Source organism: Sminthopsis crassicaudata, chromosome 2 (genome assembly GCF_048593235.1).
Source record: "Sminthopsis crassicaudata isolate SCR6 chromosome 2, ASM4859323v1, whole genome shotgun sequence".
Taxonomy (NCBI): Eukaryota; Metazoa; Chordata; class Mammalia; order Dasyuromorphia; family Dasyuridae; genus Sminthopsis; species Sminthopsis crassicaudata.
Window position 1 is genome coordinate 236,032,223 of NC_133618.1, and position 72,089 is coordinate 236,104,311.

The 72,089-nt window shown below is 38.1% G+C and overlaps 1 protein-coding gene across 5 annotated transcripts; it reads right to left on the bottom strand.

The window, feature by feature from the left end:
* Positions 1 to 15,098: 15,098 nt before the first annotated feature.
* Positions 15,099 to 38,890, bottom strand: KCNG1 (potassium voltage-gated channel modifier subfamily G member 1). 5 transcript variants are annotated; one of them, XM_074288598.1, is made up of 3 exons: positions 38,567 to 38,890; positions 21,267 to 22,073; positions 15,099 to 16,252 (listed from the first exon to the last, which is right to left on the bottom strand). In XM_074288598.1, exons 2-3 carry the CDS (start codon positions 22,029 to 22,031, stop codon positions 15,482 to 15,484), a joined length of 1,536 nt encoding a protein of 511 aa, XP_074144699.1. In that variant the 5' UTR covers positions 22,032 to 22,073; positions 38,567 to 38,890; the 3' UTR covers positions 15,099 to 15,481. The 5 variants fall into 5 exon arrangements, with proteins under 5 accessions (XP_074144699.1, XP_074144698.1, XP_074144700.1 ...); XM_074288597.1 differs by having other exon boundaries at positions 38,511 to 38,890; XM_074288599.1 differs by lacking the exon at positions 38,567 to 38,890 and adding an exon at positions 38,004 to 38,355.
* Positions 38,891 to 72,089: the final 33,199 nt, after the last annotated feature.

Genomic DNA, 72,089 nt, shown 5'->3' on the forward strand with positions numbered 1-72,089 from the left:
CAGAAGCATAGCAAACCAGTAGCATTGGACCTTATAAGGAAGTCCAAGAGTGGGCCTGCTGGTCACTGAGGATGCTAGCCACAGGCAGAAGAATTTAATAAACTTTGAGATCAATTTCAAAACACCACTTCTGGATAGTAAAATATATGTAAGAGTTAAACTTTATATCAATATTCTTCCTTGTGAATGGAAAAAAGATTTAATTTGAACTCTGCTTGAGAGTGAACATTAGGCCAAGCTAGCAAGATCTATTGATAGCAGATACAGAGAAGTAGTTTTCTTTCTTTTTTTTTTTTTTAATTTGTTAATTTTATAATTATAACATTTTTTGACAGTACATATGTATGGGTAATTTTTTACAACATTATCCTTTGTATTCCCTTCTGTTCAGAATTTTCCCCCTCTTTCCCTTTACCCCCCGTCCCCTAGATGGCAGGCATTCCCATACATATTAAATATGTTATAGTATATCCTAGGTACAATATATTTGTGCAGAACCGAATTTTGTTGTTGTTGTTGCAAAGGAAGAATTGGATTCGGAAGGTAAAAATAACCTGGGGAGAAAAACAAAAACAGCAAAAAACCAGTTTACACTCATTTCCCAATGTTCCTTCTCCGAGTGTAGCTGATTCTGTCCATCATTGATCAATTGGAATTGGATTAGCTCAGAGAAATAGTTTTCAAGTTTAGCCTGGATAGTGTGGAAAAAAAAAAAGTTAATAGCTATCTGGTAGACAGAAATAGTTCGGAGGAGCCAAATGTCAGAAATGGAAAGGTACATTAGCAATAGGCTGTTCAATGAAGAAAATTCTCCAAATCATGAATAATAAGAGAAATACAAATTAAAATAGCCCTGAGGTTTCATTTCATAGAAAATTGTCAAAAATGACAAAAGATGGGAATTATGCTGGAGAGGTTTTTGAAAGATAGGCATACTAATGCCTATGTTGGTAGAGTTGAGAATCAGTACAACTATTTTGAAAGACAATTTAAAATTATTTAAAAAAAGAAAGTAGCTTTAATGACCATACCTTATGGCCCAATAATTCTACAACCAACTATATAACCCAAGGAAGTGAGTGAGTGGGTGGGGTGGGGAAGAAAAGCTTGATCTACATCAAAGTATTTTTTAACAATGCTCTTTGTGATAGCAAAGAATTGGAAACAAAGTAGATGTCCATCTATTGGGGAAGGCCAAACAATTTGTGTTAAGTAAATATAATGAAATGTTACTGCGCTATAAAAAGTGATGAATATGATAAATATAGAGTTGCATGGATACATTTACACGAACTCATTCAGAGTAAAGTAATCAGAGACAGGAAGACAATAGATACAATGACAATAAAAATGTTAATAGAAAAAACAAGTGCAAAATAGTTGCAAATTGCAAAGAACAAATATAGCAGTGAAGGTGAGATACTAAAATACACTTTTGCCCATTCTTTTGCAGAAGTATGGGATCTATAATATAGAGCAATCCATATATTATCATCTTTTTTTCAATGTATCAATCAGTTTTGTTGATTTATTTCTCTAATTCCTTTTTTAAAAAAAAATCTGTTATGTGGGATAACTTTTTGGGAGGAGGAAAGAAAAAATATAAGGGGAAATTTGGAATTTGTAAAAAAACCCAAAAAACCAAAAAAACCAAAACAACAACAACAACAAAAAACCCTTAGTTTTAAAAAGATTATCCAAGTGGGAACTTCGATCATCTAGTCCAGATGTATCAAATTCAAGTAGAAACAAGTCACTTTATTGTGATAAGGATCCTTGTGAGCTGCATATTGGTTTAGTTTTAAAATGTGATGTTATCTGTTTTATTATATTTTAAATTTATTTTGTTAAATACTTCCCAATCACCATTTAATTAGTTATTTGTTAATATATTTAATTACCAGTAGTACCAGGGAATGTTGCCAGCCCTATCTTTAGGCCTGGTGTTTGACTCAACTTCTCTGATCTCCTCCAAGCCTTTCATTTTACAGATGAGAAATTTTTTAATCAAGGAAGTGAAATGTCTCAAATAGAGTAAATGGCAGAACTGGGATTTGAGTCCACATTCTCTGACACCTGAGCAGTTAAGATAGCACAGGGGATAGAATGCCAGGCTTGGAGTAAGGAAAAGCCATCTTCCTGAGCTCAATCTGGTCTCTGATAGTTACTAGTTTTGTGACTCTGGGCAAGTCACTTAATCCTGTTTACCTTAGTTTCCTCATTTGTAAAATGTTTTGGAAAAGGAAATGGAAAGCCACTTCAGTATCTTTGCCAAAACCCCTCCTCAAAAACCCAAAGGCGGTCATGAAGAGTCTATCATAAATGAAATGACTGAACAATAACCTATGATTCCCAATTCGCAATTTCTCCAAGGGTCTTCTTGCAGAAGTAGATACTGCCTAGAGAAACACATGGTTTGTGAAATGCTATTTTTCTTCCATTCTGCTCATTTAAAAGTGCATGTATTATCACCTATTGCTAGCTGACTCTTTCATGAGGCATCTGAAAATGGTGTACTTTGTTAGTAGTTAGTTGGGGATATTTGTGTGATGAGGCAGATCCCACTAAAGGCAGACAGGCAGGAAATGTGCAAACTTATTTCAGTCCTTTATGATCTGAGCATCATATGAAGGAAGATCATAATTTTAGATCTAGAAGGGTACTGAGGGATTCACTACTCCCACCTCTTTACTTTATAGATAAGGAAATTGTACTTCAGAGATTTTTAAATGACTTGATCAAGGTCATATAGATATTAAGTGGTAGAGTTAGGATTTGAACCAAGGCTCTCTAATTTAGATGTAATTTCTTTCTCTTTCACTGACTTGGACAGTGCTTACAGGGAAATTGAGGACCTTTCTCCTACTGTTTATTTTATTTTATTGTTATAGTTTTCTTTGCTACAGAGAAATACTGAAAAGCATAAGTAAATGTGAGGTATTAGCTGGCTGAAGAGATGAAATCTACAAGTCCCTAGCCTTCAAAAATTGGCATAGCAAGTTTTGGATGATCTGGGGCAAGAGTACTGGCTAATAATAAACTGATCTGGATTCAAATTTCATTTTCATCACTTATTTTATATGTGACCTCAGGCTATTCATGTACCCATTAGAGTCTGCATATCCTCATTTGTAAAATGGGCATAGCAGTACTAGTGCTACCTAAAGTGCTTAAAGACTTATGAGGCATAATTGTTATACCACAGTTCTCTTTTGTTGTCCTCAGTTTTCCTAATTATTCTGAACCAGTCCTGACTCAGTTTCTCTAATTGTTTTGCTTCAGTTTATAATTATCAGCCAAAGCTCAGTCCTGCAAAACCTCCCCTCCCTCTTTATCAGAATATTTGATAAGGATAAAAGATCTTATGTTTTGGAATATCAGAATGCCTTTTTCCATCCCAAGTTATTGGAATGTCAGATACCATCTTATCAAGATGCCTCCCCCCATCTCCAGTGGCTCACCCCTCCCTGTCAAGAGTCCAGTTCCCCCTTTTAGCACCCGGACTCCACTCCTGCCTCAATCTATCCCCTGAGTCTGAGCCTTATGTCTATATATCTGTACTATATATCTTATAAAGGCTGCCTATTTCATAAGGATGAAATGAGATCATGTATGTAAAGTGTGAAAGGCCATACATACAATGGACACTCTTTTCCTTTTCTTTCCTTCCTGTTCCTAAGTTTTAAGTTTTTTTTCTTTTCTGAAACTCTCTTACTAAATTTTTCTTTACTTTTCTCCCTCTATTCTTTAGTCAGGGGAGAATAAAAATAGCTTTTATGTTATATTTATATTGAAAGACAGTGTGTGATATAGTAAATAGAGATGACTTTGAAGTCACAAAGATATACGTTCAAGTCTTCTTTGACATATTGGTTGTGGGACCCTCTTCAAGTCACAGATTAGAAATGTTGGAGAAGGTGCTCACTTGCTTTGGTTAAAGGAGTTTTCTCCCTTGAGAGTTATCTATGCCAAGGAAATCATTAGGTGTCTTTATCCCCAACATTTATACAGCATTTTAAAGTTTGCAAAATACTTTTCATTTATTAATAATAATTAATATAATTTATAATAATGTATTAATATGATAATATATTAATTAGTAATATAACTTATAAATAATATGATTAATAATATAGTAATATATCATAATAGTTAACATTTGTATAGTACTTACTATATTCTATATACACTATGCTAAGTGCTTTACAATTATGTTGGCATTTGACCTTTACAACCCTGAGAGGTAGGTGCTATTTTTATCGCCTCCATTTTGCACATGGGGAAACTGAGGCAAAATAGAGATTAAGTGATTTACTCAGGATCATACAGATAGTAAGCCTGGATTTGAATTCAGATCTTCCTGACTCCAGACTCAACACTTTATCCATTGCTCTGCCTCGCTGTTACCTTATTTTATCTTAAAACAGCTCTGGAAGATAGGCACTATTATAATTCCCATTGAGCAGATGAGAAAATGGAAGCAGATAAAGAAAAATTGACATGCCCAGGGTCATATGGCTAGTAAATTTTTGGGGGAGTGTTTTGAATTCAGCTCTTCAGTATGCTAGCACTATGCCACCTAGATACAGCCTCCACTTCAATGCCCAGATCCTCAGTTAAATTGCCCCACATTCAGTTTCTCTTCACTAGCTGTTCACCTAGAGCTGCCCCACTGGAGAGTAGCAGCTACACCACCAAGAATGTAGTTTTAGTTTCTTATTTCTTTCTCTGTGACAATCTCTTGGCTCAGGAGCCCAGATCAAATGACCCTATGCCAGGTAACTCTGTTTCCCATTGAGCGTGAAGTTAAAACTAGAGGCAGAGACAGCTGGCAGGACCAGGATTCAGGATTATAGGGAATTGATAGCTGGTGTCTTCTTGCCTCCCCATCACCTTCTGCTTCCTAGTATCTTACCTATTTCTGAAAATAAGACCATCTCATATTAGGTTTGTTGCCAAGCTGATGCTGATAATTACTAAATGTATGATGTACAATAGACTTAGCAGGTCACTTGGGAACCTTTTCATTATTCGAGTTAACATATTTACTTAAAAGATATGGGATTTCTTTAAATATTTCCTATCACTGAGATATTTCATCAATTCATCCCCATTTTCACCTTAGTCCACAGCAATGGAATCCTACCTTATTCTGCTTTTATTTTTCCTGCAGTGGCAGATAGCATCCTGAAAAAATAGTTTCCCTCTTGGTATTATTTACAACATGAATTCTTAGTAGTAATTAATCCTTGGCAACTTGATTGTATAGTGGAGGACTGTGACCATTTGGATTGATAGTCAGGAAAACATGTGAAAATCATGTTTTAGATACTTTATTTAACTGCATGATCCTGTGTAAGTCACTTAATCTTTCCTAGCCTCAATTTCTTCCTCATAAAATGAGGATAATAATAGCATCTAACTTAGACGGCTATTGTAAGGATTAAATGTATATAATACATGTATATATGTTAAGTGCTTTATATGATTATCTCATTTGATTTTTACAATAACCCTGGGATGTAGGTACTATTACTATTTTTGCAGATGAGGAAACTAAGGCAGAAATTAAGTGACTTGCCCAGAGTCACACAGCTAGTAAGTGTTTATGCCTGGATTTGAAAAATATACGTACATACATACATATACCTAAATGTGTACAGCATTCATGTACATATACACATATATGTATGCACAGAAGCAGGAAAACCTGGGAAGAATGATGAAAAAAATGAGAAATAATATTTGGCTATATTGAAGATATGATTTCTATCCTATTTCTGCTCCTTACTTCCTTTGTGACTTTGAGAACTTTCCTTTCCTTCCCTGGGCTTCAGATATCTAGAAAATGAAAGAGTTGTACTAAATGATCTATTGGGTCCAATTTACTTCTAGTTCCAATTTGGTTGTTGAGGAGCATTTTGATGTTGGGGAAAGTGCCTTTGTTTTTGTGTTTCAGTTTCCCTATATGTAAAAATCAAATAACTGTTGCCCTGAAAGGAGTGTTGTAAGGTTTGAGTAAATATAAAGATAGGGACTAGACCTGTGAATTCATTGTTATTGGCATTTCCAGATGAGGAAATCTCCTTTGCTTATGCAGATTTCTAAAATGTGTAGTCTTAGAAAGTTACTTAGAACATTGAGAGGTTGACTAATTTTTTAGCTGGTATGTATCAAAGATAAGATTTGAATTCATACCTTTCTCATTCCAAAGGCTCTTTTCTATCCACTATGCCATGCTGCTGTTTACTTGAATAAAGAATGGACATGAATTGTGTGGAAAAGGATGACATCCCATAGTCAGAATCCTTTCCTCTTGGAACTGTCTATAGTGGAAGAGTTGCCAGAGAGCTATGAGATGGCTGGATGGCCAGATAGAGAGTTAGGAAGGCTGACAGTGATGAGTTGTGTGATCTTGGACAAGTCACTTAACCTCTCTGAGTCTCAGTTTTCTTATCTTTAAAATGAAGAATTTAGATTAGATGGCCCTTAAGTATTCTTCCGGTTCTAAATCTTATGATCCTATGACTCTGTCTGAGAATCCCAGAATTGATCCATTGGGTAATGTGGAGACTTTTCTGGGGTGAGGGGGGAGACCGAAAGAGAGACAGAGACAGAGACAGAGACAAAGACAGAGAGAGAGAGAGAGAGAGAGAGAGAGAGAGAGAGAGAGAGAGAGAGAGAGAGAGAGAGAGAGAGAGAGAGAAAGAGGCAGGCAGAGAGACAGAGACAGACAGAGATAGAGGCAGAGAGACAGATGCAGATAGAGAGACAGAGACAGAGACAGAGGCTGAGACAGGGACAGCAAAAGACAGAGACAGAGACAGACTAAGACAGAGATAGAGAGACAAAGTCAGAGACAGAGAGAAAGAAAAGGAAAACTTCCATTTTGAGAGCCACATGGATACAGAAGTATAGGCTGTTGGGAGTATTAGAGGGACCCACTGTGGCATGGATGGGGTATCCTTCCCCTAACTATGTGACTCCAGTGATTAGAATTATTTGGAGTTGCTTTTGTGGATAATGGGGTAGGGATAGAATCACAGCTTTGGAGCAATCTCCTGTGCCAAGAACTGATGGGCATGCTGAGTGTGACTGTTGTACTGCTGATGGGAGCTGTTGCTTCCTGCCCAGCAGGGAAGACTGTTACCTTGTCTATAATTCTTTGCAGTTTCAAATAAAAAAAGCAGGAAGCCATGACAGAGCTTGTTTGGGGCTCTTAATAATGGCAGCTAAAGATGAGAAAAAGAGAGAGGATATAAAACAAAAGGGCTCATGTAGAGTGAAAGCTGGACAATTTTTAGGCAGTGGAGTGTAAATAATGGTAGGTGATACTGTTAGCTTTGTTCCTAGTGCAAGAGAGATTTCTAATACAAAATCCAGCTCCCACTCAGATCACTCCATTAGTTTACATCCATGTTGTTATTTATAATACTCCTTACTTATGCCACACTATTGATAGGAAACCACTACTTTACAATCTTATCCTGATCCTCCTTTTGAGGCAGCTAGGTAATATAATGGATAGAATACTAGACTTAAGAGTGAAGAAGACATGAATTCAAATCCTACATTAGACAACATCTGAGTCATTTAAGTCATTCTCAGTCTCAGTTTCCTGGTCTGTAGAGTGAGGATAAAAATATCTTTCAAATCACAAGGTTTTTAGGAGAATTAAATAAGAATAATATATGGGAAGCACTTTGCAAACTTTAAAGTATTTTATTATTATTTTGAGGTTACTTATCACTATAATTCAGTCCCTTAGAATTAACAACATTTGAGAAATTTCTTAAGCAGATGTTGTGTAATGTTACTTCTTTCCAGCCATTGATCCTAAAAGAGACCACTTGTGTGCCTTTCACAGATTCCCTTTTCAAATTCCTTCCCAAATACAAAGTGAGTTCTGTGGTGAATGTTGGAACAATTCCTTTAGACTTCCATTTCTAGAAAGAATATTTGAGTGTTTTAGTCCAACTTCTTGTTAAAAGTTCATAAATCTCTAAGTGTGGGGATCTGATCTAATCTGAGCATCCCAACTCCTCCTTCTTTGAAAGTATAACCAGAATCCAGTCCCAATATTTATAGGAGAAGCAAAGAAATAAGAACTTTGCTATTCTTTGGGCCTCTAAACTTCAGAACCCTTAGGAAGGTTTCATTTCCAAGTGATATCTTTTTTATGTTATTGCAAATATCCAATATGCTTCCAAGGGGACACATTCCTAATTTAATACTCAGCAGGAAAGTACTCTTTGTTGTTTACAAGATTGCTATTACATGAATGAATCCTCTGACTAAATGATAAAAATGATTTTGTCATTTTTAGGTATTCTATGCTTATGCCACAAATAGCAAAATACCTACAACAGCTACCATGTCTTTTTTTTTTTTTTTTTTTTTTGCTTAGGCAGTTGGGGTTAAGTGACTTGCCTATGGTCACACAGCTAGAAAGTGTTAAGTGTCTGAGAACAGATTTGAACTCAGGTCCTTCTGACTTAAGGGTCGGTGCTCTATGCACTGGGCCACCTAGCTGCCCTGACCATGTCATTTTTCTTGACACATTTTAAAGAGTAACCATTTAGTCTGTATTTCAGCAAAGTGATTTTTTTGAGTTTCATCAAACCATTTGTATGAACTACAAGAAAAAATATTTTGCTGCAATAGAATCATTATAAATAAAACCTGAAAATGATCTTAAAACATGGGTTGTCAGAACCAGAAGGGTCCTTAGAGCAGAGAATGTTGGAACTGGTAGGACCTTAGAACAGAAAATGTCAAAGCTATCAGTGTACCTGAGAAATCATTTCATCCAATTTCATTTTACAGGAAAGGAAACTGAGGCCCAGATTGGGAAAGATAGTGACAAACTGAAGGACTAAAATCCAATTCTTTTGACTTTCAATCCTGTCCTCTTTCTGTCACACCATATGGCCTCCTACTTTTGTTTAAACCAACACTTCATGGCTGGGCGATTATCTTTCACTTTTGTTAGTTTATTTTAAAATAAGAATACATTTATGGATGGCAGTTAGTAATGTCACTTATAGTTTCTTAGCTGAACATACTGAGCAATGATTAACGCTATCCATTATTGAATATTGTTATTGAGTTATTTTAGTTATGTCTGACTTTTCATGGCTCCATTTGCAGTTTTTTGGCAAAGATACAGGACTGATTTGCCATTTCCTTTTTTAGTTCAGTTTACAGATGAAGAAACTGAGGCAATTAGGAGTAAGTGACTTGCATAGAGTCACGCAGCTAATAAGTGTCTGAGGACAGTTTTGAACTCACATCTTCCTGACTTCAGGCCTGGCACTCCATCCATTGCATCACCTACCTGCCTTAAATGTTGTTAAACAATATATAATGCAGTATAAAAATGATTAAGTTGCTAAGTGAAAGGTAGCATGATATAGTGGATAGAGAATTGGCCTTGAAACTAGACAAACTTGCATATGACTCTTGCTTTTGATATGGGCGGGATTCTAAAAATATAAATTGCAGAAAAGGTGTTATATTGAGAGATTAAGTTTTCTCCCCTGGGAGTTCTTTATACTACTGAAATCACAGGACCTAGTTCCTATCTTAAATTGATGTGACTATGTAAGTTATTTTGAGACTCAAATAAGGTAAAGGCTATAGGAGCCTGTGCAAATAAATATTAGAGGTTTTTATTTTACAGGAAAGAATGCTAGTTGTTATTTTGAGGGTTTATTGGGAAGGGGACAAGAAAACCTGATTTGAATATAAAGTGGTCATCTTTAAAAAAAATAATCTTTGTCTTTAATTTTATCATTGAATTTTAGAGTAAGAAGGGGCCTTATAGATTATATTATTTTGGCCACTTATTTAATTTCTTTAAGTATCATTTGGCAATGGAACACGTTGGGGTTTGAAATATATTGACAGAACCTGTAAATGCTGGACTCAGAGACATATTAAGGGATGGAATATTCTTGGGACAAAGGAAAGCCTGGGATATTTTAGAGTGAAATGGAGTAAATTAAACTTGTTTTCTTATTGGAAAATTGCCATTTGTAATAAACTTTTTTATATTTAATATCATAGAAAGCAAACTATTGCCAAAGTTGAAAAGACTTCCCAGAGCCCTTTTTCACAATGCAAAAAAATATAATTTGGAAAGTGCTTCCCTGTATTGTATTATTGTGCTACATAATAGATGATGACTATGAATTTGTTTTCTGAGAACTGTTGAAAAGATAGAATGACTCAAGATGTTTATAGTCTAGACAAGAAATTTGAATGAACATGCCAATTATCTTCAAGGTTCTGAAAGTCTGTCATATGGAAGGTGGTTTGGACTTGTCTTGCTAGGTCCTTGTAGGGCAGAATAAGGAGAGATGGCTGGAAGTAGAGAGAGATTTAGGCTTAATGTCAGAAAAAATTCAAACAATTACAGCCGCTAAAAAATTGCAAAAATTTAATATTTTAAGAGGTAGACCTCCATTCACTAGAGGTCTTCTAGTAATGGCTGGTTGGCTATTTGCTGGTCATATTGTAAAGGCTATGGGTTTTTGTTAGATGGCCTTTGAGCTCTCTTTTAATTTTGAGGTTCTGTGATCCTGTGTCATGGAACAGGAGTGGTACTGTTTTTCCATGAGTAGGGATAAATCGGCACTGATCATCTCCACTCTAACTCCCATTGCTTTTATTTCAAGAGAGTTGGTTGGGCTGAGGATTGTAGTTGCAAAATGGAATGGATTTAACTAGCCTCCAAAAGTCTTGGATGATCTTCAGAAGCACCAAGATGCTTAAGATTCCTCTTCAGAAGAAAATTTACAAAGACCACATGAACTTTAATCCTTGATCGAAGAAAGGGAAACATACATGTATTCTTTCTCCAGTCTTGGCTCATATGTTGATTTATTTCACTCATGTTCTGAGATTTAGAAGCATAACAGTGGAATAACCCCCTTCCTTGCTAACAAATGGTAATCCTTTGGCACTCTATGGTTGAATCCAGAGGACTTTGGAAGGTGTGTGGAACATGTCCAGGAGAAAATCACCTGGGTAGTAAAAGGCCAAGAAACTGGGAACCTTTAGCTTGGAAGAGGTGACTTCAGAGGGACATGGTTTCTGTCTTCAGATAACTTCAAATAACAGATAACAGATTGTTATGTAGAAAGCAACTTATTTTGCTTGATCCCAGACTTGATCCCTAGGACCAGTATGTGGAAGTTGCAGAGACAAGTTTTGATTCAATATAAGAAAGAACTGTTTAACAAATAGAGTTTAACAGTGAGATGGGCTGCCTTGGTATCCATGACAACTTCCTTGTCATTGGAAGTATTCAATTATGGGCTTCTTGAGGATGCTGTAGAACAGGGATGGAGAACCTTTTTTTCAGCCAAAGGCCATTTGGATATTTATAATATAATTCATGGGCCATACACAATTATCACCTAAAAAAACTCAAACAGTGGGAGGTTGTTGCTACCTGGAGTTATCTTGGCAGAACTAGACCAAATGATTTTGCGGGTCTTATATGGTCCATGGACTATATATTCCTCACCTTCTCTATAGAGGAAAATCCTGCTTCTGTCAGGGATGAAGTTGAATCAGATGATTGCTAAAATCTCTTCTAACTCTGAGATTCTGAGAATATCATACTCTGGTTAACTTTTGGAGGATCCCTTGTCTTAGATTTCCAATACAGGAGAAGTCTAGTCCTTAGCTTTCTGACAGAAATCCTTCCCCCACAAAAAGCCTGCTGCTAAACTCCTAATAACAAACAAAGGCTAAATGGAATAGATTCCAACTTTTCTTGGGGTTCTATAATTTTTTTTCTGGGAGGAGTCATGAGGATATTTAGATTTTATTATATTGCAAAGATTTCATGCATTTCTTGGCTCTATCCTCTCTCCTTGCCACCTCCTAGAGGATGCCACAGGAATTTAAGCTGGAAGAGGCAGTCCAAATCAGTAATTTTGTAGGTGAGGGAAGTGAGACCTTGTAGGTTAAATGACTTATCTAAGCTTACAGAAGTAGTGCTGGACATGGGATCTAGAAAGAAATCTTTCACTACATCCTGCTGTCTAAATCTACATTCCCTCTTCCATCACACACAAAAACCCCAACTTTTTTTGAGTGTCATTAAGTTTCCATCTTTTTCTTCTCTGTCACATTTCTGTTTAACATTTTTAATTGTCTTCCCATCTTTCAAAGCTTCTTTAAGCTCTTGGGAGGAAAAAAAACCACCCCAAGCAGCTCGGTAAATCTGAAGTATTATTATTATCATCATGGTAATTCTCTATCATTCTGACACCTTCTAAAGGTAAGGCTAATTAGTCGGAAAACTTACTTTTCAGCTGTGAGTCACTGGAAGCTTTGTGTCATGGGAGACTTAAATGCGTCCCTTGTGACTCAGGTGATATTTCCTTTTTGCATCACTTGTACCTGGCCATGATAATTTTGGCTTCCCCAAAGGGAGATGACATCCTAATGTCAGACCAAAGACATGGCTAATCCAGTCCAACAGATCTGAAGAGTAGAGTAACCAATTCTCCCTTCCTGATTTCTGTTTCACATTTGTACAGGTGGTGGTAGTGGGAAACTACTCCTGTTTTTAAAATAACTCCTTAAGGTTTATAATTCTGTGAGAGAAGTAGTAGAATATTTTGTAGTGTGATTGCCAGAGTGACAGACCTGAAGTCAAAAGAGAATTGAGTTTTATTTTACCTTGGACTCTTGTTACTTGTGTGACTTAGGACTTTCTAGGCCTCAATTTCCTTATCTTTAAAGTAAAAAGAGTGGGCTCAATGACTTTCAAAGTCTCTTTTAGCTCTAAAATTGTGATTTTAGGATTTCTATTTTATAGAATAGGAAAATGAATCTCAGAAAAGGGTAGTGGCCATATAACCAGTGTCAGAGTGGGAGCAGAGCTCCAGATTTCCTGACTTCAAGTGCTCAGTGCTCTTTTCATTAAATCAAAAAGAATGACGTGTTAGAAATAACATTTTAGAGTTTAGAGGAACTGGGACATGCCACCTCTGATCATTGATCTATCCTTGGGTAAATCATGATTTCTAGACCTGTTTCCTCTGTAAAATGATAGACTTGGATGGGATAAGCTCAAAAAATTCCTTTCTGTTTTATATTCTATAAAATTATAAAATCCCTAATTTCTTTCAAAGCTTAGCTCAAATGCCATCTCCAAGAGGAGGCTCTTCTTGTTGGAATCTTTTTTTGTATATTTTATATGTTGTCTTTTCCATAGAACATAAGCTCTCTGAGCATAGAGTATTTCATTGTGTATTCTGTATCCCCAGGTCCCAGTATAATGCCTAACATGTGGCTAGCATGTATTAATATCTTAATATTTATTGATTGACATTTTCTTCCCATATTGCACATTAACTATACCTTACTATTAGGATTCTTAAGAAGATTTTTACATGATTAGTAACCTCATCTCTTTGGTCTGGATTGTTATGCATTTCTTAAGATGACCATTAGCAGACAAACCCTGATCTACTAGGCTGGGGAAAAGGAAAAAAAAGGATGTAAGGGATATGAGAGAAGAAAAAGAAAAGGGTCAAAAGAGTAGGAAGAAGAAAAAAAGAAAGATGTTTCAGAAAAAAGGAATCTTAGAGAAGTATAATGGCCATGTATCTGATGTCAGAGTAGGGATAGGATACCAGATTCTTTATCAGATGAAGGTGGTGAAATGCTGTTAACACAAGTCCAATGTTTGGAACAAGAGAGATGATAATTCTCTGTTCTGATCAGTCTTTGTTTGGAGTTTAATGTCCAGGTCTAGATACTATATTTTGGAAAGGATATTGACAAATTAGAGTACAATAATTATATAAACTCCTTCAGAGAAGAGAGACCAGGATGGGGGGTAATTAGAGAGCGTGCCAGTCAATCAAGAAGCACTTTTTAAGCACTTTCTTCTATGTGTCAAGCACTGGGATAAACACTAAGGACACAAAGACAAAGGTGGAATAGTCCTTGCCTTCAGGTAGCTTATATTCTATTGAAGAGACAATGTACATATATATTTGCAAAACAGTTAGAAAATATGTACCAAGTTATGTTGAAGGGGAGGGCAGTAGTGGCTGGAAAGATCATGTAAAAGGAAGCTTTTGAACTGAACTTTCAAGACAAGGATTCTGAGAAGTAGAGATGAGAAGGGAGTGAACTTTAAGCACGGGACACAACCAATGCCATGGCATAGAGATGAGAGATGACGTTTTCTATGTGAGGAATAAAAGGAAAGCCAGTTTGACTGGATCATAAATTTCATGAAGGTAAGTAATATTCAATAAGGTTGGAAAGGAAGGTTGTGACCAAGTTGTGAAGTTAATTAGTAAACTGAAGCTAGTTACTCTGGAGAAGAGAGTTCATGGATAAATTGCTATCTTTAGGTATCTGAAAGGTTACTATGGGAAAGATATATTAACTTTTTTTTCCTGCCTGGCCCCAGAAGGGAGAAATGGGAACAATAAAAAGATAGTACAAAGAAGTAGATTATACATGACTCAGTTGAACAATGAATTTGCCTCTTAATCCAGGATGTCCAAAATGGGTTGAGCTATCCAGGGAGGTAATGAGCTCTCCATTACTGTGCAGTGTTCAAGTAGAGGCTGGAAGAATACTGTTCAGGGATGTTATAGATTGGCATTCTGGCTTAAGGATGAGCCAAATTTACTAAGTTATCTCTGAGACCTTTTCCAGTTTAGAGACTCTAATTCTTTCATAGTCACCACTATCTCTTCCGTAGGCCATTTGCTGTATACAGACCCTCACTAAGCTAAATAAGATTGAAATAAAATACTATTTAGTTAATGATATAAGGAATACTCCCATGTAACTTTGCCCAATTAACATAATTTTGTAATGAAATTTAGTGCCACTACTAAGTCCCATCCAAACCTCGCTATAAATGCTATTTGGTAAATCCAATATTTAAAACATTTTTACTGGGCAATACATTTCCCTTATAACACTGATTGAGCTGACATGTTTTATAGAGTTAATGCATGCTATTAGGGAGAGTATCTATACATTCTTTACTTTTTCCAAGAGGTATCTTTTCTGGATATTGGTTAATTCTACAAATACAGAAAGAATTCTTTTCTTTTTTATTTTTGTCTTAGATTTCTTTAATAGTGGATACTACAACCTAAAAGCAGATGTACTTTTCTTGAAAATGATATCATGTATAAACATCCATAGTTTTTCTGGTTTCAATAGGCAAATTATTTTTATGTGGGCTAAAAAAAGGGGAAGAAAACTCATTTCTTTATTGATGTACATGAACCTATTGATTGTGGCAAAATATAGGGACCATCTTGGCAATGACCCAAGCTCCATACATAACACTACTTTTCTTTCTTGTCTCTGTAGGATGAATGCCCACTGTTCAGTTGTCACAGATATCAGGTGATCTTTGGGGAGACCTCACCACCAAGGCCACTTAAGTGTCACACCAGAGGGAATTTGGAATTGTCTAATTTCAATTGTTGTTTCTAGTGTCTGAGGAGGTGCTGCCAAATAAAACATTGCTATTCTGTGACATGTTACTTAATTGTGACTTGGTTTTGATCAGGAATTGTGCCCTCCTATACATGACCCTTTCCTGTTCCTGCTTCAGCTCCAGGTAGGAGCGGGAGAATGTATGGAAGATGGAGGTCACAGGGAATGCCATAAGGAGGATGCCACTAAGTATGCTGCTCAGGGCCACCACCTGGCCAGGGGTGCTTCTGGGTACCATGTCACCGTAACCCACTGTGGTCATGGTGATGACAGCCCACCAGTAGCAAGCTGGAATGCTGCTGAATTCTTGGCTATCAGCCATCTCGTTCTCAATGACATAAAGTAATGGGGCAAAGAGGGCAATGGCCACACAAAGGAACAGCAACAAGAGCCCAAATTCCCGGGTGCACCGTCGGGCTGTGAGCCCAAGTGTCTGCAGGCCCAAAGAGTGTCTCGCCAGCCTCATGACATATAAGATCCTCAAGGCCCGCAGGATACGGAGCACCAGGCCCACCTTGTCCAGATAGCTGTTTCCAGAGCTAGGTTTTTTTTGACCCACAGATGTGCTATCCACCACCAGAGTAATGTAATAGGGAAGTATAGCGATTATGTCAATCAGAGTCAGTGGGCTCCGGAGAAAGGCAAACTTGCTGGGAGCCTGGATGAACCTCAGCAGGAACTCAAGGGAGAACCAGCCCACGCATACTGACTCCACAATGAAGATGTTGTAGCACATCTGGGAGCATTCACCCTGAGAAAGAGAAAAGATGCTAGGATCAGGGACAAAACAGCAACATCTTTGGTGGGCAAATAAAGATGAAGTCTGGGAAAGAGGAGCATATAACGGAAATAAATAAAATAAAAATAAAATGACTGAGAGAATGACGTTAGACTTATTTGATAAATACTGAAATTGTCATCTTCTGCTGTTTGAAAGACTGAAGGCCATATGTGGCTATGTGCTAGGGGAATCTAATAGGAATACTTCTAAGGCCTTGAAACTGGGAATTCTAGAACAAACAAAAAGAGGGAATAACTACATTAGATTACTTAGGAATATGCCTTCCTTTCTCTAGACCTCCCCTCTAAAATGAGTGAGTTGGACTCTATGACCTCTTTTTGTTGTTGTTGTTTAATTATTTCAGTCATGCCTGATTGTTCATGATCTCATTTGGGGTTTTCTTAGCAAAGATAGTCAAATGGTTTGCTATTTCCCTCTCCAATATATAACTCTTTGGTTCCCTCTAATCTAAACCTATGATGATAATGATGATTCTAGTTATTTTGGAAGGAGTGGAAGACTAGAAAAACATGAGATTTGTAACTAGAAGGATCTTAGAGATCATCTAACCTAATCCCTTCATTTTATAAATGATGAAACTCAGGTCCAGGTAGAAGGAATACAAATAGTGTTCAGCAGAGACAGGGATTGAAATCAGGTTCTCTGAATCTAAATTTTGTTCTCTCTTCACTATACCATTCTGCCTCAAAGATCTGGGTTTGTGTCCAGGATCTATTGCTTTTTACTTTGGGCAAATCAATTCAACAAGCATTTAGTAAATATCTACTTCATAGTAGGCACTGTATTATATGTTCAAGACACAAAGAAAAAAGTAAAAAATAGTCTCTGTCCTGAAGAATCTTACATTACACTCATTAAGACACTTAATCTTTTTGAAACTCAATTTCCTCATTGAAAAATAGAGATAATAATGCCAGTACTATCTCCCTCACAAATACCTTGTGAAGAAAGCATCCATGAATTACTATTATTTTCCATTGTTCTCCTAAGAGAATATTATAAGGCTAAAATATAAGTATATTTTAAAAAGGGTTTTGATGAAGGAGTGAAAGATGATAATTGGATGTCTGGGAATACATCCTTAACTTTTTTTAGAAATGGTACTTTTATTGGGAGATCAAAAAATCATATAGCCTTCCCCCCATTGAATAAATTATTAAAATGTAATATATTCAATTCTAGGCATTCATTATCATATAACCAATGGAGATGAAACAGGGAATACTTAGTGGTTTATAGCTCACACTTGGGTATGACTTCTTGGTGGGCCTCAGGGAGGTGGGGCAAGGCTGTTGTTACAGCTCTATAGGCCTCCCTGATGAGCTCACAATATATGTTGCCAAAGAAACTAGGAGTCTCTGTGCTGCCAGAGAGAGGGAGTAGATGCTTCTCTTCCTCTTTCCCCACCCCCATTGGGAAGAAAGATATAGAAATAACTTCTGAAGTTATGAAGGCTCTTGGGGATGGCCAGGATAATACAAATTCCATAAAAGAACTTGAAATTGTTTCTGTCTTGTGTCAAAGAAATTTATTCCTACAACGTCAGCAAGGAGGAATGTCAGCTGTCAGGCACCAGGATATGAAGTGCAGTGAACTAAGGCAACGTGTTGAGGTGCATGTCAGCAGTGGGAGTTCTGCCATTGAACACTTGCAAATCATTGTACTCCCCCCTTTTTCTAATGTGTTAAAACCCAGTGTGTGGCCAGATAGATTTCCTTGTCTTTCTGTTAGAAAATGTTAGACTCTGCTGGTATTTAAAAAGCATAAGGGCAGAGCAGCCTGCAGTTTGTATATCATAGATATCTTGAGAAAGCTGCTATATTGTCTATATTGTGTTCAAATAAGGTACATTGTGTAGTAGATCAAAAGTCTGAACACTGGGGGCAAATTCTGGTTCCACATTTAACTGTGGAAACTTTGGCAAATCAGATTACCTCCATGTAACCATTTTGTGGTACTTCCCTAATATCTATCATGTGAGCACAGAAGTACAAAAAATAACATTATTTTATAGGTGATGGAAACTGATTATCACACAAATGGTTGAAGTACTTCAGAAATTATTATTGGAACAACCCAGCAATTGGTATAGGAACTTAATAGAAGGGAACTCCTGATTGACAATTGCTCTGCAATTTTTAATATTAGTTGGGGGCAATTTGTTGTTGCAGTGGAAAAACATGGATCCTGGAGTCAGGAGTTCCAGTCTGACTAGACACTTACTAGCTGTGTAATGTTGGACAACCCTAACTGCCTCAAAAGAAAAATTATAGTCTGGGGACAGCTAGGTGGCACAATGCATTGATAGAGCACCAGCCTTGAATTCAGGAGGACCCGAGTTCAAATCTGGTCTCAGACACTTAACACTTCCTAGCTGTGTGACCCTGGGCAAGTCACTTAACCCCAGCCTCAGGGGGGAAAAAAAAGAAAAAGAAAAATTATAGTCTTAGAGAATCTATTGGGACATGAGAATTTAAGTGACTTGCTTGGGGTCTTATAGACAATATTCGTTAGAAGAACTGCACTTAGTGTTTCCTGACTCTCAGACTGCTCTATCCACTGTGCCATATATAACCTTTTAAAATGAGTGATTATTAATAAATGTCTGAACCAAAATAATCATAGGATATACTGTTTGAAGGAATGCCTACCAGAGCCAAGACTTGGCTTTAGGTACTTTGGACACCAAATATAGTGCTCTTTCCATCACACCACACTGCTTCTAGGACAAATTAATGTATGTTTTCAGTGGGTAGAGGGGTGTGTGTGTATGTGTGTAATAAAGGCAAGGAAAAACAGTATAGGGGAGTATGGAGAAGAGATTATTTTGTTGCATTTGTTTCATGATGACTCTGTTGGAAAAAAAGATTCTTAGGAAGAAAAAAATTCCACCCCAAATATTAATATTCAAAGCCTGTCTAGTGTATCTTTGTGGATAGTTATATACTTGGGGCTAAATCTAATGCCATGATTCTTTTCCTCAAACAGAACAGAGGACCTATTAATATCTGCCTAGTGAAAACAGAGTCAATTAAATTTAGAATTAATAAGCTATGAATTAGTTCTCCAACAGTAATTATTTTATGTTTAATTAATAGTTATATCTATTATTATGTACATTATCTATCCAGCAATGGTTCTTAAACCTTGTTTGCATCATGGAAACCTTTGGTAATCTGATGACTTCTTCTGAATATTTTTAAATGTACAAAATAAAATATATAGAATTTCAAAGGAAAATAATTATAATGATTCATAGCTATAAATTTTTTTTTAGAAAAAGATCCCAGATCCCAGGTTAAGGATTCCTGTTATCCAGGGACAAATTCTGTGTGTGTGTGTGTGTGTGTGTGTGTGTGTGTGTGTGTGTGTGTGTATGTGTGTGCGTGTGCGGGAATGACCAATTTTTTTCTTTAGAGAATGTAAGCTCCTACAGGACAAGACTTGCTTAATTTTTGTATTTTTATATTCAGTGCTAAGTATAGTACCTTGCACTTAAGAATTTTTTTGTTGAATTGAAATAGAGTACTTGACTTATATTCAGAAGACCAGGGTCTGAGAATCCCTTTTCTTTCACTAAAGCAGAGTAACCTTGGATAAAGTCATTTTAACCTCTCTGAGCCTCAGTTTTTTGCTGTGTAAAGTGGGGACAGTAACAAAGGCACTCATTACTTTAGAACTCTTGTGAGAAAATTCTCTGTGACCTGTTGGAAAGAAAACACTTTGTCAACTGTAAAGTATTATATCAATGTGAACTATTACACATTATCCAAATTTGTATTTTAATTATGCTTTTCTATTGAAGTCCTCTTCCTCCTTCTCCTAATAGCTAACATTTATTTAAATAGCACTTTAAAGTTTATAAAGTGCTTTTATTATATTATCTCTTTTGAGCCTCACATTCCTGTGAATTAGGTGCTACTATTATCCTCATTTTAGAACTGCGTAAATTAAGGCTGAGAGAAGTTTAGTGATTTGTATAAATCATACAACTAGTAACTATCTGAGGCATAATTAAACTTCAGAACTGCCTGACTTTCAAGTCGAGTCCTCTATGTGTGGCTATGATATTGGGTTCTCAAAGTACAGATCAGCAAAACAAGTACCCCAGGAAATTCTCTCAAACTGGAAAGTCTTTAGGTCTAGGATTACTTACTGTCTATAAGCCAGGGTAGCTAAGTTTAAAGAGGCTCATCACCAGGGTGGCCACAGGGTCATGGATTTTTTGTTCATGACATTTCTCAACAACTACATAATAAATTGGAGAAGAGTGTAATTTGCTTTAAATGAGGAAGTGATACACACTGGTTTTCACCTAAAAATAGGGAAGAGTGTGGTAAAGAGGGACTAAGACTAGGATGAAGTACTCAAGTGAGATTCTTTTCCCATTTTTGACTCTAAGTTCTTTGAGGTCAAGAGCCACCAAATCTTATTTCTCTTACTATTTCCACTTCTCCCCACTACAGCAAAGTGTAGTGAATATAGGTTTCACTTTCAAATGAATGAGTATTCAGCTTCCACTCCAAAATGTCCTTCAGATTTTGCATTTGCTATTTAGCATGTGTCAAATAGGAATTAAGTTCAAATCTTACTACTTATATGACTGTCAAGAAGTCATTTTTTTCCCCTCAGGAACTACTTTTATCTGTAAAGGGCCTGGTTTTAAATCCTAGGCCCTTTGACTTAAGTACTGCTTCTACTGCCTTGGTCCATAACTTCTCTAGACCTGTTTCCTCATCTGTAAAATAAGTGTTTGGATTTGCCGACCTTGAGGTTTTTTCTAGCTCTAAACATATGATCCTATAAGGGAGCTTAGAATAAAGGACCTCTGGAGTCCCTTCCATCTCTGTGATACCATAATGCCCATAGGATCTTAGATTTGATATCTCTCCTGACACATACTCCAAAGCAAAATTTTTCTAATTTTTTTCCTGACTTTCCCCCCATACTAGAAGAAACTTACTTGTTCTTCCTCTTCTCTCAAGCTGGGCATAGTGCTGATAGACAGATTCACTGCAGTGATGGTTACAAACAGCACAGACAGGCAGGCAAAAACCTTTCCTGGAAGCCCTGAATGAGGTCTCTCTACCATGTCCTGCAGCCTCTTCATGCACTGGCCCAGCCTGGTCTCCTCAGCCATTTCCCCAGGACTCTCACTCTCCAAGAGATCATCCTCCCTCTCATTCATCTCTGCAAACTCCTCGATCTTCTGCAGGTATCGCCGCCGGCAACACCAATCCAGGTTGTCCTCCTCGATGCCCCAATACAGAAGCTCCTCCTGGAAAGAAAGGGCACACATCTCCCTGAGCAGCCGGAGCTTCCCCACCCGGAGAAAGGTCAAGATTGTACGAAAGGCCCCAGGGTTTCTGTCAAAGAAGAACTCATTGCAGGTCACATCATAATCATCACAGACATTGAGGATGTCATCAAAGTTGGTGCAAGATTTCAGCTGGCCCAGACGAGTAAGGGGAAACTCATCCAGAGTAGTCCATGGCAGCAGGTACTTGATTCCCCCCACATTAATAATGATCTGTCTCTTTCGGTCTTCAGGTTGGCTGCTTTGGTGGGCATTGTCTTTGGGGTGAAGTCTCTTGGCTCTGCGATAAAACACACCCTTGAGGGACTCAGACCGAGGAAAGAATGAATGCTGATGATTGAAGGAAGCATCAGAAGTGCAGCTCAGGGCACTGTAGTCATAATCTGAGTTTTCTCCAGGCAAGAGGGTCATTTTGGTGACTTAACATCACTTGAATAGGTCAGTAATGAAAATCTGAAAAAAGGAAGGAGGAAAATCATCTCTTTATTATAATGATCAATCAATCAACCCAACAATAATAATAAAGCTAGCATTTACATAAGAATTTTAAGATTTGCAAAGAATTTTACATAGGTCTTATCATTTTGAAATAACTCTGTGGAGTAGATGCTATTATTACTCCTATTTTACAGATGAGTAAACAGAGGGTTCAAAAGCTAGTAAGTGCCTAAGGCTAGATTTGTATTTCAGATTTTCTGACTCCAAGCCTAATGCTGAATTCATTGTATTCCCTAGATGCCAAGACTTCGACCTAGAAGGGACCTTAGAGGCAAGTGAGTCACAGGATCATAGATCTAGAACTGAGACCATTTAATACAACCCTTCCCTGTGCAGATGAGGAAACAAGAGGGGCTGCAAGATTCAGTGCTTTGCTCAAGGCCATACAAGCATCAGAGATGGGATTTGAATCTATCAGTTTTTTGACTAAAGTACAGAACACAAGCTTTAACTAAGCACCTAACAGGTATCAAAGAGTAGCTAGATGGTATAGTAGATAAAGCATTGGCCTGCAGTCAAAAAGATCTGAGTTCAAATCAGGCCTCAGACACTTACTAGCTGTATGAACCTGGGCAGCTCATGTCACCTTGTTTGCCTCAGTTTATTCATCTGTAAGATGAGTTGGTGAAAGAAATGGGAAAACACTCTTTGCCAACATAACCCCAAATGGGGTCAAACAAAGAGTCCGAAGTACTGAACAATAGCACAATAATGAAAAGAAAAATTATCACTGAAAGACTTCAATATTGTGTTCAGTATAATGGATAATAATGACCCTCATATTTATGATGAATCATACTTCAAAATACATATTTTCAGATTCAGCCAATGTGATGATTTGTTTTGTTTGACTGATTTGTTACAAAAGGAGGACTTTATTTTTTGGGAGGGAGAAGGAAGTTAGTGGGTGTGCTGCAATGAAAGAAAAAAAAGGAAAGAAAAGAGCATCAATGAAACAGTGAAAAATATACAAGAATTTAGAAGCAAGTTCAGAAGAGGACATATAAGTAGGGCAGTGTTGATACTACTGTGTTAAATTTAACACACATGAAAAAAGTTTCATATGTGATCTTTTTTCATTATAATTTGAAATTTTTTTTAGTTAAGTTCATTAATAAAAAAGAAAACTGAAAAGATTTTATCCTTTTGACTTTACAACTTTCTCATCCTAAAATATCTTTTTGCTCTTGTGATTGACTCCTTTTCCCTTGAATGTCCATTTTAAGAAAGGGCCTCAAGTCAGCCATCTTTCATCCTTCAGAGTCATCCTGATTTGGATTCTGATTTTCTGGACTTTGGCACTATTTCTACTCTACCTCCCACTTCTTTTTTGGTGTTATTTTCACTGGTTGGAATGCAAAGTTTCTCTTTGCTTGTATTTATATCTTCAGTCTTTAGCACAATGCCTGCCACCTAGTAAGTACTTAAAAGCTTGATTCACAGTACTATAGGAGATGGTACTTGAGCTAAGCTTTGAAGTTCACTAGAAATTCTAAATGGTCAAGCTTCTAGATCTGGGAGACAGCCTGTACAAAGGTGCAGAGACAAGAAACTAGCTATTGAGAGTGAAGTGTGAAGGATAGCTAATAGGCAAAGTCAGTGACAATGAAAAATAAGACTTGAAAAGTGGTTTTTATTTATTTTTATTTTTTATTTATGCATCTAATTATCCATTCATTTGCCCAAATTCTAAGAACTGCTTTGGAGATTCAACTATATGTAATATTGAATCACAGAATTTTGTGCAAAAATGTCAACTGGCAAGTGAGAACTGGAAAGTCTCAGAATGGAGAAGGTAGAATGTGGGAGCTAGAAGAAAATTTGCAATATAAAATATTTAATATTTTAACTGGAAGGCTCTTAGTGCACAAGATATTAGATCTGAAAAGTACCTTAGACGGTAGTTCTCAAACTTTTTTTCTTCATTATTTTTATACTATTAAAAATGATTGAGGACCTATTCAAAGAGTTTTTGTTTATGTAGGTTATATTTATAGATATTTACCATTTTAGAAATAAAAACTAATTTTAAATTGATTCTAAAAGGGCTTCAGAGACCCCTACAATTCTCTGAACCACACTTTGAGAACCACTGCTTAGAACATGATACCATGAGATGAAAAGGGCTGATGAAAACAAATGGACCATTAGAGCTTGAAGAACTATTAGGAGGTACCAGCTCTTAGCTTTTTATGATTTTTGTACACTGTTGGCAGTCTAGTGCAGCCCATGAACTCCTCAGAATAATGTTTTTAAAGGTATAAAGTAACATACATAGAATCACAAAGGAAACCGATTTTACTGAAATGTTCAGTTGGTCTATCATCTGTCTATCTGTCTGTCTATCTATCTATCTATCTATCTATCTATCTATCTATCTATCTATCTATCCATCCCTGAAATTTCTAGGTCACTGCTTTAGACTCCTTTCTGAGTTTCCAAGAGCCCCTTTTAGTTCAAAAAGTTTAGTTCTTAGGATCCTAGTTCTAGACCTGGACGGGCCTACATGGGTCCCACCTCCTTATTTTATGAACGAGAAATGTAGAGACAATGGAGATTAAATGACTTGCCCATGATCACATTGATAGTACGTATCAGAGCTGGTAGCTGAATCCAGGCCCTCAATCTCCAGCTCCTCAATACTTTCCCCACTCTTATCATGCTTCCTTCCTATCAGTCTTAGGATTCATCCAGCTCTGATGGTTTTATCTGCTTTTAGATGACATGATCTAAATCTTTCATTTTGCAGATAAAAATCCCACAGATGGAAAAGTCACTCCCCCAAGATCACACAGCTGGATTTACTGAGTAACAGAAATAAAGCCTGGGTACTTGTTTGAGATCCCTTCTCCATGAATTCTAGAAGGATAATTATTATCAGCTAATAATCCAACTAAGGAATGAAAGCTCACAGAATCAAAACTAGGGGTAGGCAGCTGCCAAAGGCTCATCATTAGTGGATAGGGGAGGGCATGGGAAGAGGAGAAGGCAAGAAGGGATACTTTTAATAAACCTATTTGAATCTCAATGGCTTTGGGATCTTCACTCACAGTAGTGTTTATTCCCCTGGTGCAGATATGCTTTAGCCACAGCTCTTCATCATATCCAGTTCTAGAGGTCCCCAAAAAGGAAGGACTCTGCAAGTCTTTGATTCTTTGAATTTCTCAAGGTATAATTCAGTACCCAGGCAGCCTATTTATTTTTTGCTATTATTCAGTCCTGTCTGACTCTTTGTGATTTAGAATTTTCTTAGTAAAGACATTGGAGTGGTTTGTCATTTTCTTCTCCAGCTAATTTTACAGATGAGAAAACTGAAGCAAATAGGTTAAGTGACTTGTCCAGGGCCATACAGATTATAAATATTTTAGGCTAGATTTGAATTCAGGAGGACAAGTTTTCTTAACTTTAGGTCTAGCACTCCATACACTGGGCCACAATAAATGGTAGATTTCCTACCCATTTATTTTCTCTCCTTCTTGTTTTTTTAAAAAAATATGTATTTATTTTTAATGCTAAGAAATTCAAGTCTCCATAATGGGTAGTATTGGGAGAAGCCAAATGGCAAGAATTTCAGTGAAGGCTCTGGGTAAGCAAAGTGGTACCATGGAGAGGATCCTGGCTCCAGCATCAAGAGGACTTGAATTCAAATCTTGCCTTAGATACTTAAGTACTTCTGTGAATTTAGGTAGATAATTTAAACTTCTAGGTATGAATTGACTCACCTATAAAATTAAAGTTGCATTATATGATTTCCAAGGTTCCATTTCCTAGCCCAAGATCTGACAATTATTGAAGTTAATACACAAGAATGTTCAATTTTCAAAGCTGTTTAAGGTCTTATGAATGCCTTGCCCTGCTGTCACTGGGAGAGAAACATGTTTGCTCAGGGCAATCAAAAGACCCCAAATTTTCTAGAAGAAAAACAAAAATGTAAAATATTTTATGTCCTTTTTATGTCCCTTATGGAAACAAGTTCCATAACCCTCACTAAGAATGAAAAGAGAGATTCAGTACAAGAATATCTCATTGTGTGGAATAGCTTTTTTTTTTTTCCTTTTCTCCCGAAACTGTGTGTAAATGCAATATGTGCAAGAGGAAACTCCCTATTTAAGTAATGTTGGATCCATTAAAAATGGTTCACTGCCCCATTTATTACCTTTTGTGAAAGTTGGGTTTTCTGTCATGGCATCAATGGAAAAGAATATTAGATTTTAAATCAATAACCTAGGTTTCGGTCTTTGATCTGCTGGTAATACCTATGTGACCATAGATTCCTCCTGGACTCTGTTTCTTCTTCTGTGAATGAAGTGGCTTGAAAACTAAAATTCTTTCATGCATTATATTCTATAATAAACAAAGTCTTTTTATGGAGATAATATTTATAAAAAACTTAGTATACTTACTGGCACCTAGTAAATGCTTGAGAAATATTTATCCCTTTCCCATTCTGATTAAATTTCTTTTTAAAAAAAGATGATTATACTTGTAACAATTGAAAATTGATTCAGATACCAGTTCTGATGCTTACATCTATTTGACCTTAGTCAAATCACTTTTCTTCCTCTGTCCTTCAGTTCCTTTATATGTAAAATCAAGAAGTTGGACTAGATGGCTTCTAAAATCTCTCTAGCTCTAGATTTAAGATCTTGTAATCCTATGAATATTGACTTTCCAATAAGGATTTTTTAAACTTGAACTTTAATTTATAAAAAAAGTAACTAGAACTTCGGTGACACAATCAAGGTTCTATGGGGAAAGTAGGAGAACAATCACATTGTAGGCATTTCACATTAGCAGTGCTTCTTTTCAGATCTAGAATGATTTTCCCTTTTTGTCATTGTAGAAAAGGGGAAAAATGAGATTTTTGGTAATAAGAACAGAGAGGCAGGCAAATGAATATTGTTCTCTCTTTACAGTTAGAATAGTCAAGAATGATAATAAACCCTTCCTTTTCAGCCTCATACTGCTTCAACCCTTCTGGTTTTTCCTTCCAGCAGATGGTTTCCTCAATTAGATATTTCCCATTTCTTTCCATCACAGGCATATCCCTGTCATGAATTAGAGCATCATCATCCTCTCTGACAATTTAATATGGAAGAAAAGTCACGCTCATCCCTGTCCACCAGCTCACCAACGAATGATACATATTTTATATTCCAGTCCCAGCACAAGGCTCTCTAGACATGGTAAAAGATTGAAATTTGCTAAATGAAGTTGGGGCACTCATTCTTTTTAGTTCACAATTCAACTGATGTCTAATGCATATGATTTTGTTTCATCTTTGAAGCAGTTTAACTAGACAAACTCATTATATGCAATGCCAATTATCTTGCACCAGAATTAAAAGTTCCCTAAACTTTAAAATAGTTACTCCAACCTAGCAAGATATCAAGACCAAAATCTCTTCTTTGTTACATTTAGTTGTATAATGTATCCAATATATCTATCCTTGAGTTCTTAATGGATCCAATGTATCTATCCCTGGGTTCTAAATGGAGTTGGGTTTTATTTATTAAGGTGAAAGAGAGGGAAATTAGGAATGAGGATGTAGCAAAAGTTAGGAGTGTGTTATCTTTAGGAATTAGGGAAGTTGTGGAGGGCAGAAGTGAGTGAGAGAACTGACTGGGGAGTGAAGGGAGATGGACAGGCAAAGATGGGATTGGGTAAAAGTAAAATTTGTTCAAGAGAGCTGAAAGTAAGGAATCTGAATCTATGTTGAAAGTGAAGACTAGTAAAGATGGGAGCTTTCTAGGAAAGAGTTGATGGGATTATATAGGTGACAAAATGTTAATGGTGGAGTGGAACCTTTGCCTGGATTTAAAAAAAAGAGAAATCATGGATTTAGTGGCAGAGTGAGACATTCTGATTAACTCAGGTGGAGCCTGTGGAGCCAAAGTGCTACTACGGAAGTTTATGAAATAGGTCCCTAAGAGAAAAAGTCTGGTTTGGAAAGAGTGCTGGAATTTGACGATATGGATTTCACCTTTTTACTAGTTATATGACTGAACAAGACATTTCTCCTAAATTAAACTCAGTTCATCTGTAAAATGGGTCATCATATATGGCTAAGACCCCAGAGAAAGCTATCTCAGAGGATAGGTCAAATTTTTGTTTTTGATCAGATGTAAATAGTGATATGCATGGTTAGGACAGTGTTTTTTACATATGAAATCTTAGCCTGTGATGTCAATATGAAATGGCCATCAATTCTCAAATAGGGCTCCCTGTCTTCCTGATCCAAGGACAGCTGAATTATTCTGTTATTCTATTCTTTACCCTAAAAAGTCATCTTCTTCATGTCACTTTCATCTCCTACTCTCCACAAGCAATTTTAAAATAATTCATGAGTGAACATTAATTCAGCATGCCCTTACCCCCCAGCCTCTGCCATTGGCAACTTGAATGTGCTAGGAAGAGTAGATTCTTTTTTTTTTTTTTTTTTTCCCTGAGGCTGGGGTTAAGTGACTTGCCCAGGGTCACACAGCTAGGAAGTGTTAAGTGTCTGAGACCAGATTTGAACTCGGGTCCTCCTGAATTCAGGGCTGGTGCTCTATCCACTGCGTCACCTAGCTGCCCCCAGGAGAGTTGATTCTTGAGAGATACATGGGCAGGAACTTGTGACTATGAGAGAATTGCTAGTGGATTTGAAATGCACTTAAGTATATTCTGGAGGACAGTAAACTTCAGATTCTGCTAAATTATTAGATTGAAGATCTGGGTCCTAGTTCCTGGCTCTCCCATAATCCAGCTATATGATCTTGGTCAGGTCTTAATTTCTTTATTTAATTTCTATATTCTAATTATGAATAGATTGAATAAGTGAATTAAAATCCCTTATAGCTTTTAACTTTCAATATTCTAAATTTCTGTCTAGCTTTCATATATCTAGCTCCATTTTGACTCAAGATATAGGGCTTCAGCAACCCATGAGAGCCCCTGCTTGTCAGGCATGGCAAATACAGAGAACAGTTCTGACAGCAGTGAATGACTTATTTTCATTTTTCCTTAGAAGGCTTATCCTGATTGCTTGAATGAACTATGCTCCAATAACTTCCCCTATGTTGGGGATGCAGTTTATAGGCTCTTGCAGGATCTGATTGGTGAGAAGGAACCAATTCTTTATAGAACTCATTGGGAAGAATGTGCTCCTCCCCGTTTTTTAAAGCTCACCTTATTCCCTCCTGATGCCAGGTGAGACATTTTTGTTTGTTGTTATTCAGTCATTTTAGTGTGTCCTGCTCTTTGTGACCCCATTTGGAATTTTCTTGGCAAAAATATTGGAGTGGTTTGCCATTTTGTTCTCCAACTCACTTTACAGATGAGGAAACGGAGGCAAACAGGTTTAAGTGACTTGTCCAGGATCATACAGATAGTAAGTGTCTGACTCTGAATTTGAATTCTTCCTGACTCCAGTTCTTAATCACAATAATATTGAGTCACACCAATAAGATATTTACTGAAGAGCAATCAAACTTCAACTCAATGAGATTTCCTCACTGTGAACAATTTTATACTATTTAAAAAATACTTCAAGGATCATTTCATCAGTGTAGGCAATTTCTCCAACAAGGTAGATTTAATTAATTCAATCCAAACCTATTCTATGATGATGTATAATGGGCAGAATTGGCTTGTAGCCATGAAAACTCAGGTTCAAATTCTGTGTCAAATGCATACTGATTATGTGAACTTGGACAAAACTTAACTTATCAGTATCCTAAGCAACTCCTCACCCTATATGTTATGGAGAAGTACAAGTTACTTGAGAAGTTCTTCACCTGAGAGTTTCCTATAACAACTAATCTCCAGATTTAGTTCCTATTCTTACACCATGTACAAAGCACTGAAGCAAAGTTCTAGAGCTACAAAGATGGATATTTTTGTATAATACCTGTTCCTTAAGACCTTGCATTCTCCCTGAGATGCTTACATCCTATTATTTGTCACTATTCTCAATGGAATGACTTTGAGAATTGCTGGGGCCCTAAAACTTAAATTCAAATCTGACCTTAGATACAAAAACAAACAAAAAAAGGGGCAGCTAAGTGGTACAGTGGATAGAGTACCAGCCCTGAACTCAGGAGGACCTGAGTTCAAATCTAGTCTCAGACATTTAAATACTTCCTAGCTGTGTGTGGGGCAAGTGTGTGACCCTGGGCAAGTCACTTAACCCCAATTGCCTCAGTAAAAAATACAAAAACAAACAAAATCTAACTCAGCCATTTTCTAGTTGTATGACTCTTGGTAAATCATTTAATCCTCTTGCCTCAGTTTCCATATCATAAAAATAAGCTAGAGAAGAAAATGGCAAGCTACTCTAGCATCTTTGCCAAGAAAATCCTACATGGGGTTGTGAAGAATTGGGCATGACTGAAATGATTGAAAACCAATAATAAATATTTATCATTCCACCTAACACAGTAAGTAACGAATCTTTTGTAACTGAGCTAGGTTGATTTTTGGCCAACAGGTAAGCAGCCTAATAATATGCATTATATTTGAAGCCTTTCTAACTTGGTAGAACCTGCCAGAGCTTGAACTTTCCTGTAGTTCACATTCATGTCTCAATGATATCTTTAAATTTCTTTAGTTAAATATGATTTACACTGTTCAGAACAGCTAAGTATACTTTGGGTTTTTTCGTCTACATGTTGCAGATGGTACAAGAGACTGAAAGGAGAATGCTCCCATAATTTAACTTTTGGGAAAGACTATAGTATGCCTTTAAATAGCAAGTCTTCAGTGTCATCTAAGAAGTTAAATTGTTGTTTATCTCAATTCTTGATCATTGCAATTGATTTTCAAATGTTCAGACATGTTAAAAGGCATTCATTTTAGTTCAACATGAATCTTTCAAATTTAATACTGTGGTTATAATATAGGTTTGGAGAACAGTAAGCCTCAGCTTTTACCCAGTTACAAGGTTGAAGATCTAAATCCTAGTTCCTGGCTCTCTCATAAACCAGATGTATGATCTTAGTCAGATTATTTAATATTCCTATGTCTTATTTTCCTTATTTATAAAATGAATGGGTTGGATAAGTGGATTACTAAGGTCCCTTATAGCTTTAAACTTTCCATGTTCTAAATTTTTATCTAGTTCTCATTTCTATGTGCTAAAATCCTTTCCATGTTCTGACATCTATGCTGGAAGGTCCCTTCCACCTCTGATATTTTATATTCTATTAATTTGTTAATCTACAATCTGTTAATTTGACAGAATGAGGAATTTTCCAATAGAAAACAATACATTTTAGCTCTTTTGATTTATTTCTACCTATCAAGAGGTTCCAAATCTTACTCTGTCCTTAATTGTGTGTATGTGTGTGTGTGTGTGTGTGTGTGTGTGTGTGTGTGAGAGAGAGAGAGAGAGAGAGAGAAACACACAAAGATAGAAGTCAGAGACATGAGACAGAGATGGAAGAGAGGGAGAAAGAAGGGAAGGAGGGAGGGAGGGAGGGAGGGAGAGAGGGAAAGAGAAGGCAGACACAGAGATATGCGACAGAGAGGCATAAAAGGAAGGGGGAAGAAAGAATGGAAGGAATGAGGGAGGGAAGGAGAGAGAGAGAGCAAGAAAGAGAAGAAGGAGGAGGAGGAGGAAGGAACAGGGGAGGAGGAGAAAGAAGAGGAGGGGGAGAGAGAAACATGAGACAAAGACTCAAAAGAAAAGAGGTGAAGAAAGGGAGAGAAAAAAGAGACTCTCTCTCTTTCCCTCTCTCCCTTCTTCTCTCCCCCTTCTGTGTGTGTGTGTGTGTGTGTGTGTGTGTGTGTGTAGAATGAAAGCTGCCTAGCAAGTGACCTATGGAATTATAGATCACCAACTAGGACTCCCTCCTCTCTCGTTTTTTGTGATCCATTTTTTTCCTAGTTCCTCTCCTACCTGTCTGGCCTTATCAGTTTCTTTTTCTAGATGACTTCAACTTTTATCCCCTCTTAGTAGAACTTCATCCTGGGTTCTCATCTCTTTCTACTTTCCTTTAAGCTCATTAGTCCTGGCAGCTTATGTAGATGACTGTCAAATCTACTATCTGCCTTTTATCTTTCCTAAGCTCTCTCAATCATCATCAACTTCTTGATGAATATCTCACCTGTACATCCTTAGATAACTCAAATTTAATGTGTCCACAATGGAACTCTATTCCCCTATCCTACCTTCTGAACTCCCCTATTTCTAGCATCATCATTCTAGTCAAACCAGATTTATAACCTTACTCTTCCTCCCTCATCATATTCAAATGTCAGATCTGATTGTTCCTATCTTTATAGTGTATCTCTCATCCATCCCATGGCTACTACCCTACTTAAAGATTATATTATCTATTTTTCTAGACTACTGCAACAGTTTCTTAGCTGATCCCCATATTCCCAGTCTCTTTCCTTTTTATCCTGTCTTCCACACAGTTGCTAAATTTACATTTTTATTTATTTATTTTGCTAAGACAATTGGGGTTAAGTGGCTTGCCAAGGGTCACACAACTAGGACGTGTTAAGTGTCTTGGACCAGATCTGAACTCAAGTCCTCCTTACTTTAGGGCTGGTGCTCTATCCATTGCACCACCTAGCTGCCCAGAAATTTACATTTTTAAGTAAAGGTTTGACCACATCAGTCCTCCTCCATCCCCCTTCAATAAATTCAGTGGCTCCTTATTTTCTTCATAATCTGGCTTCAACATAGCATTCCAGATGAATTTACAATACCCCTTCCCCTGCCCCCAAACAATTTTTATTCCAGCAAACTGGTCTATTTGCCACTTCCTGTATAAAACCATTCCAGCTCCCACTTTTGCTTCTTTCTTTATACAGTATGTTCCCATATTTGCACTACTCTCCAACTTACTTCAGCTTTCTTGGAATACCTAGTTTCCTCCAAAGCTCAGGCTTTCTGAGAACTTCCCTTGATCTCTTCAAAGGCCCTCACATATAGGGCATTCTTTCTTTTTCTAGTCAAGGGGCAAAAAGTTTTATTACAACACTTAGTAAGAGGGCAAAGTTCCTAAAGAACTTGTGATTAATGGGAAAGATGGCTGGCAAAGTTCCTTAGTGGAATTCACATGAAGCCTTTAGTTATTACTTCTTGTCTTTTTCTATTTTCCCTCATTACAACTTTGTATATAGTTTGTATTTGCTTATTTCTGTACACAATAGAATATAAGCTCCTTTAGGGAAGGGATTTTTTCGAGTATGTGTTTTTTTCTGTCTGTAGCACAATGCCTTGCACATGGAATAATCTTAATATATGCTTGTCAGATTGTATTGGGTTATCTTTCCATTGCTACTTCAAGGTTTTATGGTACCAAATTTAATTGGCAGCCTATCAGATTTCATCTACAAAGGCATGGAGTAAATACTTATAGCAATGAAAGTATCTTGATATTAAGTGCCTGACTCTTTGTGACACCATTTGGGGTTTTCTTGGCAGAGATATTATAATGGTCTGCCATTTCCTTTTCTAGCTCATTTTATAGATGATGAAATTGTGACAAATAAAGTTAATTGACTTGTCTAGGATCACACAGCTAGTGAATATCTGAGGCTGGATTTGAGCTTAGGAAGATAAGTGTGCCTGACTTCAGGCCTGGTGCCCTAAATGCTGTACCACCTTGCAAAGCTGAGTTGAGAAAACTCCAAATCCTTGCACTGGTATTGTCTGGCTTTGTGACCCTGGGCAAGTTATGTGATCTCTCTTATATTTATTTTTTTTTCATCTGTCAGAGGGACATAATAATTCTTACACTACTTGGTTAAGGATTGTTTGTAGGTTTTTTTTTTTGTTTTGTTTTGTTTTGGTTTGGTTTTTTTTGGTAGAAAAAGCACTCTATAAACTATAAAACTCCTCCAACATGTGAACTAAAAATCTATTTAACTACTATATGTAGCATAAAGAAGGCAGTGTGAGATAGTAGGAAAAAATGTTGAATTTGGAGCAAAAAGGTCAGAGTTTGGGTCCTTGCTTTGATTTTTATATAGTTTTATGACTTTATACAAATAAATTTCCTGCTTTGGGCCTTATATAAAGTGAAGGGGCTAGACTAGGTGTCTCTGAGGTCCCCTCAGACTCCAAATCCTATGGCTATGATACTTAGTCCTTAAAGTTCTCTCTTGGCAGAACTCCCAGCAGTTCCTATCAAGCTGGGTAGTACAGTAGATAAGAGCATCAGGTCTAGAATCGGGAAAATTCATCTTCCTGAGTTAAAATCTAGCCTGACACTTAGCAGCTGTGTGACCCTGTGCAAGTCATTTAATATTGTTTGCTTCAGTTTCCTCTTCTGTCAAACGAGCTGGAGAAGGAAATGGCAAATCACTCCAGTATCTTTGCCAAGAAAACTCCCAAATGGGATCACAAAGAGTAGGAAACAACTGAACAACACTACCAAATTAGAAAGGTTCAGAGTAGAAGGCCAGCCATGGCTCTAGTTGACAAATAAGTCTCAATAAGAGCAGAGTGACTCACCACCAGCAGAGTGGCGTGGAGCATGCTGTTTTCCAGTCACAGGAAGGTATGAAGATTGTCTCCAAGAGGTGCAGGCAAAAGAGGGGGCTCCAATAGCAGTGAAATTACAAATGCTTAAAGTATATTCGTAGAGATATGTATAGTAACTTTAGCTTTATGTGCCTTCTAAAATGGGACTTTTCTGAAATGCATTTCCCATCCTTGGAGAAAACTATCCACCGTAGGTGATGAAACATTAAGAAGAATTCACAGTTTCTGCACATATATTTGTGAGCTTTAGGAAATGCAAAATAACAAGAACTCACAATGAAATAGCACTTTAAAGTTTACAAAGTGCTTTTTCCACAAGAATCCTGGGAGGTAGGTAGAGTATTATTAGCCTCATTTTACAAATGAGAAAATTGAGGCTCAAAAACATCAAGACTTGCCCAAGTTCATAGACTTTCATATATAATTCATGTATACTATTCTTCCTAAATGGTATCTGGGAATATGGACCTGGGAATATGTAACAAGGGAAAAGCTTAACTTGTCTTTGGGGGATCAGGGGGCTAAATGCTTTCCTCTCTACTTAACCCTATTTCAATGATTCCCTGCATTTCTTCTCTGGTCCTTTATGTATACCTATTGCTTTTCCTAACCTTTTGATGAAAACCTTCTGTTTGGAGCTGTCTGCTTAAGTTAGGGAATTGTAGATCGTAACCAGATATCACCACCAGGGACTGCCTATGACCTCTAGGACTGATCACTAGGCGGAGTTAGGAAGACCTGAATTCAAATCCAGCCTCAGACACTTAGATGTATGATCCCAGGCAAATTGTGTAATTCTCATCTATAAAATAATTCTGAGGATGAAAAGGGATAATATTTATAAAGTAATTTGAAAATATCATATAAATAAATGCTAGCTATTATTATTAGCTCTCTGAATTCCGAAGTTCCATTTTCTAGTACTTATCTATAATGTCTGGGATGTTCCTCTCTCATCTTTTTTTGCATTTCTTTTCTTCCTTCAAATCTTCATTCAGATATCACCTTTGATTCCCTTCTCTCACACCAATTTATTACTTATTCTTCTATCCTTCTGTTGTTAGAATGTAAGCTCCGTGAGGACAAGACCTATTTTAGTCTAGATCTCTTAACACTTAGCACAGTGCCTGGCACAAAGTTAAGCACTTGATAAATGCTTGTTGATTGCTTCATGGAGACAAATCACTTTGTATTTATTTCTCTGAATATCAGTTTTAACCCCAGCAGAACATAAGTTACTTTCATATTTTTAATCCTCATTGTCCAGCACAGAAACTCAAACATAGTAGTTAGTTTAATTGTTTGTTGTTTAATTGATAGCATGTGTTTTTAAGTCTTAAATCCTTCCTCCCAAACTATTTCAGATTTTTTCAAGTTTAATCATACTTAAAGATAGTTGGATACTAAAGATAGATATATGTGTGCTACCTTGATTTGAATTATCTTTTATGATAAATCTTTCCAAATATTTCTGATTTTCCTCATATAACAATGAGGGGATGTTTTTATTCTTTCCCTACATTTCTTTTAAGATCACCTTCCTCTCTCCCACTTCCTTTCCATGGTGTAGTCAACTCTATAGAATTAACTCGGGAAACATCAATTTTTTGAACCTGAGTTTAGGAAGAAACCCCAAATTCACACCATATTTGGTCACCATGAAAGCCATCCTATTGAAATTTTTCATACAATATTGAAAGGAGATTCAAAGACTATCAGATCCCAAGAGAGATTAGCAAGTTTAGTTCTCCTATTTACAGACTAGGAGACATCTTCAGAGGAGAGTATGTCTAATATTAAGTAGAGTCAGTGACAGATCCAATACTATAACCCTAGGTCTTCTGAACTTTCACTTCAATGTTCCTTCTGTTATACTATACATGAATATTAAATTTATATCATGAAAGGCTTTTCAGACATTGTCTTCCCCACCAAGACCTTCTATAAGCACTTTAATTCAACAAGCACATAGTAAGTGCGTATGTGTTATACAAGGTTCTGAAGACAGTAAAGACACAAAAATGAAAACAGCTTCTTCCTACAAGAAGCTTACATTTTCCTAGTGGGACATACACAAATAAGTTAATCGAATATGATTGGTATTTATAAAATGCAAAGAATTTTTGGGGTGGTGGGTGGGTCTAAAACAGATTTTATAATCCATTCATTTAGGAGAGGATAAAATCTTTAATTCATAAACATTTGCCCCAATTTGCAGACTTAGCGTCAGCTTAACAGTTGCTTATGTCTTCCTCACAATTACCTTGAGGCTGCCCTCAAACCTTTACTTACATAGTACCTTTTTTCTGGAGCAGTGCAAGATTTGGATCGAGAAATCTCTGGCCACAGTTAAGATAGGGGTGACTTCCTGTTTTTTCCATTGTTTACCTCTCTTGCAATATCTCTGCTAACAAAGACAGCTTTTCCCTTACTCTACAAACCGGGTTCTTTAAGGGGGCAGATCCACCCTGAAAGAGGGCCCTTCCCTGGACAAATCACTGCGTCTCTGGAGCCCAGTTTCCTAATCTGAAAAATAAGCAAGTTAAACTAGGTGATGCCTAAGATCCATTTGAGTCTTATTAATACCTTTTGTTCCAGCTCTGACATTTTATGCTCGAAGGTTCCCTTCAGCACCAACATCGTATGGCTCTAAGTTTCCCAGAGTAGCCTCTAGCAAACCAAATCTGCTCCACTGAGCTCAGTTCCCTCACCTCTCCCCCAAAGAGAGGGAAATCCATCTTCAGTGGGAAATAAACATCCAGGAGGAAGGGCTTTCTCAGGATTGGGGGGAGCAAGTATGCCTTCTTTTTCTGGAAATCTCGATGGAAAGACCCCAATTTACTCAGCAGGTACACAGACAAGAACGTTGGGTAAAAACAGAACAACCACCGTAAATCCAAACCACCCGAAAGGATGGTCGGAACTCCAACCTCAGTACCAGGTGGCAGCGAAGAGAATAAAGACTGCTAACCGTAAAAATACAATGAAAAACAACCTTGAAAGGGAAGGATTCATCAATAAATGTGCACAAAGATGAATGAATACCTCTGGATAGGCTGATAGTTTTACCACCCGAGACGGAGAAAACAAGAGAGGGAGCAGGTGGACACCCGCTCAAAGTTCAAACCACACACTTCTTTCTCTGGCCACACTTGAACCTGTGAACACTGCAGCCTCTGTAGCCTCCGATTTCAGACTCCGGGGTGAAGGGCGGATGTTACCAAACCCGTAGTTTTCCCACCACCGCCCCAACCCCCAGTGCCAAGTTTGAAATCTCGATCCCGGGCAATCAGATATTGTGTGATTAAGGTCCAGAAGGCCAGATGTGAGGGCTCGGGGTACCCGGGTCAGGCGCCTGGATCACCCTCCTTGCACCTCCCCTAGTCTTAGGAAGAGCCTCTTACCCCCGGGAAAACTTTACGGGCTCACGCTAGGCACAAAAGAAGAAGGTGAATAGAAAGGCTCCCAGCTTTCTCCCCGAGAGAGGCTCCAGCCAAGGCGGGCGTGGTCTCCTGGAGGCAGCGGGTGCCCCTGCCCTGCCCCGCTCGGTTCGGCTCTGCTCGGGGCTCGGCTCTGCACTGCTTTGGGAGGGAGTCGCAGCTTCAGGCGTGGAAGCAGGATGGAGAGGGTGAGGGGAGGATGAAAGGGAGGGGGGAAAGAGGCTGGGGACTGAGCGCCAGGAGAGGAGGGAGGAAGGGAGTGTTTGAGGGGGCAGCGCTCAGGGACCAGAGCTTGTCCTGCTCCCAGGGACCTGAAGCTTGGACTGCCGGGCCGCTCCAGCTCTCCCAGCACGTGCTCACACCTGCGTGGGCTCCTGGCAAGCGTCCCAGGGCTCCTTCACCACCCCCTTCTTCCGCTCCCTCCACCCCCATCCCCAGCGGTGCGGGATGCGCGTAGGCAATGAGACCCACCCGTTCCCTAGGAGCTCCGGACTCTTGGCTCTGAACTCCCAAGGTGGAACACTGACCCCGGTCCCCGAAGCGTTCCAAGACAGCCGGACCGCTTCCCACGTCAATGGCCGGAGCGAGGCTCCCGTCGCTTTACCGTCCCTGTCCCGGGCAGGTCTCCTCCCCTGGAAACTGTTGCTTTGCTCACTGCCTCTGGCTCAGATAGGCGCTGCTGTTGCTGCTCAGTGTCAAGTTGTTAGGGGTGAGAAGCGGAGCCAGTGAGTGCTGGGACTTGGTAGGCTGAGGATCAGTGCTTCTCCGGCTTCTCCTGCTTCTCTCGGTCGACCCCGCAGAGAGCGAGCTGGAGCTGGGCGCTGGGGAGGTGAGAAATCACGGGGCCACCTGAAGGGTGTGTGCGTTGCCCCTCCTCCCCTCCCCATCTCTTTCTCCTCCTCCCTCTCTTTTCTCCTCCCTCCTCTCTTTCTTCCTCTCTTCTGTCACTTTCTCACCTTTCCCTCTTCTTTCTTCTCCCTCCCATCTTTTTTTCTCCCTTTTTTCTCTGTTCACCCTCCCTTCTCTTGCCGCCTCTTCTGTCGTCGGTCTCTTTTCTCCATCCTCTTCTTTCCGGATCCTTTGCCTTACTCCATCCCCTGCTTAGCCTTCACTCAGACTCTTCATCTTTTCGCATGTTGTTTCCCGCTCTCTTTCTTTCCCTCTTCCTTCTCTTCTCTATCTCCTCTTTCCTTCTGCTCATTCCCTCCCTTCTCTCTTCCTCCTGCCTCTCCTCTCTTCTTTCTTTCCTTTTCTTACTTTTCTTTCCTAGTCTGTCTTCTTTCCTCTATTTCAACCCTTCCAACCTTCCCCAGACTTCCTTTCCCACCCTTTCCCTTACTGTCTTCTTTTTCTTTTGACATATCTCCTCTCTCGTTACTCCTTTTTTCCATCTCCCAACCTTCTCCTTTCTGTCTTCTTTCCCTCCCTCCCTTTTACTTTTCCTCCCATTTTCCCTTGTCGTTCCCAATCTTCTTCCTCTCCTTCCCTCCGTTATTCCCCTCTGCCTCCTCTCTATTTTCCTCCTCCTCCCTCTCTTCCTTCCCTTTTTCCTTACCGATCCCCTCCTCCCTCTTTTAGTTCTTTTCCTCGTTCTCTCGTCTTCCTTACTTTACTTCTATCCCTTCTGTCATAATTTCCTCATCTCTCTTCCTTTTCTGCTATCTCCTCTCCTTTTTTTTAATCTGCCCTCTTTTCTTTTCCTATTCTTCCCAATCCTATCTTCCTTTTTTCCTTCTGCTTTCTTCTCTATTTCCCTTTTCTCTCTTCCTCTTTTCCCTTCACTCCTTTTCCTCTCCCCTTTCTTTTCCCCTCCTTTCTTTTCTTTCCTCTTTTCCCTCTTTCTTCCTGTCTTATTTTCTTCCTCATTTCCTCCCTTCTCCTTCCATCTCCTCTCATTTCTCTTTCCATTTTCTACCTCTTTTCCTCCTCTTCCCTCCTTCTATTATTTCTTGCTTCGCCTCCTTCTTCATTTCTCCTTTCTCTTTCATTCCTTCAAGCCATCCCCTTACACAGAAAGCAAAAAGATCCAGAAAATTTCTTTTTAAAAAATCATGTTTGGTATAATTTTTTTTCATCTATTGGAAAATTGGAAAGGAAGCTTTCAGCAGCTAGCAGAGAGTTTCTTTTTGTGTCTACACTTGTGTCTACACAAAATAAAGTCATCGGTTATCTATGTGACTTTGGGCAAGTCATCTTTGCTCTTTGGGATTCAGATTTCTTCATCTTAGTCCAGGACTGGACTAAGTAATCTTTATCCATTCTAGCCCTGATATTCTTTGTTCATGAGCACATAGATTTTGATTTGTGACAAACCTTAGAAATTATCTTGTTTAACCATCTTTTATAGATGAAGAAATTAACACTCAAGGAAGTTAAATGACTTTCTTTTTTCTCTAAAATGAAGCTATTGGATGATCTAAAAAAAATTCTAGGAACTTTATGAAATTAGGGATGCAATGGATTTACAATATCTAGGAAGTTAGATTATTACTCTAGAACAGCCTTAGCAGCAAATGGAATATAGAATAATGAAATGAACACTAAGTCCACATGGTATCAAATGTGTGGTTGCTGTTTGTGACTTTGAGTGAGTCATTTCACTTAGTCTCACTTTTCTCATCCATAAAGTGGATATAATAATACTTATTCTATTTATCTCATAGCCAGGTTGTGAAGCAAACAGTGTGAAATGTAAAGCAATATATAAATGAATCATTAATGATAAAATGAGAGTATATTGTAAACTCATTAAATAATTTCCACTGTAAAAGCACTCCCTTTCCATAACATAATTCAGATGTACAGAAGCTAATAAATATCTAGGAGTTTATACTTCCCTTACAAAAAGTTTCCCTTGCTAGGATATCTAGAAGTGCAGGATTCTTAGCCATTTTTGTGTGATATAGATCACTTTAGGGGCAGTTAGAGTATGGTATATAGAGCAGTGGGCCTGGAATCATTCCTGAATCCAAATTCAGCCTCCGATATTTGCTAGCTTTGTGACTCTAGGCAAGTCACTTAACCCTGCTTGCTCTCAATGTCCTCATCTGTAAAATGGGGAGGAGAAGGAAGTGGCAAACTACTTCAATATCTCTGTTAAGAAAACCCCAAATGGGGTCACAGAGTTAGACATGACTGAAAGCAACTCCGCAGTCTGGTGAAAGTTCTGGTCTCAAAATAAATTTTAACAAAGTGTATAAAACAAAGTACAAAGGAAATCAAAGATTAGTGAAAATAAAGATGTAATTTTTTTTTCTATCCAGGTTTACAGACTCCCTGAAATGTGTACCATGGACCTCAGGTTAAAAACCTATGGAGACAGAGTAGATAAAAGTGATTTGAATATCGGAAAGAGAACTCTTGGAAGGCAGAGTCTTTAGTTGCTATCCCTAGGGAAATATCTTAAAACTATTATGGTTTGGAATCTTCCTAACTATCAGGGCTGTTTCCTAGTATAATGGAATTGCTCTGGGGAGATTGAGGGAGAACCACTTGTAACTCTGAAGCTCTTGCTAGGAGAATTCCTGATGGAGAGTGATTGTCAAAAACTAGAAGACTTCTTAGGTCTTTTCCAACTCCTGACAGCCTATAATCCATCTCCTTTCATCCCACACTTTTCCAGAATAACAAGGCTCAGATTAGTGATCCTGAGGAAGTCATTTCCTCTGAGGCGTTTCCTCACCAGTCACTTCATTTTTTTAAAAAAAGCCTTGAATTTTCCTTTTTCCCCATGCCATTTGGAGTTTTGTTTCTTATTTTTCCTGATGAGGTTTTTTTTTTTTCCTTGGGGGGGGTTCTTCTTCCCTCCCTCCCTCTCTCCTTCCTTCCTTCCTTCCTTCCTTCCTTCCTTCCTTCCTTCCTTCCTTCCTTCCTTCCTTCCTTCCTTCCTTCCTTCCTTCCTTCCTTCCTTCCTTCCTCTCTCCTTCTCTCCCCCCCTCCTTCTCTCCCCCCCTCCTTCTCTCCCCCTCTCTCTCTCTCTCTCTCTCTCTCTCTCTCTCTCTCTCTCTCTCTCTCTCTCTCTCTCTCTCTCTCTCTCTCTCTCTCTCTCTCTCTCTCTCCCACCTGAAATATAATTCCTGTTTGAGTAAAGAACATTTCAAAAGTTTTTAATCCTATGTTACTTCTTGAGGAAACCCTGGATCTTGACACTGCCTTCAGTTTCTCTCAGTCTGGTATGATGTGAGATTTTAACAGGTTCTTCCTGAAGAGAGTGCTGCAGTGTTATATTTTAAACCCAAACTTTAGCCTGCAATGCTCTTGTTCATTCCTTGGTAATTCTCAATTTCCCTAAAGACTCCCAAGTTTTGCTTTAGTTAAGCTAGTCTTATCATCTCTTCCTTCCTTCCACTCCAGGCTTATTCCTGACTCTGCCCTTGCTTCTTCTCTTCCCTTGTCTAGACAGGACACAGAATCCCAAATTGGCAGGAGACCCTGTAATGCCTGAGAAACTGAAGCAAAATAGAGATTAGAGAGTTTTAATATTTTATTTGAAAGGGAGAGATTTACTGGGACCAAATGGATTCATGGTTTGGTCCCAGGGCTGAGAAATTATCCTCTCCAAGAATTCAGCATCCAGCTGATAATGTGAGTTCTCAATGCACATGGCTCCAAGCTACCAGGGGGTAGACTGAGGCAGGGGCAGAGTCAGAGCACTGAGAGCAGAAGGGACTATCAATCCGGTTCTGACAGGGTAAGGGGAGGCATAGGACATTCTGATAAATTGGGATCAAGAAGAACAGAATGGGGGGAGGCACTGGACATTCCAATAAATAGGGAAGGTCGGGGGTCATGATGTCTAAGACAGAAGATCTTTCTTCTTTTCTGGATCGTGATGGTTAGGAGGGGAAATGTAACCAGGCAAAACAATTCAGGGAAATTGAAGCAGAACAATTAGGGAATCTGAGGTAGAATTATCAAAGGAAACTATGGAACAACATTTCCAAAGGACACTCTTGTCTCAACAGAAAGCCCCTTTATTTCTTTCCTGATAAGTGGTTGTCCAGGTCCTGCTTGAAGATTTCCAGGTCCAGGAGACCTGTTGCCTATCGAGAGAGTTCATTTGATCTTTGATCTTTGTCCTTTTCCCTTTCCTCTACCTAGTTGAATGTATAATCTTTTAAGGCTCCAATCAGGTTTTACCCACCGTATTATGCCCAACTTTTTGAAAGAGACTATGTAATACTTCCCCCACCAGCATCTCTCTCTTTTGCCCCTCTTCTTGCCTCACTCTTATGCCTTGCCCAGGTCTTGGTATTTAGTCATGATTATAGAGTATTTACTCTATTAAATTATAATGTAGTGGATATGTGACATATATATATATATATATACATATATATATGTGTGTGTGGATATGGATATATACTATATTGATTATAATATAGTGGAATGCCAGAGCATGGGACTATAGAAAACAGAATATTAGAATAGGACAAGACCTTTAAGATTATCTAATTATTTCCTCATTTTACAGATGGGGAAACTTTGAAGCTCAGAGAAAAAAAATAATTTGCTCAAGATTAAACAGTTAAATAACAATGCAGCAAGGAGTAGAATCTAGGACTTTTATTCCTCACCCTCAAAGCCCCAGGAGAATGCAAGCTAGTAAAGAAAGCAACAACTTTATTTTACCTTTGTCTGTCCAGTCTAGAATAATGCCTTGCATGCAATGGAGGCTTAACAAATGGCTGTATTGAATTAAATTATCAGATGCTCTTTCCCTTATATAACACTGTCTCCAACTAGTTTTTTTATCAGTCCCTCTCATGGTCCCTCTCACTTTTTGACTTGTTCAGGTTTTTATAGATACATTAGTAATAAAGCATTAAGACAATACCTCTTCAAGGGAACCTCTGTCTTTCCCCAGGGGATCCATACTGAAATCTAGCCTTAGAGTACTACCCTGGGAAAGTTTAGTGACTGTGTCCCTTGAATAAAACTTACCAAAAAAACCCCCCAAAACCCCAACAACAAACAAAACTATGGAGCCTGACTATAGATTTTGCTTCTAGGCAATAAATGTATCTAGATATGGCAACTACTAAATTGCAAAGAAGAGAGAGAGCGCTAACTTGCCAAAATAATAAAAGATTCATTATTTTTAGTATAACATATAAAATAATGTAAGTGCTAAGGACATACAGAATTTAGGTATCCCTATTCTCTAGGAGTTTATAATTCAGATAATTGGCACATAAAAGTCCTGGCTGACTATTGAGAATATAGAAATCATAACAAGTGGCAGCAAATTTGTCCCTTTGGGTGAAAAAAGAGGATGAACTCAGGATTATCTTTTTCTTCATTTCTCTGGGCTTTTCATTTTGTTCCTTTATAAAGTGTGTGTCTCTCTGTGTGTGTATGTGTGTGTGTGTAGGGGGGTTAAACTAAATGATTTGTAAGGTGTCATATTGTTGTAAATTATGTGATCCCTAAGATTCTCTGATCTTTAAAGTCTCACATGTTGACAAATGGTATTCCCCCTACCCCCAGATGGAGAAGAAATGCTTTTATTTTTTCTTCTAATCCCTGAAAATTATGATATTTCTACCTCCTGCCAGTCCTTTGTTGAATCCCAGGCTTTCATTTCTTGGCACTAGGCTAATGCTCTGCAGGCCACTGGGGCTGCCATTCATGAAGGCTGATTTTGATTTAGAGACTGGAAGAAAGAGATAAATGAAAGTACACTTAAAACAAACAGGACACACAGCTCTTAGACCAGTCTCTTTAAGGGCAGCCCCAGGGTTTAGCCCCGTTCTGCTAGACTTGCTCCAGTCAGAGGTCCCAGCCACAATGCACCACTTGGAAAATTAGCATTGCTGCAGTGGAAGATTTTCTGTCCTCTCAGTCATGACTTTGCATTGCTTCTGGGCTGCTTTCCCTATTATTTCTTTCTGATTGGGAGCCTGGTTTGCTCTCCTCTGCTTGCCATTTATTTCCATTTGTTTCCAGGGGAGAGGGAAGGTAGTAGGCCTGGGAGCTGCTGACAGCCAGACTGTAAGCTTTCAGCTTCTAGCACGCTATACTCCTCCAGGCCTCCATACAGGGATAAATTTGAGGCCTGATTGCATCTTCCTTTCCTAGCAACAGAGGACTTTCCCAAGCTGAGCCTTTGGGACATCAGCTTAACAGTTAGAAGGAATCCTTCTCCCCCAGTAGTGTTTTTCCTTCTTTGTGTCTGGCTCTCTACAGTAAGCTCCTCCCCCACCCTTTTCTGTATAACAATAAAAGAATTTTGCAAATTCATCAATTATTTATTACCCATGAAGCTTTCTTGCACTATGTACTGGGGGAAGAGAAGTTTAACTAAATTGCAGCCTCAAATCTCAAGGACTTTACAATCGAGTAATTTGGGAATAAGGCACAATACAGATACCTACACTTTGGGGTAATGGGAAAATTCTGAAATGAAAATAGTCATTGGATGCTAAGGGCTGCTAGGTGGCACCATAGTGCACAGAGTGCTGGCTCAGGAATTAGGAAAACTCAGCTTTGTGAGTTCAAATCTGACCTCAGACACTTACTAGTTATTTGCCTCAGTTTCTTCATCTGTAAAATGAACTAGAGAAAGAAATGGCAAACCTATTCTAGTACCTTTACTAACAGAAGCCCAAATGGACTCAAAGAATTGTAAGCAACCAACTAACAACCGGATATTAAAATGCCTTAGGTCACTCTTTAGGTTTCTGGTGACTTCTCTAAAGAGAGGATGAAGGACCGGAGAATCTCTAAGATATCTCTGAATATTCACTCACTCAGTCATTCACTAATTCTTGGCAAACAAATTTCTTAAGTGTTTGCTGAGCACTGCAGCTCTCTCGGATTTACTCCCAGGAAAAACAAACAACTACTCAAGATAACTGCAATACACAATAATATAGAAAAATGCACCAGAAATGCAGAAAACTCAGTAACTATGTGTTATCCAGAAGGAAGGTTGTAGAATCCGGGAAAACTTCCTGGAGAAGGATAACATTTGATTTCAGCTTTAAAGAATGGGCAGTAATTTAACCATTGGAGAAATGGCACAGTGTTAGGAAAGAAAAAAAAAGTACAGGGTAAAATAAAGAATTGTCTTTTTTGGCTGAGGCTTAGAGTGAGTAGAGTGAGAATGAGTAGGTAGCAGTAAGAAGCCAGGAAAGGCAATAACAATTATATCTTTTCTTGTAGTTTTCAAAGTGCTTCTACCCATATGTTCTCCTATAAGTCTCACAATAACTGTGAGAAAGAAAGGTACAGGAAAATTTTTGTTGTTTTGTAGAAAAGAAGTAATTTACCCAGTCACAAAGCCAGTTAACAGAAGTGCAGGAATTAGAGCCTGCTCCAGTATCTCATCTCAGGACTAGTTTTGGTTAGTGATTTCCTTCCCTCACTTTGGAACCCCCATAAATCTCATGATCTCAATGCATCTCATGAAACTTTTAAAAGGTCCTCACACCACTAAAAAGACAAAAAAGATAATAATTGCCAGTTTTCTACTTTGTGCTGTATGGACCCATAAGTTGTGTCAGTCTCTTGAACCTGGGATTGGAAGACCACCAGGAAAAAGTTGTTGAATAGGAGACAACTTGACCTAATGCAAAGTGCCTTGGACCAGAAGACCGTTGAGCCCCAGCTCTGTCTCTGGCCATGAGAACCTTGGCCCTTCTTTGAGTATCAGTTTTCCCAGCTGTAATAACAGCTCACATTTATACAACTCTGCTTTTAAGGAAAAAAAATGCTTTCTAAAGCACAATGATTTCTAAAATTTGGAACTTTTTTTTGTTTGTTTTGCAAAGATGAATGCTGAAAAACTATCTTTACATGTATTTGGAAAAGTTAAAATACTATAAATATAAAAAATAAAGTAAAATATATCCATTTTTATATCATGAAAAAAGTGCTTTCTATATGACCATCCTGTGAGGTAGGAAATGTATCAACATTTTAGTCTTTTGATTAAAAACTCAGGTTGAGAGGCAAAATAACTTGTTTATGACATATAAGGCTGGGTTCCCAGCTCTCTCTCTCTCTCTCTCTCTCTCTCTCTCTCTCTCTCTCTCTCTCTCTCTCTCTCTCTCTCTCTCTCTCTCTTAATTTTAAAGCTTTTTATTTTCAAAACATATGCATAGATAGGTTTCAACATGCACCCTTGTAAAACCTTGTGTTCCAAATGTTTTTCTCCCTCATTTTCCCCCCAACCCCTCCCCTAGATGGTAAGTAATCCAATATATTATTAAAATGCAATTTTTCTATACATATTTCCACATGCTGCATAAGACAAATCAGATAAAAAATGAAACAAATGAGAAAGAAAACAAAATGCAAGCAAATAACCACAAAAAAGTGAAAATGCTGTGTTGTGATCCACACGCAGTTCCTATAGTCCTCTCTCAGGGTGTAGATGGCTCTCTTCATCACAAGACCATTGGAGCTGGCCTGAATCACCTTGCTGTGTGCAATATTCTTTTGAATATACCCACTTCACTCAGCATCAGTTCATGTAAGACTCTCCAGGCCTCTCTGAAATCATCCTGCTGATCATTTCTTATAGAATAATAATATTCCACAACATTCATATACTATAACTTATTAAGCCATTCTCCATATGATGGGTATCCACTCAGTTTTCAGTTTCTTGCCACTATAAGAAAATAACCATCTCTTTACCATGCTGTGTAATACTTTCCATCTTTTTCATCTTTCCTCCATACTCCTCCTACAAATTCTTGACCTACACTCTTGGATCCTTTAATTATGATAGGTTATCTTATTTTACCCTAAACCAGATCTCCATGCCATCCTCTCCCCCATTTTTTCATCATACTCTCTACACTAACATCATCCTCAGAGTTTGACCCTGGTTCCCTGGTTTTTATAGGAGAGCTTTTGTCTAATCTGGCCTGGAAGCTGGCCTCTACACCACTTCCATGCCCTCCTATCATTTACATCTCCGTTCCCCTTTAATATGTGTTGTTCCTCTTTTACTTCCTTGATATCAGGGACTCCTTTGCTATTTTTATTTACATCACCAGTGTTTAGCACAGTGCTTGACAATTGTAAGTATCTCATAAATGCTTTGTCAGTATGTCAATTTGTCTGGCTATCTAATATCAAATGTTAACCCAGGTTTTCTTGCATTTTCTGAGCTCTTTTCACTAGCACAAGGGTTCTTAACCTGGGATCCACAGTCTGTGAATAGATTTTTAGGAGGTCTATCAATTTGGATGAGGAAAAAAAAGGTTTTTATTTTCACTAACCTTTAGTTTCCTTGGTAATTCTATGTATTTAATTTTGTGTATTTAGAACATTATTTTGAGAAAGAACATAGACTTCACCAGATTGCCAAAGGGGTCCATCACAAAAAAAGAGATTAAGAACCAATATACTAAACTGTATTTCTCCTCTATAAAAAAGATTAGATGAAATGATTGCTAAGTTCTTCTTTCAACCCAGAAATAACACGATTCTAGTACTTCCATGCTTTCCTATCTTTTACCTTTCTGCCTTGGCGTCCCCTTTAATGTGTTTTCTTCCTTCTTTAGCTCCTTGATGTCAGGGATTCCTCTAGTATTTCTACTTATATCACTAGAATTTAGCACAGTGCTTGGCACATTGTAATATTATGCCATAGTGTTGGCACAGTGGATAGAGTACCAACCCTAGAGTCAGGAGGACTTGAGTTCAAGTCCAGCCTTAGACACTTACTTGCCATGTAACCCTGGACAAGTCACTCAATCCCAATTATCTAAATTGGGCAAACACCCCCCTCCCCCCATTAGAGCAGTCTTTGATATTAGCCAGGGGCAGGAGAAAAAACCATATTTTATTTATTTATTTTTGTTCCTGCTGGGTACTTCCCTCCCCCTCCCCATAAAGGAGAACCAAATCAAACCTTTTCTTTACTTTTGGTACTCTTAGAAAAAAAAATCTTGGACAAGCTGATCATATTTCATATTGATCATATTTCAGGAGTTGTTTTTTCTGGAAAGTTATTCTTCTGGAATGGTATCAGTCTCAGGTAGAAGCAAATTCAGTTTCTTATGCTATGTGTAGGGTATTCCTTTCCTTTAAATGAGATTAATTCAAGGAGAGAGAAGAGAGCCTTTTTGTAACCCTTCCATTTCCCCCCAGGCTTTAAAGATCTGTCTTCTTATTTTCTTAGGTCTCTATACCCTCCCCCACCCTAGCAAAATTTTTTTCCCCCTCTGGACTGAATTATCTTGAAGTGATCATGGACTGTGTCCAATATCAGACACTAAATAAAGACTAAAATAAAGACTGCTAGGCCTGGAAAAAATCTTTGAACATAGAACATAGAACATGACATGAACACAAGAGCTGAAAGAGACCCTAAGACATGGAGCATGGAATATGCAAACTGTCCCCCTCAACTCTCTCTTTCCCTCTCCATCTTTTTTTTTGTCTCTCTTTTTCCTCCTTCTTTTTCTTTCCTTCTCCTCTCTCTCCCCCTTCCTAATCCTTCCCTCTTTTTCTCCCTGTTTGTCTCTTTCTCTGTCCCTCTTTGTCTCTATCTTTAGGAATCTACCAAACTGAGGTTCCTAAAAAGCAGAAATTATTATGTTATCTCTCCCTCTCAAATCTTTAATTGCCTCTAAGGAAAATGTAAAATCCTATCCTATAACGTAAAACCTTTTCCCCATGTATTTTCCACCTCTCCTTCTACATAGCATTCTACTCTCATTTCATATTATGCCCTTTTTGGCAGTTCCAGTCAAACTGGCTTGCTAACGACATGTCCCCTTGAGTGTCAGGTCTGAGTCAGGAAGATTCAAGTTCATGAGTTCAAATCAAACTTCCAACACTGAACTAGAATGTGTGATCTTAGGGCAAGTCATTAAACCTAGCCTCAGTTTCCTCATCTGTAAAATGAATTGGAGAAGGAAATAGCAAACCATTTCAGTATCTCTACCAAGAAAACCCCAAATGGATCATGAGGAGTCAGACATGACTAATTGGATAATAATATGTCCCTCAAATACTATTTTTCACAGGCTGCCTTTCATGTCTGGAATACATTCCTGGTTATCTCTGGCTCTTAGAATCCTTGAATTCCATCAAAGCTCTGCTCAGGTACCCCTTCTATCGGAAACCTTTCAGATTCCTGCAGGTGTTGATAACTCATTCCCTCCTGAAATTAATTGTTTTGTATATACTTGGCATTTACTTGCTTTTAATACATATTGTTTTTTCTTGGTAGAGAGTAAGGTCCTTGAAGGCAAGAATGGTTTCATTTTTTTTTATGCATCTCGTATTCTAACAATCATGCTTTACACATAGTAGGTTGGCCCTTATTATGTTTGATGAATTTGAATTAAATTGAGAATTAAAAACTTTGAAGGCGTTTTTAGTCAAGTCGAGAAAGAAGAAGACTCAGAAACAACTGTAATTATGAGTAGAATGCAGAGCTAGAATAAAAGAAGATCAGTTCATACAATTTAGCAATTAATTGTTATGATTAGTTAGATGGTGCAGTGGAGAGAACACTGGCCCTGAATTTAGGAGATTTTGTTGTTATTCTGCTGCGACTGGCTCTTTGTAACCTCATGTGAAGGTTTTTGGCAGAGAAATTCAGAGTAGTTTGTCATTTCCTTCTCCAGATCATTTTTACAGATGAGAAAATTGAGGCAAACAGGATTAAATGACTTGCCCAGGGTCACACAGCTATTAAGTTACTGAGGTCAGATTTAAACTCAGGAAGATGAGTTTTTCTGATTCTAAGATTCTATCTTCTGCACCATCTAGCTGCTTCTGAGTCAGAGGGACTTATCTTCCTCTGCTCTCACATAATTATCATTTGTAGTTCAGACTAATATTACTTCTCACCTGAATTATTCCTTGTAATTGGCCTCCTGGCCTCTGGTCTTCTCCCAATTCCAATCCATTCTCCATTCAACTGCAAAAGTGATGTTCCTAAAGAATGGGCAGATTATGTTACTCTCTAGCTCAATAATTTCTAGTGCTCCCTATTACCACTGGGATCAAATATCATCCCTTATTTTTCCTGTACTTGGAATGTTCTCCCTCCTCATTTCTGCATCTTGGGTTTTCTTGATTTCCTTCAAGATTCAATTCATCTAGATCTTACCTTCTTCAGAAGGGTTTTCCTAGTATCTCTCTCTCCCTCCTACAGTGCCTTTCTCTCTAAAACTGGTTTCTATTTACTCTGTCTGTATCTCACATATAAACAAATAAATATGTGTGCATATATATGCATATGTATATATACAAATACACACACATACATACACAGTTATTTATGTCAACTCCCCTCCTCATTAAACTATAACTTCCTTGAAGGCAAGAACTTAAAAACCTTTCCTTATCAGGGCTTAGCATAGTACCTGTACAAAATCATTGCTTATTAAATGCTTGATGTTTAAAGGCCTTCATAATCTATCCCTAAATAGAATAGTTCATTGAAACTTGACTGTCTTACTGTTTTTCATAGATGGCCCTCCATGTCCCCTCTCTCTGTGCTTTTATACTATTTATTCCTCATGCCTAGAATATATGCTTTCTCAACTCCATCTTTACTGACATTTTTTTCTTCAAGGCCCATATAAGATGCCACATTCGATGTGAGACCTTTTCTGAAATTTCAGCTTCTAGTGCCTTTTCTCCAAACTTACTTACTTTATAAGAATGTCTGTCTTTCTTTGTCTTTGTCTCTTTGTCTCTGTCTCCCTGTCTCCCTCTCTCTCTCTCTCTCTCTTTATTTTTCTCTCTCTATCTCTGTCTCTGTCTTTCTCTGTTGCTCTGTCTTTTCTCCTTCTCTCTTTTTCATTACTTCCTCCATCTCACTCTCCTTCTCTTTAACCTCGTTTTCTGTTTCTCTATCTGTCAGCTTCTTTGTTTTTGTCTTTCCCTCCCTCTGTCTTCTCACTCCTTCTCTCTCTTTCTCCTTTCCCCCAAACTCCCTCAATTCTCTGTTTCTCCTTCTCTCTCCTCCTCCTCCTCATTCTCTTTCTCTTTATCTCTCTCCCCTTCCTTTTTCCTTCCCTCCCTTCCTGTTTATCTCTTTCTCTGTCTCTCTTTGTCTCTGTCTGTCTGTCTATCTTTGTCTCCCTGTTACCCTCTCTATCTCTTTCTTTCTCTGTCTCTCTGTCTGTTTTCCTTGGATAAGCAATTTGAGGGGAAATGCTGTTTCACTTTTTTCTTTATTGCCCTAGTGCCTTGCATGGTTATTATAACATAATAGGGATTTAATAAAGGTTTATTGATTAACCAGCTTGTGAGAAATAGGATTTATTGTAGCCTGAAAAGGTCCAATATGGAAATACTGTAGAAGTCCCCCTCCCTCTCCTCATGGAACTATGACAAAGTTCATAGAACTCCAAGATTTATTATCAGAAGTGATCTCTGAAGTCATCTAGTCTCACTCCTTCATTTTGCAGATAAGGAATCCTAGACCCAGAAAGTTTCAGTATTGTATCTTGTAGTACAGGTCAGGATGATGATTTTGAATTCTGATTCCAAATGTACAATTCTTTCCCCTTTAGGATGAAGGACTGGACCTGGATTTCATTTATATAGTTGAGGAAATTCCCTGAATCAAGGAAATGGCATCTTCTTTTTGACTTCTCATCTTAGAGAGTTGCCTGGAAACCTAAGGAGTTAAATGACTTTAGATTGTGGGCTTCTGGAGGGCAGACACCCTCTCTTACTTTTCTTTGTATCTCTAATACTTAACACAGCACCTGGCACAGTCGACATTTAATAAATGTTCATTGACTGATTTATCCAGGTCATACAGGGAGTTTGTGTCGATGGTGGGACTTGGGCCCAGATCTTCTTGGCTTCAAGGCCAGTTCTCTATCTTTATTCCCCTTCCAAATAATGATGCTTCAATCTTCTAAAGCAAAAGTATAGCAGAACAGCCCACTTCCTTCTGCTTTGAAACTGATAGTCACTACAGCATATGAGGAAGAAAAATAATCAGATGCATTAATCCTTAGAAAATTGCTGCTTTTCTGGCAGCTCTAATGATAATCTTTTGAGGTGACATCAGTGACCTCTCTAGTGGTTAACTGTCTGGTTATGTGTAGGCTGGTTGTTATCCCTTCCCATAGACACAGAGCGGGAGGGAAGACATTCTGGGTATAGGAGAAAGTCTGAACAAAGGTATTGAAAACATAAGGGTACAGTGTTTATGCATTCGGGGAAGAAGGTGCTTTAGACTGGTTAATGTTTATTTAAATGTAAGTTTATCTTCACTGAGTGGTTTTTAAATGAAACCATTGGTTTCTTAGGATTCTGAAGGGGAAATGAGCTTTGTCCAGGATGATCTTTCATTTTACAGTTGAAAAAATTGAGGCAGGAAGGTGGCGGTGAAAGTGATGTGCATAGTCACATAGGTATTCAGAAGCAGAGTTGGGATTCAAATTCAAGTCCAAATTAAGTATTCTTTCTATTTCTGCCTCTAGTCTTGCTCTGCTGGTGGGGTAAGAGATATATCTATATCTATACATATACATATACATATACTTATATATACACATATACATACACACACACACACACACACACACACACACATATATATATTACAATGCACTTGGCTTCTCACATTCATTCAGATACAAATGGTGTCCATTTCCAGACCGTCAATGCAGAGGCAGCTGATGGCACAGTAGCTAGAACTCTAGACCTAGAGGTTAAATTAAAAATCCATCCTCAAACCTTACTCACTGTGTAACCCTAGGCAAATAACTTAATCTCTGTCTGCCTTAGTATCTACACTTTTGAAATGGGGATATTAACAATACTTATCTCCCAGGCTTGCTGTGAGGATCAAATGAGGGAATATTTGTTTTTAAAAAAAAAAAAAAAAAAGGACTTAACACAGCTTCTGGTACATAATAGGCACTTTATAAAGGCTTAATCCTTTCCCTTCATCAATAGCTGTAATGGGAAGTTGCTCTAGTGAAGCATGTTGTTGTCTGTCCTTTGTTCTTCAACCATTGACCACTGACCACTGACATCAGGAGGGTGATGTTTTGATATGCATGTGAATTGTATTTAAGTGAGAGAGGACTGGGCAAAATCATCAGTCTTACTCTCTCCTCCAGAGTAATCAAAATCCAGTAGCAAGACAAAAGTCAAATAAATTAGTGATGATCTGGGATGCAGAGGATGACCTTGATTATAGTCTTTCCTAAGTGGCACTTTGGGCAATGTCTATTCAATGAGGAAGGACTAGATAAGAGTTGAGACTAAAGATGGCCTAATTTTTTCAGTGATCTTTTAAGATCTAGGGAGACAGTGGAGATCTCAATCTGGGAATATTCAGCAATTATAGCATCAGATTGCATTGGAATTGTATTTAGGAAGAGGGGGGTCACAGTGTTTCCAGGGAAAGCATGACCTTCATGAAATACTTGCCTACTAGGAAGTTTTCTCTTCTGTGAAATGAAGGTAATTATGCAACTAGATCAACTAGTTCAATCAATCAAAAAGCATATATTAAGTGCTCACTATATGCCAAGCACTGTACTAAGTACTGGGGGGTACAAAGATAGAAATGAAACAATCCCTGCTCAAGAAATTTGTATTCTGATTAGGAGGTAACATAAGAAAGAAATAACCATTTGCACCTATGAATAGAGAAAAAATTCTAATTAAACTTGTTATACAAAGAATCAAGATACAATGGATAATTTTGATCATAGAAAATAAAAAAGCTTTATATAAATAAATCTAAAGTAGTAAAAATTAGAAGAGAAAGAGGCTTTTGGGGAAAAAATCTTTGCAGCAAGTTTCTCTTATATAAATGTCTTATTTTATACACCCACACACAGAGACACACAGACACACATGGAACTGATTCAAATTTATAAGACTAAATTCCGTTCTCTCAAAGATAATGATTGAAGGATACAAATAGCTTTTAAAGTAGAGATCCAATATTTGGAAAATATCTTCTAAATCACTAATGATTAATGAAGTACAAATTAAAACAATTTTGAGGTTCTACTTCACCTCTCAGGCAAAGAAAGAAGATAAAAGAGAGCAAAGAGGAAAAAAAATGGGAAATATTGGAGAAGCTATGGGAAAATACCAACAGACTAGTGCACTGTTGGTTGGGCTGTGAATTGGTCCATTCATCTTTATGTACAACAGGTATGACTCTGTGTATAAAAATAATTTAGACCAGTTCTTTTTGTGCTAGTCAAAAATTGGAAACTAAGGAGTAATGGTTAAACAAATTGTGATATATGGATGCAAGAGCACATTGTTATGATGTAAGAAATGAAACGCACAATTCAAGGGGATACTTGAAAGAGATTTTTGAACTGATACAAAGTGAAAGAAAGCAGAAAACTAGGACAATAGTTTCTACAGTGACAACAACATTATGGGAGAAATAATTTTTGAAAGATTTTAGAACTCATTAACATAATGAAAAATGATGAGTCAAAATGAATGAAGATGAAACATGATGTTTGCCTCCAGATATGGAAAGGGAAAAAAGATTAATTAATTAAATAAACATCAACTATATCCCTCAAAGTATACTAAATATTTTACTGATATTATCTTATTTGATCCTCACAACAACCCTTAGAGTAAAGTCTCATGATCCCCATTTTACGTTGAGGAAACTGAGGGAGATAGAAGTTAAATGGCTTGCTCAAAGTCACAAGGTTTGAGTCAGCATTTGAATTTAGATCTTCTTGTCTCTAGATCCAGTACTTTATCCACTATACTACCAAGCTAGCTGAGAGGTGATAGACTTAAAAAACAGAAAGAAATATACATTTTAAGATATGGCTAATGTGGTGTTTTGTTTGCTATATAGATATGTAGAAGGATTTTTTAAAAAAATTGCTCAATGGAGAAGGCCATGGAAGGAACAAGAAAATTTATTTATTTATTTTTAATTTTATAATTATAACTTTTTATTGACAGTACATATGCATGGGTAATTTTTTACGACATTATCCCTTGCACGCACTTCTGTTCTGATTTTCCCCTTTCTTCCCTTCACCCCTTCCCCTAGATGGCAGGCACTCTTATACATGTTAAATGTGTTATGGTATATTCTAGATACAATATATGTGTGCAGAACCAAATTTCTTGTTGCACAGGAAGAATTGGATTCAGAAGGTAAAAATAACCTGGGAAGAAAAACAAAAATGCAAACAGTTTACACTCATTTCCCAGTGAGGAACAAGAAAATTTATAAAATTTAAATAATATTTTCCCCCAATTACAAGTAAAATCAATTTTAACATTTTTTTTTAAATTTTGAGTTCCACATTTTCTCTTTCCTTTTCTCACCTCCCCCCTTCCCTGAGAGAGTAAACAATTTGATATGGGTTATAAATGTGCAATCATGCAAACCTATTTCCAGATTAGTCATGTTGTGAAAGGAGACAGAGAAGCAAAAGGGAAAAAACCCATGAAAAAAATACAGTAAAAAATAAGTTTCAATCTTTATTCAGACTCTATCAGTTCTCTCTTTGGATGTGGATAGCATTTTTTGTCATGAGCTCTTTGGAATTGTCTTAAATCATTAGCTAAAATAGCTAAGTCATTCATAATTGATAATGTTACAGTATTTCAGGTAATAGGTACAATATTCTCCTGGTTACGCTCACTTCACTTTGCCAAAGTTTTTCCAGGTTTTTCTGAAGCCAGCCTGCTGGTCATTTCTTACAGCACAATGGTGTTACATCACATTGTCCAGTCATTCCCCAGTTGATGGGTATTGTGTGGCATCCTTCCCCAAATTAACTAATCACAGACATCTCCAGGTACAAAGAGAAAGCTTTTATTTAGTCCCTGCAGGGAGAGGCCCAGACACACTCGGAAGGCATCCCAGCTCCCAACATGTGCCCCTGGAGCCTGGCCAGCAGGAAGTAGAACACCTGGTTAAAAAGGAAAAGACCCAAGCTTTTCATTGGATAGACTAAAAGGATGTAACCATCCTTGACCAATGGTCAGCTTCCCACAGGCCACTTCACTTCCTGTAACTGCCTATCTGACTTTTTTGAGATCATGTGACTTCCCAAGGTCCTTTTTGGACTCTCATCTTCTGGCTCTGGGAATAGGGATCATGTGACTTAGGCCTAGTTTCAGTACTGAGAAAGCTTCATCCAATCAGTCCCCATTCAGTATCCCCTCAATTTCCAATTCATTGCCATCACAAAAAGAGTTGCTTTAATTTTGCTTATACTTTTCTCTTTTGGGGATCTCTTTGTAATACAAACCCAGTAGGAGTGTTGCTGGATCACAGTTTGATAGCCTTTTGGGCATAGTTCCAAATTGTTCTCCAAAATGGTTGGATCAGTTCACAACTCCACCAACTATGCATTAGTGTCCAACTTTTTCCATATTCCCTCCAACATTTATCGTTTTCCTTTTCTATCATATAAACCAACATGATAGGTAAGAGCAGGGGTTCTCAAACTATGGCTGAGGGCCAGATGCGGCCTGCTGAGGACATTTATGCGGCCCGCAGGGTTATGGCAAATGTGCTGAGGGGCGGAGACAGAGTAAGAGGTTTTGTTTTTACTATAGTCCTGCCCTCCCACAGTCTGAGGGACAGTGAACTGGCCCCCTATTTAAAAAGTTTGAGGATCACTCTGTAAGAGGTAGCATTTTGTTAATCACTTTTGACCATTATCTATTAGAGAATGTCACTTAGTCTTATAAATTTGAATCAGTTCTGTACCTGTATGCATAAAATAAGACTTTTATCAGAGAAAGTTGCTATAAAGATTCCCCCAATTACTTCTTTTCTTACATCCCCTTCAACATTTATCATTTTCCTTTTCTATCATATAAGCCAATCTGATAGGTATAAAATAGTACCTCAGAGTTATTTTAATATGCATTTCTCTAATCAATAGTGATTTACAACATTTTTTCATAGGACCATAGATAGTTTTGAAAATTGCTTAAGAACATGCTAATTAAAAAATACATGTTTTACTTGAAAAACAAAAAAAATAAGAATTAGTATATATTAATAATATATGAAAAATTAATTCAAGATAGTTTTGGGGACTAGTGTCTTTGAATCATGAATGGCCATGTGTGGAAAGGCCTTTGGCTAGCCAGGATTCTAAAAGGCTAGAATGAGAAGGGAGCTTATTCCTGGAAGAGGGGCCATCTGGTGCAAAGAAAGAGATGTGAGATGTAGCATCCCATGTATAGGACGTGGAGTAGGTCAACTTTATAGTAGATTTGTAGAACTGAATGAATGTCTAAGGAGACTAGAAAGGGAAGAAGAGATTGTAAAGAAATTTGAATGTCAAAGAGTTTATAGTTGATACAATACTGGAGGCAAAAGATGCCTCCAGAGCTTATTGGGCAGAGAAATATTATGACCCTACCTGAACTTCCCGAAAATTACTTTGGGAATTATGTGGAATATGGTTTGAAGTGGGATAAACAATTAATACTACTAATAATGCTCAGCATTTCTATAGTACTTTGGGTGGTTTAGTAGATAGAATGCTGGGCCCGAAATAAGGAACACCTAAATTCAAATCTGCTCTCAGACAGTAATTTGGGCAATTAATTTGATCTCTGTTTATCTTATTCCACTGAAGAAGGAAATGACAAAATACTCCAGTATCTCTGCCAAGAAAATTACATGGACAATATTGGTGTTGTGTGGGCCACAAGGTCATGAAGAGTCAGACATGATTGAATAACACAATAGAATGCTTTAAAGTGCACATTACAAATATTTTATCTTCACAATGACCATTTAAGGTAGGTGTTGTTATGATCCCCATTTTATAGTTGAGGAAACTGAGGCAGTGGCTTGCCTAAGGTCACACAGCTACTAAGTGTCTGAGGCTTAATTCCTGGGTCCAGAATTTCACCCATTGCATCATGTAGTTACCTAAGAGGTGGTGATCTTACTTCTGCTCTTAACTTTGCTGTGTAGGTAAGTTACTTATACTTTCTGGGAGTCATTTTCCTTTGTTTAAAATGAGGGGGATTTTTGGTCATATTATATCTGGAATATTCCCTTCACTTCTGGGTGCCACATCTTAAGAATGATGTTGACAAAATAGGAAACTCATTCTGATGAAGAGCATGGGTGAGGGGCTCCAACCCCAGTCAATGTGTTCAAATGAAGGAAGCAGTGATGTATAACCTGGGAAAAGAGAAGAAATTATGGGAGCATAATGGCTTCTTTCAAGTATTTGAAGGGCTGTCATGTAGATGACAGATTAGAGTTGTTCTTTTTGGTTCCAGAAGACAGAATGAAGAATAGTATGGAAGCCATAGGGAAGAAGATTTTGGCTTCATGTCAAAGAAAAGAAAAACAAATTAAAAAATTCCTAGTAATCCAAACTGCTTCATTAGGGACTCCTCACTGGAGTTCTTCAAGCAGAGGTGGATGACCTCTGGTCATTGTAGAGAGCATTACAAGTCTTCTCTAATTTTGAGTCACTGTTAGGGCTTCTTAAACTGTCTCCACTTGTGACCCCTTTTTGCCTGAGGATTTTTTAATGTTACCCTGGTTATATAGGTATAAAAATAGGTATACAAACCAAACATTCACTGATAACAAATCATAATCTTGTGACCCTCACTTTTTTTAGAAGACCCCAATTGGGGCCATTGCCTGTGGTTTAGGAAACTTGGATTTAGATGATCTCTAAGGTCTCTTGTAGCTCTAATATTCATAATAAGAGCTCATTCCCCACTCTACTACCTTAGCTAGAGTCCAGATACACTTCAGTCCCTGCTAAGAATCTGATGTTTGGTCTCTTTTGCTTCTGACCTCTTTCAAGATGGCTTGTTCTATAAAACACTGACCAGAAATGACCATCCTATGTTAAAAACCTTACTCTTTCATGAAGGATAAAATAGAACCTTTTTGGAAAAGCATTTAAAGCCCTTCACAATTAGTTTTCCAGGGCAACAAGGTGGTTCAGTGAATAGAATGTGCAGCCTAGTGTGAGGAAGACTCATATTTCTGAGTTCAAATTTGATCTGAGACACTTATTAGCTGTGAGACCCTGGACAAATCACTTAACCCTGTTTGCCTCAGTTTCCTCAACTGTAAAAATAAGTTACAGAATGAAATGGCAAGTTACTCCAGTGTTTTTGCTAAGAAAACTCCAAATGGTGTTATGAAGAGTTGGACATGACTGAAACAACTGAATAATAACATACTATGGCCATTCAAACTTTATTTTACATTACTTTTTTTTGTACTTTGGTTACCAAAAAAGTTAGATTAATAACTGCTTCTCAGACTCAACATGCTATCTCCTGCCTATCTACATTTATGTTGACTATCCTTCATGCCCATATAGCTGTGTGTGGCTGTTAATAGGACACCTGAACCTAGCCCTTCTTTTTCTCTGGGAACTCATGTTCCATCAACCTGCTCTCACATATTAAGTTTAAGATTTTTTTTTGTAAGAGAGTTGGCTATAGCCATGACCATGCAGTCACTACTCAAATGTTCTTTCAGGGTCCTTGGAATAACTGTGTATATGTGTGTGTGTGTGTGTGTGTGTGTGTGTGTGTGTGTGTGTGTGTGTGTGTGTGTGTTTGTCAGAGAGAGAGAGAGAGGAAAAGAAAGAAAGAGGAAGAGAGAGATGGACAGAGACAGAGAGATGGAGAGAGGAAGAAGAAGAGGAAAAGGAGGGAGGGAGAGAAAGACACAGAGAGAGAAATAGAGAGAGAGAAAGAGAGAGAGACAGAGAGAGAGACACAGAGAGAGAGACAGAGAGACAGAGAGAGAGAGACAGAGAGACACAGAGAGAGAGACAGAGAGAGAGAGAGACAGAGAGACAGAGAGAGACAGAGAGAGAGAGACACAGAGAGAGAAACTGAGAGAGAGACAGACAGAGAGACAGAGACAGAGAGAGAGACAGAAAGACAGAGAGAGACAGAGAGACAGAGAGTCTCAAAATTGGTATTGTTCTGATTTACATAAAATTAGCCACCCTTGACTCTTAGACATGAAACATTTACTTAATGATTAGAGATATTTAAAGACAAGTCATTCTGTATTCTGAGGTTACTAACTCAGTGATTGGCAAGCCCCTCTCTGGAACCAGCATATCATGAGAAGTTGTCATAATGTTCCAATTCAGGTGCACCCTGCAACCTGATCCTTTACTATTGGTAGTGCTCCAAACCCACAGAGCTTTCCTGGGTACATGCCCCAAGATAACCACTGTCTCAGGGGGGAGCCTCCTCTCTACTTATAAGATTCCTTTAATTATTTGTCTTCCCTATTAGAATGTAAGTCCTTAAGGAGGGAATACTTTGATTTTATATCTTTAGAACTTAGCATAGTGATTGTCTGGCACACAGAAAATGCTTAATAAGTATTATTAAGATTATTTATCTATATATCTATTGTATTTCAATCATCTATAATCTCCCTAATCTATTGATAAAAGCATGAATATTTCTAATATTTAGTTAATAGAAGGTACAACTAATATCTAGCAGTCCATTCATAAACTGGGGTCACCTCACTAATGAATCTAGCATCTATGGGTGAGAGTGGGCATATACTTTGAGAATCCTAGCAGGGAGGCATATGACTAGGTAAATCCATGTAAACTCATGACTGAGGCCTTAATGTCTTTGTCAAACTACTGTCAACTCCCTTCTGGTCCTCACAGTGCTCCTCCTATTGGACAAAGTTGTTTGAACTGATGAAGCAGTGACAAATTCTCTCAGCATTCAGCTATCTTAGTAGGGTGCTTTGCTAAGAAAGTGTCACACTATTTCAACAACAAGCAGTTTCCTTAAACTTAAGGATTGTCAAGCTTTTTAGAGTTGCTCTGCAACTCTGAGGAGTTTCTCCTTTTCCCTCTATTGTAGATAGCAATAGGACCATACAAACTTCATCTAGCCACCTCTTCAAGTATCAGGGAATTCAGTTTTGTTTAATCATCCTCCTCCTCCTCCTCCTCCTCCTCCTTCTCCTCCTCCTCCTCCTCCTCCTCCTCCTCCTCCTCCTCCTCCTCCTCCTCCTCCTCCTCCTTCTCCTCCTCCTCCTCCTCCTCCTCCTCCTCCTCCTCCTTCTCCTCCTCCTCCTCCTCCTCTTCTTCCTCCTCCTCCTCTTCCTTTTCCTCTTCTTCCTCTTCCTTCTCCTCCTCTTCTTCTTCCTCCTCTTCCTCTTCCTCTTCTTCTTCCTCCTCCTCCTCTTCCTCTTCTTCTTCCTTCTCCTCTTCCTTCTCCTCTTCCTTTTCCTTCTAGTTCTTCTTTTCCCCCTCCCTTTTTCTTCATCTAGCTCTTCTTCTTCCTCCTCCTCTTCTCCTACTTTCCCTTCTTGCTTTTCTTCTTCCTTCTCCTTTTTCCTTCTCTAATCAAATCCTCCTCATAAATATTGAATCAGTTCTAATTTGTGAAGCAAAACTGAAAACATTAATCTTATTGTATGATTCCAACAGTTTTTTTTAAATTTTATTTTTTTAATTCATTTTTCCAAATTATCCCCTCCCTCCCTCCATTCCCTCCCCCCGATGACAGGTAATCCCATACATTTTACATGTGTTACAATATAACCTAGATACAATATATGTGTGTAAATACCATTTTCTTGTTGCACATTAAGTATTAGATTCTGAAGGTATAAGTAACCTGGGTAGATAGACAGTAGTGCTAACAATTTACATTCACTTCCCAGTGTTCCTTCTCTGGGTGTAGTTGTTTCTGTCCATCATTGATTAACTGGAAGTGAGTTGGATCTTCTTTATGTGATTCCAACAGTTTTTACATAATTTTTTCATAGTCCCCAAATAATCAATTGATTTTTAATTTCTCATTTATAACCTTTGAAACTTGGAAAATAATCCTTTGTAAATTAGTTGACAAAACTATTGTCAATAAACAATTTATTAAGCATCTACTAGGTGTCAGGCACTGTCCGAAGTGATGCATAATAACCACAAAGCTCTGAAACCATTTTTTTTTTCATTGCTTAATATGCAAATAGTTCAGTACAACTATTTGAGAGATGACAGTTCTCTCTGTGATCCTCAGAACAGTCTGCATTGTTCTCAACATTTTGTCTGAAAAGTTGTGTTTCTTCTCAGTTACTTCCTTTCAATAATGTTCTTTTTCTGTTCATTTCAGCAATCACATAAGAAAAGGGTAATAACTTATACCTGAAATGTGCCTTAACCTAATTTTTAATCTTAAGGACCCTTTTCCCTTCAAGCCAGATTCTACTTCCTTGATGAAGGCTGACCTTAAATTTTAGTAGAACTTCTTGTCTTTATCTCTCATTTATATGTGTTGTTTTCCTATTAGGGCAATTTAAACTTTTGCAGGGCAGGCACTATATTATCTTTTCATCATTATATTCCCTGGTTTAGCAAAGAACTTTGTATATATAGTCAGTGCTTGATTGAATTCAGATGAATTGAATACTAAAGCAGCCAGAACTCCTTGGGATTTCCAGATGAAATGCCAGAAGATATTTTATTTGCTGGTCACCAATTATCTAGAAGGATCTTGGTATTTTAGGCATTTATAGTCACTTAACAACAAACAAATCAGTTTTTAATGGAAAAATTCATGTTTGTGACATACTAAGATTCTCAGATGTCAACTGAGTTATTCAGTGTTCTGCATATCTTTTTTAAAAAAATTGGGAATTTTATTAGCCCTCGCTTATTTTAATGTGACTGAAAACTTGTTATTCTTTAACTGCTTCTATAATGAGTACCTTTGTGGATTCAATAACCAGAGCCTGACTTGTTATATCTCCCTTTCAGGATTTTAAGGATGTCTTTGAGTATTTCTTAAATGTTAGCGGTTTGAGAGCCCATTTTGGGTAAAGCCCATGTGTTTTCCTGCTTAGTATCAGTGACTAGTACCCCATTTTCATTTAAATAATATAAATTAGGTTTTTTTTTTTTAATACAAAGGGATGTTTATATCGGAGATAAAGCAAGAACAGAAATGCAATATTTCCCCCCAACATCCTGAGGGCACACTCTCCTCTATACCATCTTGTTCTTTTTGAGAGAATGGGCTTAAACTTTGCACAATTCCTATATAGCACTGGCCCTACCAATTTCTCATATGAATAAAGCATAGCTATTGGATCTGGGTCACAGAGCTGGATCACAAACATTGTTTTTCAGAGAATTGATACTGTTCTGGTTGTGAAATGTGATTTCCATCTTTCTGAACTCCCGGACTTTTAAATGGTCCCTTCCTTCTCCTTCCATTTTAAAACCAGAAATTCAAAGTGTTTAACTTCCTTTATCTAAAAACAAACAAAAAACAGAGGCTAGCATAGAACCAAGGCCTATATTCAGAAGGCCACATCTACACTTGTCAGGGGAGAAATTTGAGGCTGTTGCCTTTAGAGTATTAGTGTAGTATAGTCTCCCTTTTTAATATTCTCTCACTGAATGCTACTGATGAGGAAGAAGTCACCTGAAGAAAAGAAGTCAGACTAAGAGAAGTTTCTGATAAAGACAGAGATAAGGTCAGCTAATGTCCCTTTGAATGTCTTCCAAGATAATCAAAACATGTCCTATTCATCATTGGGATTAGACAACTGGAACCAGTTAAAGAATGTTTTTGTATGTTCCAAATTTTCTCCAAGGCATTGCCATTGTACATCATGACTATCTGGGAAGCAGGCTCCTCAGTCTCTTCAATGTGAAGAATTGCATCACTTGCACTGATTCCCCTATTGTGCTTTCATTGAGAGAATAGAAAGGGTAGGATTGGAGTAGTTTTATTGGAGTAATGTTGCACCTAGAATTCAAGTCCAAGTTTGTTCTCAACTGTGTAATCTTGGCCAAATCTCTACATATCTCTCTGCTCACTTTAATTTCCTCATCTATAAAATGGGAATACTAATACAAGCACTGCCAACCTGTAGGGTTGTTGTGTGGAAAAAGGCACAAATAACAATAATTTTATTTTTGTCATTTCAGTGTGCCCCCATTTGGGATTGATTTTCTTGGGAGAGATACTAGAGTAGTTTGCCTTTTACTTTTCCAGCTTAGTTTTTTTTTTTTTTAAACAATTGAGCAACTGAGACAAACAAGATTATGTGACTTGCTTAGAGTTGCATAGCTGGTTAAGTGACAGGTTAGATTTATATTCAGAAAGATAAGTCTTCTTGACTTTGGTGCTCTAACTACTGCCCACCTTGTTGCCATCATCACCATCCTCATCATCCTCATCAATTATGATCCTAGATGACATTTATATAGTGATTTCCATTCACTGTCATTTCCTTCTCTTTTGATTTTCACAATAGCCCTTTGAGATAGGTGATCATTATAATAGTTCACATTTATATTGTATTTTAAGGTTTCTAAAAAAGTATTTTTTTGAAATTCTCTCACTTGGTCCCCATAATAAGCCTAAGAAGCAAGTAAAACTATACTATTATGCTATTTTATATATGAGGAAATGTGATCCTCAGAGATTTAAATGATTTACCCAGAATCCTAAAGCTAGTAAGGGCCAGAGATGGGATTTGAATTGACATTCTTGAGCACTGAAAGTCCTATGATCCCTGTTTTGCAGAGAGGCTAAGTACTTAATCTAGTCCTGGAGCCAGAGTTAAAATGAAATCCTTTAATCTCAAATCCTGTTATTTTCCCCCATCCCACCAATTATCTTGAAACTTTGGTCTTTAAGCATGTGAGTTATTATTATTATGATGATGATAATTTTATTCTTTATAGCATGCAATGATGAGTTGTTTTTTTGTTTTTTGTTTTTTGTTTTTTTTTAATCTGAGGCAGTAGTCATAGTGAGAGTAGAGATAAAGGGCAGGAGTGCCCATAAATGGCAATTTTTTTGAGCATGTGAACTTCCTGACTGTGGATCAGCCTGGAGCCAGGTACATAGGTCCTGCAATTACCAGGTGGTATGCTCTATTTCAGGAAACACTGACTGGAAATGCTAAGACATTTAACTGAAGAGAATATGCCCTATTAACCAACTGGTCAGAAAAGCAACTTGCTGGAACCAACAGGTGGAATCTGCACTAACTCTGATAGTCCTGGTTAATTATTCTGATTTAATATTAATGTATTAAATTATATTCATATATTAAAATACTGAGTGTTTTGGCGGTCAGGAAGTTCAGGTAACAACCTGAGATGGCAGCCACAAAAGTTTATGTGATCTTAGATGGTTATAGAGTAGAGAAGGTCACCTCATATATCTAGGTCTTATCCTAATCATAATGAAAGGGAGGGAATCAACTGGGTAGTAGCTAGGTGGTACTGTATATAAAGTGTTAGATTTGGAGTCAGGAAGATCTGAGTTTTAATTCTGCTTCAGATTCTTGGTAGTTACATACACCTATGCAGTAAGCTTTCTGAATCTGTTTCCTCATCTTTAAAAACAAGGTTTGTCTTGATAGCTTCTAATGTCTCTTATAGCTCTCGTCTATGATTCTGTTGTTATTTAGTTGTTCCAGTCATGTCTGGCTCTTTGTGAGCCCATTTGGGGTTTTCTTGGCAGAGATATTGGAATGGTTTGCTATTTCCTTCTCCAGCTCATTTTATGAGGAAACGGGTAAACAGGATTAAGTGACTTTACAGAGTCATACAGCTTGTAAGTTTTTGAGACCAGATTTGAACTCAGGAAGATGAATCTTCCTGACTCTAGGCCCCAAACTCTGTCTACTGTGTCACCTACCTGCCCTAATAAATGATACTATGGTCTACTCTATGCCATAGGATATTAATGCAAGTACATCTATACCTCTATATATCTATTCTAGCTATCCTGTTGAGGAGAATGGACCTAAGGCCATTTTGTGCCTGGAGTGAAATGAACCTCAGAGAAATGCAAAGAAGTGTGGGATAGGAGTTGGAGCCAGACTGATCAAGGACAAGGGACCTTTTATTCATCATCACTTGTTAGGATTACTAAGTGAGAACTCGGGTTGTCTGGATAGTGACAAGGTGAGAATTCAGGTTGGACAATTACAAGGTGAGAACTCAGGTTGACTTGATGGAAGGAGCAGGCTCATTGGCTGAGGTGGTTCTTCCCAGAAGCCCTTGCATTATCCCACGCCCATTCTCTGGGAGGATAAAAGAGACAGCATTGGGCCCAGAGAGCAGATCGGCCTGGAGAAGGATAAGAGCTGGAGGAGATTCAGAGCCAGGATTCAAGAAGAAGACTCTGCATTGCATCAGGCTTGACGGGGCTCCCTGCAGGAAGGGAAGTCACTTCTCTGGACAAGAGTTAACAGCAACTGCCTGGAGACAACGGTTCACTACAGGAAGAAGAATCTGTCGGAGAGATTTGAGTAGAAGACACAGCAGATCTCTTCCCAGAGAGTGATCCGGTAGCTTCTAGAGACGACAGCTCGCTACAATTGGCGCCCAATGTGGGGCAAGGACTTTTGCTTATCCTGACAAGAGGAACTAGACCAGACCTTTGCAATTTGGCGCCCGAACAGGGACAGACACGGTCCTGATTCCAGTGGAAAAGCCTCCCATCCAGATCTCAGTCTCTCTGACCCAGAACCGTGAGTAACGAGGAAACTTTGTTAAAGATTAAGTGAGCGTGCTAATAGATAAATAAGGAGCTTAACTTGTTAAGGGCTAAACCAGGAATCTCTTATAGTGAAATGGGGCAAACACCTTCTGTTCAAGGAAAATGTTTAGAGAGCATCATCAAGGTTATGAAGAGCCAAGGCTTGATTATAATTTTAGAGGAGATTACTGAACTTTTAAGAACTGTGAAGGTCATATGCCCTTCTTTTTCTCTGGAAGAAGAATTGGATCCAGATGAGTGGAAATTAGTAGGAGAGCAATTAGGTGAACACTACAATTACCTTTGTGACATTTTACCCTTTGGTTCCAGACCAAACTCAGTTTCCAAAGATACAATTCATACCTACAATTTAATCCAAATGGCTTTAAAAAATGTTATTCTAAAGGAAGAGATGAAGGAGCAAAATGGGGAAGTGTCAACTAAACTAGGTGAAAAGGATGAATCAGATAACAATGAAGTTAAGTACAATTCTGAGCAACAGCAACAGGAGCACCTCCCATCTCCTCCCTCAATTAACCCTTCATGGGTGGAGCAAGAAGGAGGAGAGGAAGAGGCAGAAACACAAACAGAATTGCCTGTGAAGCAGCCTAAGCCTATGACAAGATTAGAAAAAGCATTGGTTAAAGCTAAGAGAGAAGGACAGGATATAAGTGATTTTATACATGCATATCCTGTGATTGAAGAGATTGACTCTGTAGGTAAAAAAAGGAGAAGATATGCACCTTTAGATTTGAATAAAATTAAGGATTTGAAAAAAGGTTGTACCCTTTATGGGGCTACATCAGCTTATGTCAAAATGTTACTAGATGGCTTGTCTTATGAAGTCCTAACCCCAAATGATTGGAAATCCATAGCAAGGATATGCCTGGAACCTGGAGAAAATTTATTATGGCTTTCGGAATTTCATGAATTATGTAAAATTCAAGTCAGATGCAATTTGGAAATAGGAGTTAACACACAATTCACTTTTGAGCACTTAGCTGGTGAAGGTCAGTATGGAGAGAATTCGGAACAGATTAATTATACCATGACAATATATGAACAAATTGCTAAGGCTGCAATAAAAGCTTGGGGTGTCCTTCCTGGACAGAAAGATCGCGGAGAGGCTTTCACTAAAATACAGCAAGGTCCCAATGAACCTTTTGCAGATTTTGTGGGACGTTTGCAAACTGCTGTCAAAAGAACTATTGGAGAAAATGCAGCTACAGAAATAATGACCAGACATCTGGCTAAGGAACATGCCAATGAGATTTGCAAAAGAATTATATGGGCATTAGACAAAGATGCTCCTTTAGAGGAGATCATAAGACGCTGTGCTACAGTGGGAACAAATGCTTTTTACACCCGGACAATGATGAATGTGGAAAGGCAGGGTCCCTCCTGGCAAGGGACTTCTAGAGAAACTCGGCGATGTTTTCAATGTGGAAAAATTGGGCATCTAAGAGCTCAGTGTAGGTATGGAGATACAGTGAGAAGACAGGGTGAAAGAAGACCTAAAACCCCATGTCCAAAATGCAACAGAGGACTCCATTGGGCATCAGAGTGTAGAATAATTCAGGGAAATGGGATGAGGGGCCCAGGTTCAGGGCCCCAGGCAAAAAAGACTTGGGGCATGATGGCAGCTGATGTTACACCCAAAGAACCTTTAGAAGGCCAGGACTCTGATTTAATCAACCAGCAGAAAAGCAATCACATGGCAGAAAGGGATTACCTGATAAATGAGTCAAAAGGCAATCAGATAGCAAAAATGGATTACACTTGGGGAGAATACAGGCCTTTTAAACCAACAGGGCTGTGTCCAGTGCAAACAACTCCAATGTAATTGCCAGATGATGAGAAGAGATTTAGAAAGTGGTAAATAGAAGGTAATTAGATAGGTTAACTGCCTGGGGGAGAGGGTTTGCTTGTATTTCTTCAGCAGGAGAAGGAATCAGATGGGTGCCAACGAGTCGTATTTGCCTTGTCCATCAGAGAGAGACAGAAAAAGAGAAAGACCTCAAAATAAAGGAGAAGATCTAAGAAACATCTGACACTGAAAGAGCATGGATAATAAGAAGACTGTTAAAGAACTTTAAAAACCAGCAGGAATCATTGGACTTCCTCACACAAGATGAGACTAATGGACAATGGACTTATGGACATTTATAAATTTTCAATTTATGATTATGTTATATACTTCTAGCATGTGTTACGTTACTATGTTACTATGTGCTTATGTAATTTATGTAATTATCTGTAATACTTCCCATATTGATGGATTTATGTTTCAAGGTCATTTATGTAATTATCTGTAATACTTCCCATATTGATGGATTTATGTTTCAAGGTCATGACTGTCCTATGTTCTAAATCAAAAGAAAGGGGGAGATGTTAGGATTACTAAGTGAGAACTCGGGTTGTCTGGATAGTGACAAGGTGAGAATTCAGGTTGGACAATTACAAGGTGAGAACTCAGGTTGACTTGATGGAAGGAGCAGGCTGAGGTGGTTCTTCCCAGAAGCCCTTGCATTATCCCACGCCCATTCTCTGGGAGGATAAAAGAGACAGCATTGGGCCCAGAGAGCAGATCGGCCTGGAGAAGGATAAGAGCTGGAGGAGATTCAGAGCCAGGATTCAAGAAGAAGACTCTGCATTGCATCAGGCTTGACGGGGCTCCCTGCAGGAAGGGAAGTCACTTCTCTGGACAAGAGTTAACAGCAACTGCCTGGAGACAACGGTTCACTACAGGAAGAAGAATCTGTCGGAGAGATTTGAGTAGAAGACACAGCAGATCTCTTCCCAGAGAGTGATCCGGCAGCTTCTAGAGACGCAATCACTGATCACAATCCTCAATTAGCCATTGGACATTGTATAGGCAATAGAAAACAACCAAAAGTTTTCAAGTCAGAAAGTAATAGCATCAGAGCAATATCTTGAGAATGTTATTTTGGCAGCCACATGAAGAATGAACTAGGAAGGGCACACTGGGGACTATTATCATAATCAGGGTGATAGGGCTTGAGACACAGCAACCCTGTGAGTAAAGAGGAGGGGATGGAAGTGAGAGATGCTGCACAGGGAAAGAAAATAGACAGGATTTAGCAGTGGTTTGGATGCCCAGAGCTAAGGTAGAGGTCATCCACCACATCCTGGGCCATCTTTAGTCATCTTGGCTTTTGTTTTGCCCCTGGACTTCAATGATTCAGGAAGAGAGAGCGAGGTTAATAACTCTGTACAACTCTGCTTCAATTAAATCCGATTCATGCTCTAGTCACGACATCACTTATGACATCATTGGTCCTGTGAAAATGAAGGATGAACAAGAGAACAAGAATCAGGATGACACTGAAGTTTGAATTTGGGTGACTGGGAGAATGGAGGTACCATCCACAGAAACAGGAATGTGGGGGGCAGGGAAGATTTGGGGAATCAGGTGATGAGTTCAGCCTCTTCTTCTTGGTAGTTTCCAGGTACCTCACCCAAAGTGGGCATATAGTGGGGGCTCTGGGAAACTATATTGAATTGGCATTGATTGAGTCAAGATACATGTTCCTTCTGTAAAGTCAACAGTAACTCTACTGGTGGATGCAGCACAATGTGAGCTAATGTGCCAGGTTCTGCCTGAGGCTTTGATAATTGAAAAGCACAGCTGAGGAGTGGAAGGCTGTGAAGAATAATCAGTTGTCACATTTGCTGCTGCAGAAACCCAAGTGAGAAAGCTGATTCCGACTGTGAATTAACTGGTAATTACCCTACCTGGTGTCTTTTAATTCCCAACTATTGTTTTGCATTGACTGGCTTAATCCTGCTTTTTGGCTTTTGGGAGATGGAAGTTGTTAGAAATGAAAAAGAGTGTGAGACCAGTGCTCTGAATCTTAATGCTCCGGAAGCCTGTGTAGACTGGAGGAATCAGGAGTACTGGGTTCTATGTGTTTAAATTTAATGATTATTTTGACAAAATGGCACCTATTTTATCTCTCAGGTTCTATTCTGAGAGTAGAAGGAATAGTTTTATTAGCTTTTAAGTGGAGATGACTTTTAGGGTCTTTCCAGTCTATGCTTTGGAAGATGTTCATTACTGAGTTGCTGTGGTGAAAAAAAAGTCATTACTTGGAGGTCAATGTAGTCAATGTGGCTCTCTGGATTTTGTTAAGATAATGTTCAGATAATAAATTTTGTGCATTTTTCTATAGTTGCATAGGTCCAGCTTGGTTGAACCTACTAAAATTTACTACTACTACTACTACTACTACTACTACTACTAATAATAATAATAATAACTAGCATTTATATAGCATTTTAATATTTGCAAAGCATTTTTACAAATAATATCTCATTTGATCCTCACAACAACCCTAGGAGGTAGATGCTCTTATTATTTCTCTTTTACACATAAAGCAACCAAGTCAAATAAAGATTATGTGACTTGTCTACCCAGCTAGACAGGCTAGATTTGAAGTCATATCTTCCTGATTTCAGATTTAGTGTTCTAGCTGCTGAGTCACCTAACTTAAATTCTGCTAGCATCTCTTTGAGAATCCCAGGCCTCAGAATAGACCATTACTGCAAGTGTACTTTCTG

Coding starts and splice junctions, on each gene's coding strand:
- KCNG1 (XM_074288598.1), bottom strand. CDS start 22,031: ATGACCCTCTTGCCTGGAGAAAACTCAGATTATGACTACAGTGCCCTG. Junction 16,253..21,266: donor TGAGAGAAGAGGAAGAACAA/GTAAGTTTCTTC, acceptor TCTCTTTCTCAG/GGTGAATGCTCCCAGATGTG.